The sequence below is a fragment of the Haliotis asinina genome, chromosome 8 (assembly GCF_037392515.1).
Source record: "Haliotis asinina isolate JCU_RB_2024 chromosome 8, JCU_Hal_asi_v2, whole genome shotgun sequence".
NCBI classification, from domain to species: Eukaryota; Metazoa; Mollusca; class Gastropoda; order Lepetellida; family Haliotidae; genus Haliotis; species Haliotis asinina.
In genome coordinates this window covers 37,240,451-37,312,539 of record NC_090287.1, presented here as the reverse complement: position 1 = coordinate 37,312,539, position 72,089 = coordinate 37,240,451, and the positions used below count along the sequence as shown (strand labels likewise).

General features: G+C 38.6%; 2 protein-coding genes across 11 annotated transcripts; one reads left to right on the top strand and one right to left on the bottom strand.

The window, feature by feature from the left end:
• Nucleotides 1-36,542: 36,542 nt before the first annotated feature.
• Nucleotides 36,543-51,164, top strand: LOC137295457 (blastula protease 10-like). The gene is made up of 11 exons (XM_067826838.1): nt 36,543-36,614; nt 38,847-39,093; nt 40,009-40,135; nt 42,165-42,231; nt 43,371-43,571; nt 44,262-44,391; nt 44,687-44,806; nt 45,240-45,337; nt 46,045-46,169; nt 46,725-46,849; nt 51,016-51,164. Exons 1-11 carry the CDS (start codon nt 36,543-36,545, stop codon nt 51,162-51,164), a joined length of 1,461 nt encoding a protein of 486 aa, XP_067682939.1.
• A 1,628-nt stretch (nt 51,165-52,792) lies between these two features.
• Nucleotides 52,793-64,874, bottom strand: LOC137294125 (post-GPI attachment to proteins factor 4-like). Of its 10 annotated transcripts, XM_067825089.1 has the most exons (6): nt 64,739-64,866; nt 60,515-60,564; nt 59,856-60,057; nt 56,544-56,655; nt 55,403-55,477; nt 52,793-55,115 (listed from the first exon to the last, which is right to left on the bottom strand). In XM_067825089.1, exon 6 carries the CDS (start codon nt 54,573-54,575, stop codon nt 53,289-53,291), a length of 1,287 nt encoding a protein of 428 aa, XP_067681190.1. In that variant the 5' UTR covers nt 54,576-55,115; nt 55,403-55,477; nt 56,544-56,655; nt 59,856-60,057; nt 60,515-60,564; nt 64,739-64,866; the 3' UTR covers nt 52,793-53,288. The 10 variants fall into 10 exon arrangements, with proteins under 10 accessions (XP_067681190.1, XP_067681193.1, XP_067681191.1 ...); XM_067825092.1 differs by lacking the exon at nt 56,544-56,655 and having other exon boundaries at nt 64,739-64,874; XM_067825090.1 differs by lacking the exons at nt 60,515-60,564; nt 64,739-64,866 and adding an exon at nt 60,624-60,701.
• Between the last annotated feature and the right edge of the window lie 7,215 nt (nt 64,875-72,089).

Genomic DNA, 72,089 nt, shown 5'->3' with positions numbered 1-72,089 from the left:
CCCAAGAAACTTTCATCTCACATTCAAGAAACTTTCACCTTACATGGAAAAAACTGTCAGCCACACCCAAGAAACTTTCATCTCACATACAAGATACTTTCATCTCACATACAAGATACTTTCATCTTACATGGAAAAAACTGTCAGCCACACCCAAGAAACTTTCATCTCACATACAAGAAACTTTCATCTCACATACAAGATACTTTCATCTTACATGGAAAAGACTGTCAGTCACACCCAAGAAACTTTCATCTCACATACAAGAAACTTTCATCTTACATGGAAAAAACTGTCAGCCACACCCAAGAAACTTTGTTCTCACATGTAAGATACTTTCATCTCACATACAAGATACTTTCATGTTACATGGAAAAAACTGTCAGTCACACCCAAGAAACTTTCATCTCACATACAAGAAACTTTCATCTTACATGGAAAAAACTGTCAGCCACACCCAAGAAACTTTCATCTCACATACAAGATACTTTCATCTTACATGGAAAAATCTGTCAGCCACACCCAAGAAACTTTCATCTCACATACAAGAAACTTTCATCTTACATGGAAAAAACTGTCAGCCACACCCGAGAAACTTTCATCTCACATACAAGATACTTTCATCTTACATGGAAAAAACTGTCAGCTACACCCAAGAAACTTTCATCTCACATACAAGAAACTTTCATCTTACATGGAAAAAACTGTTAGCCACACCCAAGAAACTTTCATCTCACATGTAAGATACTTTCATCTCACATACAAGATACTTTCATCTTACATGGAAAAAACTGTCAGCCACACCCAAGATACTTTCATCTTACATGGAAAAAACTGTCAGCCACACCCAAGAAACTTTCATCTCACATACAAGAAACTTTCATCTTACATGGAAAAAACTGTCAGTGACACCGAAGAAACTTTCATCTCACATACAAGATACTTTCATCTTACATGGAAAAAACTGTCAGCCACACCCAAGAAACTTTCATCTCACATACAAGATACTTTCATCTTACATGGAAAAAACTGTCAGCCACACCCAAGAAACTTTCATCTCACATGTAAGATACTTTCATCTCACATACAAGATACTTTCATCTTACATGGAAAAGACTGTCAGTCACACCCAAGAAACTTTCATCTCACATACAAGAAACTTTCATCTCACATACAAGATACTTTCATCTTACATGGAAAAGACTGTCAGTCACACCCAAGAAACTTTCATCTCACATACAAGAAACTTTCATCTTACATGGAAAAAACTGTCAGCCACACCCAAGAAACTTTCTTCTCACATGTAAGATACTTTCATCTCACATACAAGATACTTTCATCTTACATGGAAAAAACTGTCAGTCACACCCAAGAAACTTTCATCTCACATGTAAGATACTTTCATCTTACATGGAAAAAACTGTCAGCCACACCCAAGAAACTTTCATCTCACATACAAGATACTTTCATCTTACATGGAAAAATCTGTCAGCCACACCCAAGAAACTTTCATCTCACATACAAGAAACTTTCATCTTACATGGAAAAAAATGTCAGCCACACCCAAGAAACTTTCATCTCACATACAAGATACTTTCATCTTACATGGAAAAAACTGTCAGCCACACCCAAGAAACTTTCATCTCACATGTAAGATACTTCCATCTTACATGGAAAAAACTGTCAGCCACACCCAAGAAACTTTCATCTCACATACAAGATACTTTCATCTTACATGGAAAAAACTGTCAGCCACACCCAAGAAACTTTCATCTCACATACAAGATACTTTCATCTTACATGGAAAAAACTGTCAGCCACACCCAAGAAACTTTCATCTCACATGTAAGATACTTTCATCTCACATACAAGATACTTTCATCTTACATGGAAAAAACTGTCAGCCACACCCAAGAAACTTTCATCTCACATACAAGATACTTTCATCTTACATGGAAAAAACTGTCAGCCACACCCAAGAAACTTTCATCTCACATGTAAGATACTTTCATCTCACATACAAGATACTTTCATCTTACATGGAAAAAACTGTCAGCCACACCCTAGAATTTTTCATCTCACATACAAGAAACTTTCATCTTACATGGAAAAAACTGTCAGCCACACCCAAGAAACTTTCATCTCACATGTAAGATACTTTCATCTCACATACAAGATACTTTCATCTTACATGGAAAAAACTGTCAGCCACACCCAAGAAACTTTCATCTCACATACAAGATACTTTCATCTTACATGGAAGAAACTGTTAGCCACACCCAAGAAACTTTCATCTTTCATGTAAGATACTTTCATCTCACATACAAGATACTTTCATCTTACATGGAAAAAACTGTCAGTCACACCCAAGAAACTTTCATCTCACATTCAAGATACTTTCATCTTACATGGAAAAAACTGTCAGCCACACCCAAGAAACCTTCATCTCACATGTAAGATACTTTCATCTTACATGGAAAAAACTGTCAGCCACACCCAACAAACTTCCATCTGACATACAAGAAACTTTCATCTCACATACAAGAAACTTTCATCTCACATACAAGATACTTTCATCTTACATGGAAAAAACTGTCAGTCACACCCAAGAAATTTTCATCTCACATTCAAGAAACTTTCACCTTACATGGAAAAAACTGTCAGCCACACCCAAGAAACTTTCATCTCACATACAAGATACTTTCATCTCACATACAAGATACTTTCATCTTACATGGAAAAAACTGTCAGCCACACCCAAGAAACCTTCATCTCACATGTAAGATACTTTCATCTTACATGGAAAAAACTGTCAGCCACACCCAAGAAACTTCCATCTCACATGTAAGATACTTTCATCTCACATACAAGATACTTTCATCTTACATGGAAAAAACTGTCAGCCACACCCAAGAAACTTTCATCTCACATACAAGATACTTTCATCTTACATGGAAAAAACTGTCAGTCACACCCAAGAAACTTTCATCTCACATACAAGATACTTTCATCTTACATGGAAAAAACTGTCAGCCACACCCAAGAAACTTTCATCTCACATACAAGAAACTTTCATCTCACATACAAGAAACTTTCATCTTACATGGAAAAAACTGTCAGCCACACCCAAGAAACTTCCATCTGACATACAAGAAACTTTCATCTCACATACAAGATACTTTCATCTTACATGGAAAAAACTGTCAGTCACACCCAAGAAACTTTCATCTCACATACAAGAAACTTTCATCTTACATGGAAAAAACTGTCAGTCACACCCAAGAAACTTTCATCTCACATACAAGAAACTTTCATCTTACATGGAAAAAACTGTCAGCCACACCCAAGAAACTTTCATCTCACATACAAGAAACTTTCATCTTACATGGAAAAAACTGTCAGCCACACCCAAGAAACTTTCATCTCACATGTAAGATACTTTCATCTCACATACAAGATACTTTCATCTTACATGGAAAAAACTGTCAGCCACACCCAAGAAACTTTCATCTCACATAGAAGATACTTTCATCTTACATGGAAGAAACTGTTAGTCACACCCAAGAAACTTTCATCTCACATGTAAGATACTTTCATCTCACATACAAGATACTTTCATGTTACATGGAAAAAACTGTCAGTCACACCCTAGAAACTTTCATCTCACATACAAGAAACTTTCATCTTACATGGAAAAAAACTGTCAGCCACACCCAAGAAACTTTCTTCTCACATGTAAGATACTTTCATCTCACATACAAGATACTTTCATCTTACATGGAAAAAACTGTCAGTCACACCCAAGAAACTTTCATCTCACATTCAAGAAACTTTCATCTTACATGGAAGAAACTGTCAGCCACACCCAAGAAAATTTCATCTCACATGTAAGATACTTTCATCTCACATACAAGATACTTTCATCTTACATGGAAAAAACTGTCAGCCACACCCAAGAAACTTTCATCTTACATACAAGAAACTTTCATCTCACATACAAGATACTTTCATCTTACATGGAAAAAACTGTCAGCCACACCCAAGAAACTTTCATCTCACATACAAGAAACTTTCATCTCACATACAAGATACTTTCATCTTACACGGAAAAAACTGTCAGCCACACCCAAGAAACTTTCATCTCACATGTAAGATACTTTCATCTTACATGGAAAAAACTGTCAGCCACACCCAAGAAACTTCCATCTCACATACAAGAAACTTTCATCTCACATACAAGATACTTTCATCTTACATGGAAAAAACTGTCAGTCACACCCAAGAAACTTTCATCTCACATACAAGAAACTTTCATCTTACATGGAAAAAACTGTCAGCCACACCCAAGAAACTTTCATCTCACATACAAGAAACTTTCATCTTACATGGAAAAAAACTGTCAGCCACACCCAAGAAACTTTCATCTCACATGTAAGATACTTTCATCTCACATACAAGATACTTTCATCTTACATGGAAAAAACTGTCAGCCACACCCAAGAAACTTTCATCTCACATACAAGATACTTTCATCTTACATGGAAGAAACTGTTAGTCACACCCAAGAAACTTTCATCTCACATGCAAGATACTTTCATCTCACATACAAGATACTTTCATCTTACATGGAAAAAACTGTCAGCCACACCCAAGAAACTTTCATCTCACATACAAGATACTTTCATCTTACATGGAAAAAACTGTCAGCCACACCCAAGAAACTTTCATCTCACATACAAGAAACTTTCATCTTACATGGAAAAAACTGTTAGCCACACCCAAGAAAAGACACTTTCATCTTACATGGAAAAAACTGTCAGCCACACCCAAGAAACTTTGATCTCACATACAAGATACTTTCATCTTACATGGAAGAAACTGTTAGCCACACCCAAGAAACTTTCATCTCACATGTAAGATACTTTCATCTCACATACAAGATACTTTCATCTTACATGGAAAAAACTGTCAGTCACACCCAAGAAACTTTCATCTCACATTCAAGAAAGTTTTATCTTACATGGAAAAAACTGTCAGTCACACCCAAGAAACTTTCATCTCACATGTAAGATACTTTCATCTCACATACAAGATACTTTCATCTTACATGGAAAAAACTGTCAGCCACACCCAAGAAACCTTCATCTCACATGTAAGATACTTTCATCTTACATGGAAAAAACTGTCAGCCACACCCAAGAAACTTCCATCTCACATACAAGAAACTTTCATCTCACATACAAGATACTTTCATCTTGCATGGAAAAAACTGTCAGTCACACCCAAGAAACTTTCATCTCATATACAAGAAACTTTCATCTTACATGGAAAAAACTGTCAGCCACACCCAAGAAACTTTCATCTCACATACAAGAAACTTTCATCTTACATGGAAAAAATTGTCAGCCACACCCAAGAAACTTTCATCTCACATGTAAGATACTTTCATCTCACATACAAGATACTTTCATCTTACATGGAAAAAACTGTCAGCCACACCCAAGAAACTTTCATCTCACATACAAGATACTTTCATCCTACATGGAAGAAACTGTCAGCCACACCCAAGAAACTTTCATCTCACATGTAAGATACTTTCATCTCACATGTAAGATACTTTCATCTCACATACAAGATACTTTCATCTTACATGGAAAAAACTGTCAGCCACACCCAAGAAACTTTCATCTTACATACAAGAAACTTTCATCTCACATACAAGATACTTTCATCTTACATGGAAAAAACTGTCAGGCACACCCAAGAAACCTTCATCTCACATGTAAGATACTTTCATCTTACATGGAAAAAACTGTCAGCCACACCCAAGAAACTTCCATCTGGCATACAAGAAACTTTCATCTCACATACAAGATACTTTCATCTTACATGGAAAAAACTGTCAGTCACACCCAAGAAACTTTCATCTCACATACAAGAAACTTTCATCTTACATGGAAAAAACTGTCAGTCACACCCAAGAAACTTTCTCATCACATGTAAGATACTTTCATCTCACATACAAGATACTTTCATCTTACATGGAAAAAACTGTCAGCCACACCCAAGAAACTTTCATCTCACATACAAGATACTTTCATCTTACATGGAAAAAACTGTCAGTCACACCCAAGAAACTTTCATCTCACATACAAGAAACTTTCATCTTACATGGAAAAAACTGTCAGCCACACCATAGAAACTTTCATCTCACATACAAGAAACTTTCATCTTACATGGAAAAAACTGTCAGCCACACCCAAGAAACTTTCATCTCACATACAAGAAACTTTCATCTTACATGGAAAAAACTGTCAGTCACACCCAAGAAACTTTCATCTCACATGTAAGATACTTTCATCTCACATACAAGATACTTTCATCTTACATGGAAAAAACTGTCAGCCACACCCAAGAAACTTTCATCTCACATACAAGATACTTTCATCTTACATGGAAGAAACTGTTAGTCACACCCAAGAAACTTTCATCTCACATGTAAGATACTTTCATCTCACATACAAGATACTTTCATCTTACATGGAAAAAACTGTCAGTCACACCCTAGAAACTTTCATCTCACATACAAGAAACTTTCATCTTACATGGAAAAAAACTGTCAGCCACACCTAAGAAACTTTCTTCTCACATGTAAGATACTTTCATCTCACATACAAGATACTTTCATCTTACATGGAAAAAACTGTCAGTCACACCCAAGAAACTTTCATCTCACATTCAAGAAACTTTCATCTTACATGGAAGAAACTGTCAGCCACACCCAAGAAAATTTCATCTCACATGTAAGATACTTTCATCTCACATACAAGATACTTTCATCTTACATGGAAAAAACTGTCAGCCACACCCAAGAAACTTTCATCTTACATACAAGAAACTTTCATCTCACATACAAGATACTTTCATCTTACATGGAAAAAACTGTCAGCCACACCCAAGAAACTTTCATCTCACATACAAGAAACTTTCATCTCACATACAAGATACTTTCATCTTACATGGAAAAAACTGTCAGCCACACCCAAGAAACTTTCATCTCACATGTAAGATACTTTCATCTTACATGGAAAAAACTGTCAGCCACACCCAAGAAACTTCCATCTCACATACAAGAAACTTTCATCTCACATACAAGATACTTTCATCTTACATGGAAAAAACTGTCAGTCACACCCAAGAAACTTTCATCTCACATACAAGAAACTTTCATCTTACATGGAAAAAACTGTCAGCCACACCCAAGAAACTTTCATCTCACATACAAGATACTTTCATCTTACATGGAAAAAACTGTCAGCCACACCCAAGAAACTTTCATCTCACATGTAAGATACTTTCATCTTACATGGAAAAAACTGTCAGCCACACCCAAGAAACTTTCATCTCACATACAAGATACTTTCATCTTACATGGAAAAAACTGTCAGCCACACCCAAGAAACTTTCATCTCACATACAAGATACTTTCATCTTACATGGAAAAAACTGTCAGCCACACCCAAGAAACTTTCATCTCACATACAAGAAACTTTCATCTTACATGGAAAAAACTGTCAGCCACACCCAAGAAACTTTCATCTCACATACAAGAAACTTTCATCTTACATGGAAAAAACTGTTAGCCACACCCAAGAAAAGATACTTTCATCTTACATGGAAAAAACTGTCAGCCACACCCAAGAAACTTTCATCTCACATACAAGATACTTTCATCTTACATGGAAGAAACTGTTAGCCACACCCAGGAAACTTTCATCTCACATGTAAGATACTTTCATCTCACATACAAGATACTTTCATCTTACATGGAAAAAACTGTCAGTCACACCCAAGAAACTTTCATCTCACATTCAAGAAAGTTTTATCTTACATGGAAAAAACTGTCAGTCACACCCAAGAAACTTTCATCTCACATGTAAGATACTTTCATCTCACATACAAGATACTTTCATCTTACATGGAAAAAACTGTCAGCCACACCCAAGAAACCTTCATCTCACATGTAAGATACTTTCATCTTACATGGAAAAAACTGTCAGCCACACCCAAGAAACTTCCATCTCACATACAAGAAACTTTCATCTCACATACAAGATACTTTCATCTTGCATGGAAAAAACTGTCAGTCACACCCAAGAAACTTTCATCTCATATACAAGATACTTTCATCTTACATGGAAAAAACTGTCAGCCACACCCAAGAAACTTTCATCTCACATACAAGAAACTTTCATCTTACATGGAAAAAATTGTCAGCCACACCCAAGAAACTTTCATCTCACATGTAAGATACTTTCATCTCACATACAAGATACTTTCATCTTACATGGAAAAAACTGTCAGCCACACCCAAGAAACTTTCATCTCACATACAAGATACTTTCATCTTACATGGAAGAAACTGTCAGCCACACCCAAGAAACTTTCATCTCACATGTAAGATACTTTCATCTCACATGTAAGATACTTTCATGTCACATACAAGATACTTTCATCTTACATGGAAGAAACTGTCAGCCACACCCAAGAAACTTTCATCTTACATACAAGAAACTTTCATCTCACATACAAGATACTTTCATCTTACATGGAAAAAACTGTCAGGCACACCCAAGAAACCTTCATCTCACATGTAAGATACTTTCATCTTATATGGAAAAAACTGTCAGCCACACCCAAGAAACTTTCATCTTACATACAAGAAACTTTCATCTCACATACAAGATACTTTCATCTTACATGGAAAAAACTGTCAGTCACACCCAAGAAACTTTCATCTCACATACAAGAAACTTTCATCTTACATGGAAAAAACTGTCAGTCACACCCAAGAAACTTTCTTCTCACATGTAAGATACTTTCATCTCACATACAAGATACTTTCATCTTACATGGAAAAAACTGTCAGTCACACCCAAGAAACTTTCATCTCACATGTAAGATACTTTCATCTCACATACAAGATACTTTCATCTTACATGGAAAAAACTGTCAGCCACACCCAAGAAACCTTCATCTCACATGTAAGATACTTTCATCTTACATGGAAAAAACTGTTAGCCACACCCAAGAAACTTCCATCTCACATACAAGAAACTTTCATCTCACATACAAGATACTTTCATCTTACATGGAAAAAACTGTCAGCCACACCCAAGAAACTTTCATCTCACATACAAGAAACTTTCATCTTACATGGAAAAAACTGTCAGCCACACCCAAGAAACTTTCATCTCACATACAAGAAACTTTCATCTTACATGGAGAAAACTGCTAGCCACACCCAAGAAAAGATACTTTCATCTTACATGGAAAAAACTGTCAGCCACACCCAAGAAACTTTCATCTCACATACAAGATACTTTCATCTTACATGGAAGAAACTGTTAGCCACACCCAAGAAACTTTCATCTCACATGTAAGATACTTTCATCTCACATACAAGATACTTTCATCTTACATGGAAAAAACTGTCAGTCACACCCAAGAAACTTTCATCTCACATTCAAGAAAGTTTTATCTTACATGGAAAAAACTGTCAGTCACACCCAAGAAACTTTCATCTCACATGTAAGATACTTTCATCTCACATACAAGATACTTTCATCTTACATGGAAAAAACTGTCAGCCACACCCAAGAAACCTTCATCTCACATGTAAGATACTTTCATCTTACATGGAAAAAACTGTCAGCCACACCCAAGAAACTTCCATCTCACATACAAGAAACTTTCATCTCACATACAAGATACTTTCATCTTGCATGGAAAAAACTGTCAGTCACACCCAAGAAACTTTCATCTCATATACAAGAAACTTTCATCTTACATGGAAAAAACTGTCAGCCACACCCAAGAAACTTTCATCTCACATACAAGAAACTTTCATCTTACATGGAAAAAATTGTCAGCCACACCCAAGAAACTTTCATCTCACATGTAAGATACTTTCATCTCACATACAAGATACTTTCATCTTACATGGAAAAAACTGTCAGCCACACCCAAGAAACTTTCATCTCACATACAAGATACTTTCATCTTACATGGAAAAAACTGTCAGCCACACCCAAGAAACTTTCATCTCACATGTAAGATACTTTCATCTCACATGTAAGATACTTTCATCTCACATACAAGATACTTTCATCTTACATGGAAAAACCTGTCAGCCACACCCAAGAAACTTTCATCTTACATACAAGAAACTTTCATCTCACATACAAGATACTTTCATCTTACATGGAAAAAACTGTCAGGCACACCCAAGAAACCTTCATCTCACATGTAAGATACTTTCATCTTACATGGAAAAAACTGTCAGCCACACCCAAGAAACTTCCATCTGGCATACAAGAAACTTTCATCTCACATACAAGATACTTTCATCGTACATGGAAAAAACTGTCAGTCACACCCAAGAAACTTTCATCTCACATACAAGAAACTTTCATCTTACATGGAAAAAACTGTCAGTCACACCCAAGAAACTTTCTTCTCACATGTAAGATACTTTCATCTCACATACAAGATACTTTCATCTTACATGGAAAAAACTGTCAGCCACACCCAAGAAACTTTCATCTCACATACAAGAAACTTTCATCTTACATGGAAAAAACTGTCAGCCACACCCAAGAAACTTTCATCTCACATACAAGATACTTTCATCTTACATGGAAAAAACTGTCAGCCACACCCAAGAAACTTTCTTCTCACATGTAAGATACTTTCATCTCACATACAAGATACTTTCATCTTACATGGAAAAAACTGTCAGCCACACCCAAGAAACTTTCATCTCACATACAAGAAACTTTCATCTTACATGGAAGAAACTGTTAGTCACACCCAAGAAACTTTCATCTCACATGTAAGATACTGTCATCTCACATACAAGATACTTTCATCTTACATGGAAAAAACTGTCAGCCACACCCAAGAAACTTTCATCTCACATTCAAGAAACTTTCATCTTACATGGAAAAAACTGTCAGCCACACCCAAGAAACTTCCATCTCACATGTAAGATACTTTCATCTCACATACAAGAAAGTTTCATCTTACATGGAAAAAACTGTAAGCCACACCCAAGAAACTTTCATCTCACATACAAGAAACTTTCATCTGACATACAAGATACTATCATCTTACATGGAAAAAACTGTCAGCCACACCCAAGAAACCTTCATCTCACATGTAAGATACTTTCATCTTACATGGAAAAAACTGTCAGCCACACCCAAGAAACTTCCATCTCACATACAAGAAACTTTCATCTCACATACAAGATACTTTCATATTACATGGAAAAAACTGTCATTCACACCCAAGAAACTTTCATCTCACATACAAGAAAGTTTCATCTTACATGGAAAAAACTGTTAGCCACACCCAAGAAACTTTCTTCTCACATGTAAGATACTTTCATCTCACATACAAGATACTTTCATCTTACATGGAAAAAACTGTCAGTCACACCCAAGAAACTTTCATCTCACATTCAAGAAACTTTCATCTTACATGGAAAACACTGTCAGCCACACCCAAGAAACTTTCATCTCACATGTAAGATACTTTCATCTCACATACAAGATACTTTCATCTTACATGGAAAAAACTGTCAGCCACACCCAAGAAACTTTCATCTTACACCCAAGAAACTTTCATCTCACATACAAGATACTTTCATCTTACATGGAAAAAACTGTCAGCCACACCCAAGAAACTTTCATCTCACATACAAGAAACTTTCATCTCACATACAAGATACTTTCATCTTACACGGAAAAAACTGTCAGCCACACCCAAGAAACCTTCATCTCACATGTAAGATACTTTCATCTTACATGGAAAAAACTGTCAGCCACACCCAAGAAACTTCCATCTGACATACAAGAAACTTTCATCTCACATACAAGATACTTTCATCTTACATGGAAAAAACTGTCAGCCACACCCAAGAAACTTTCATCTCACATACAAGAAACTTTCATCTTACATGGAAAAAACTGTCAGCCACACCCAAGAAACTTTCATCTCACATACAAGAAACTTTCATCTTACATGGAGAAAACTGCTAGCCACACCCAAGAAAAGATACTTTCATCTTACATGGAAAAAACTGTCAGCCACACCCAAGAAACTTTCATCTCACATACAAGATACTTTCATCTTACATGGAAGAAACTGTTAGCCACACCCAAGAAACTTTCATCTCACATGTAAGATACTTTCATCTCACATACAAGATACTTTCATATCACATACAAGAAACTTTCATCTTCCATGGAAAAAACTGTCAGCCACACCCAAGAAACTTTCATCTCACATACAAGATACTTTCATCTTACATGTAAAATTCTGTCAGCCACACCCAAGAAACTTTCATCTCACATACAAGAAACTTTCATCTTACATGGAAAAAACTGTCAGCCACACCCAAGAAACTTTCATCTCACATACAAGAAACTTTCATCTTACATGGAAAAAACTGTCAGCCACACCCAAAAAACTTTCATCTCACATACAAGATACTTTCATCTTACATGGAAAAAACTGTCAGTCACACCCAAGAAACTTTCATCTCACATTCAAGAAAGTTTTATCTTACATGGAAAAAACTGTCAGTCACACCCAAGAAACTTTCATCTCACATGTAAGAAACTTTCATCTCACATTCAAGAAAGTTTTATCTTACATGGAAAAAACTGTCAGTCACACCCAAGAAACCTTCATCTCACATACAAGATACTTTCATCTTGCATGGAAAAAACTGTCAGTCACACCCAAGAAACTTTCATCTCATATACAAGAAACTTTCATCTTACATGGAAAAAACTGTCAGCCACACCCAAGAAACTTTCATCTCACATACAAGAAACTTTCATCTTACATGGAAAAAATTGTCAGCCACACCCAAGAAACTTTCATCTCACATGTAAGATACTTTCATCTCACATACAAGATACTTTCATCTTACATGGAAAAAACTGTCAGCCACACCCAAGAAACTTTCATCTCACATACAAGATACTTTCATCTTACATGGAAGAAACTGTCAGCCACACCCAAGAAACTTTCATCTCACATGTAAGATACTTTCATCTCACATGTAAGATACTTTCATCTCACATACAAGATACTTTCATCTTACATGGAAAAACCTGTCAGCCACACCCAAGAAACTTTCATCTTACATACAAGAAACTTTCATCTCACATACAAGATACTTTCATCTTACATGGAAAAAACTGTCAGCCACACCCAAGAAACCTTCATCTCACATGTAAGATACTTTCATCTTATATGGAAAAAACTGTCAGCCACACCCAAGAAACTTCCATCTGGCATACAAGAAACTTTCATCTCACATACAAGATACTTTCATCGTACATGGAAAAAACTGTCAGTCACACCCAAGAAACTTTCATCTCACATACAAGAAACTTTCATCTTACATGGAAAAAACTGTCAGTCACACCCAAGAAACTTTCTTCTCACATGTAAGATACTTTCATCTCACATACAAGATACTTTCATCTTACATGGAAAAAACTGTCAGCCACACCCAAGAAACTTTCATCTCACATACAAGAAACTTTCATCTTACATGGAAAAAACTGTCAGCCACACCCAAGAAACTTTCATCTCACATACAAGATACTTTCATCTTACATGGAAAAAACTGTCAGCCACACCCAAGAAACTTTCTTCTCACATGTAAGATACTTTCATCTCACATACAAGATACTTTCATCTTACATGGAAAAAACTGTCAGCCACACCCAAGAAACTTTCATCTCACATACAAGAAACTTTCATCTTACATGGAAGAAACTGTTAGTCACACCCAAGAAACTTTCATCTCACATGTAAGATACTGTCATCTCACATACAAGATACTTTCATCTTACATGGAAAAAACTGTCAGCCACACCCAAGAAACTTTCATCTCACATTCAAGAAACTTTCATCTTACATGGAAAAAACTGTCAGCCACACCCAAGAAACTTCCATCTCACATGTAAGATACTTTCATCTCACATACAAGAAAGTTTCATCTTACATGGAAAAAACTGTCAGCCACACCCAAGAAACTTTCATCTCACATACAAGAAACTTTCATCTGACATACAAGATACTATCATCTTACATGGAAAAAACTGTCAGCCACACCCAAGAAACCTTCATCTCACATGTAAGATACTTTCATCTTACATGGAAAAAACTGTCAGCCACACCCAAGAAACTTCCATCTCACATACAAGAAACTTTCATCTCACATACAAGATACTTTCATATTACATGGAAAAAACTGTCATTCACACCCAAGAAACTTTCATCTCACATACAAGAAAGTTTCATCTTACATGGAAAAAACTGTTAGCCACACCCAAGAAACTTTCTTCTCACATGTAAGATACTTTCATCTCACATACAAGATACTTTCATCTTACATGGAAAAAACTGTCAGTCACACCCAAGAAACTTTCATCTCACATTCAAGAAACTTTCATCTTACATGGAAAACACTGTCAGCCACACCCAAGAAACTTTCATCTCACATGTAAGATACTTTCATCTCACATACAAGATACTTTCATCTTACATGGAAAAAACTGTCAGCCACACCCAAGAAACTTTCATCTTACACCCAAGAAACTTTCATCTCACATACAAGATACTTTCATCTTACATGGAAAAAACTGTCAGCCACACCCAAGAAACTTTCATCTCACATACAAGAAACTTTCATCTCACATACAAGATACTTTCATCTTACACGGAAAAAACTGTCAGCCACACCCAAGAAACCTTCATCTCACATGTAAGATACTTTCATCTTACATGGAAAAAACTGTCAGCCACACCCAAGAAACTTCCATCTGACATACAAGAAACTTTCATCTCACATACAAGATACTTTCATCTTACATGGAAAAAACTGTCAGTCACACCCAAGAAACTTTCATCTCACATACAAGAAACTTTCATCTTACATGGAAAAAACTGTCAGCCACACCCAAGAAACTTCCATCTCACATACAAGAAACTTTCATCTCACATACAAGATAATTTCATATTACATGGAAAAAACTGTCAGTCACACCCAAGAAACTTTCATCTCACATACAAGATAGTTTCATCTTACATGGAAAAAACTGTTAGCCACACCCAAGAAACTTTCTTCTCACATGTAAGATACTTTCATCTCACATACAAGATACTTTCATCTTACATGGAAAAAACTGTCAGTCACACCCAAGAAACTTTCATCTCACATTGAAGAAACTTTCATCTTACATGGAAAACACTGTCAGCCACACCCAAGAAACTTTCATCTCACATGTAAGATACTTTCATCTCACATACAAGATACTTTCATCTTACATGGAAAAAACTGTCAGCCACACCCAAGAAACTTTCATCTTACATACAAGAAACTTTCATCTCACATACAAGATACTTTCATCTTACATGGAAAAAACTGTCAGCCACACCCAAGAAACTTTCATCTCACATACAAGAAACTTTCATCTTACATGGAAAAAACTGTCAGCCACACCCAAGAAACTTTCATCTCACATACAAGAAACTTTCATCTTACATGGAAAAAACTGTCAGCCACACCCAAGAAACTTTCATCTGACATACAAGAAACTTTCATCTCACATACAAGATACTTTCATATTACATGGAAAAAACTGTCAGTCACACCCAAGAAACTTTCATCTCACATACAAGAAAGTTTCATCTTACATGGAAAAAACTGTTAGCCACACCCAAGAAACTTTCTTCTCACATGTAAGATACTTTCATCTCACATACAAGATACTTTCATCTTACATGGAAAAAACTGTCAGTCACACCCAAGAAACTTTCATCTCACATTGAAGAAACTTTCATCTTACATGGAAAACACTGTCAGCCACACCCAAGAAACTTTCATCTCACATGTAAGATACTTTCATCTCACATACAAGATACTTTCATCTTACATGGAAAAAACTGTCAGCCACACCCAAGAAACTTTCATCTTACATACAAGAAACTTTCATCTCACATACAAGATACTTTCATCTTACATGGAAAAAACTGTCAGCCACACCCAAGAAACTTTCATCTCACATACAAGAAACTTTCATCTTACATGGAAAAAACTGTCAGCCACACCCAAGAAACTTTCATCTGACATACAAGAAAGTTTCATCTCACATACAAGATACTTTCATCTTACATGGAAAAAACTGTCAGCCACACCCAAGAAACTTTCATCTCACATACAAGAAACTTTCATCTTACATGGAAAAAACTGTCAGCCACACCCAAGAAACTTTCATCTCACATACAAGATACTTTCATCTTACATGGAAAAAACTGTTAGCCACACCCAAGAAACTTTCTTCTCACATGTAAGATACTTTCATCTCACATACAAGATACTTTCATCTTACATGGAAAAAACTGTCAGTCACACCCAAGAAACTTTCATCTCACATTGAAGAAACTTTCATCTTACATGGAAAACACTGTCAGCCACACCCAAGAAACTTTCATCTCACATGTAAGATACTTTCATCTCACATACAAGATACTTTCATCTTACATGGAAAAAACTGTCAGCCACACCCAAGAAACTTTCATCTTACATACAAGAAACTTTCATCTCACATACAAGATACTTTCATCTTACATGGAAAAAACTGTCAGCCACACCCAAGAAACTTTCATCTCACATACAAGAAACTTTCATCTTACATGGAAAAAACTGTCAGCCACACCCAAGAAACTTTCATCTGACATAGAAGAAAGTTTCATCTCACATACAAGATACTTTCATCTTACATGGAAAAAACTGTCAGCCACACCCAAGAAACTTTCATCTCACATACAAGAAACTTTCAACTTCATTGGAAAAAACTGTCAGCCACACCCAAGAAACTTTCATCTCACATACAAGATACTTTCATCTTACATGGAAAAAACTGTCAGCCACACCCAAGAAACTTTCATCTCACATACAAGAAACTTTCATCTTACATGGAAAAAACTGTCAGCCACACCCAAGAAACTTTCATCTCACATACAAGATACTTTCATCTTACATGGAAAAAACTGTCAGCCACACCCAAGAAACTTTCATCTCACATACAAGATACTTTCATCTTACATGGAAAAAACTGTCAGCCACACCCAAGAAACTTTCATCTCACATACAAGATACTTTCATCTTACATGGAAAAAACTGTCAGTCACACCCAAGAAACTTTCATCTCACATGTAAGATACTTTCATCTCACATACAAGATACTTTCATCTTACATGGAAAAAACTGTCAGCCACACCCAAGAAACTTTCATCTCACATACAAGATACTTTCATCTTACATGGAAAAAACTGTCAGCCACACCCAAGAAACCTTCATCTCACATACAAGATACTTTCATCTTACATGGAAAAAACTGTCAGCCACACCCAAGAAACTTTCATCTCACATACAAGATACTTTCATCTTACATGGAAAAAACTGTCAGCCACACCCAAGAAACTTTCATCTCACATACAAGAAACTTTCATCTTACATGGAAAAAACTGTCAGCCACACCCAAGAAACTTTCATCTCACATACAAGAAACTTTCATCTTACATGGAAAAAACTGTTAGCCACACCCAAGAAAAGATACTTTCATCTTACACGGAAAAAACTGTCAGCCACACCCAAGAAACTTTCATCTCACATACAAGAAACTTTCATCTTACATGGAAAAAACTGTCAGCCACACCCAAGAAACTTTCATCTCACATACAAGAAACTTTCATCTTACATGGAAAAAACTGTTAGCCACACCCAAGAAAAGATACTTTCATCTTACACGGAAAAAACTGTCAGCCACACCCAAGAAACTTTCATCTCACATACAAGATACTTTCATCTTACATGGAAAAAACTGTTAGCCACACCCAAGAAACTTTCATCTCACATACAAGATACTTTCATCTCACATACAAGATACTTTCATCTTACATGGAAAAAACTGTCAGTCACACCCAAGAAACTTTCATCTCACATTCAAGAAAGTTTTACCTTACATGGAAAAAACTGTCAGTCACACCCAGGAAACTTTCATCTCACATGTAAGATACTTTCATCTCACATACAAGATACTTTCATCTTACATGGAAAAAACTGTCAGCCACACCCAAGAAACTTCCATCTCACATACAAGAAACTTTCATCTCACATACAAGATACTTTCATCTTGCATGGAAAAAACTGTCAGCCGCACCCAAGAAACTTTCATCTTACATACAAGATACTTTCATCTTACATGGAAAAAACTGTCAGCCACACCCAAAAAACCTTCATCTCACATGTAAGATACTTTCATCTTACATGGAAAACACTGTCAGCCACACCCAAGAAACTTTCATCTCACATGTAAGATACTTTCATCTCACATACAAGATACTTTCATCTTACATGGAAAAAACTGTCAGCCACACCCAAGAAACTTTCATCTTACATACAAGAAACTTTCATCTCACATACAAGATACTTTCATCTTACATGGAAAAAACTGTCAGCCACACCCAAGAAACTTTCATCTCACATACAAGAAACTTTCATCTTACATGGAAAAAACTGTCAGCCACACCCAAGAAACTTTCATCTGACATACAAGAAAGTTTCATCTCACATACAAGATACTTTCATCTTACATGGAAAAAACTGTCAGCCACACCCAAGAAACTTTCATCTCACATACAAGAAACTTTCATCTTACATGGAAAAAACTGTCAGCCACACCCAAGAAACTTTCATCTCACATACAAGATACTTTCATCTTACATGGAAAAAACTGTCAGCCACACCCAAGAAACTTTCATCTCACATACAAGAAACTTTCATCTTACATGGAAAAAACTGTCAGCCACACCGAAGAAACTTTCATCTCACATACAAGATACTTTCATCTTACATGGAAAAAACTGTCAGCCACACCCAAGAAACTTTCATCTCACATACAAGATACTTTCATCTTACATGGAAAAAACTGTCAGCCACACCCAAGAAACTTTCATCTCACATACAAGATACTTTCATCTTACATGGAAAAAACTGTCAGTCACACCCAAGAAACTTTCATCTCACATGTAAGATACTTTCATCTCACATACAAGATACTTTCATCTTACATGGAAAAAACTGTCAGCCACACCCAAGAAACTTTCATCTCACATACAAGATACTTTCATCTTACATGGAAAAAACTGTCAGCCACACCCAAGAAACCTTCATCTCACATACAAGATACTTTCATCTTACATGGAAAAAACTGTCAGCCACACCCAAGAAACTTTCATCTCACATACAAGATACTTTCATCTTACATGGAAAAAACTGTCAGCCACACCCAAGAAACTTTCATCTCACATACAAGAAACTTTCATCTTACATGGAAAAAACTGTCAGCCACACCCAAGAAACTTTCATCTCACATACAAGAAACTTTCATCTTACATGGAAAAAACTGTTAGCCACACCCAAGAAAAGATACTTTCATCTTACACGGAAAAAACTGTCAGCCACACCCAAGAAACTTTCATCTTACATACAAGATACTTTCATCTTACATGGAAAAAACTGTCAGCCACACCCAAAAAACCTTCATCTCACATGTAAGATACTTTCATCTTACATGGAAAACACTGTCAGCCACACCCAAGAAACTTTCATCTCACATGTAAGATACTTTCATCTCACATACAAGATACTTTCATCTTACATGGAAAAAACTGTCAGCCACACCCAAGAAACTTTCATCTTACATACAAGAAACTTTCATCTCACATACAAGATACTTTCATCTTACATGGAAAAAACTGTCAGCCACACCCAAGAAACTTTCATCTCACATACAAGAAACTTTCATCTTACATGGAAAAAACTGTCAGCCACACCCAAGAAACTTTCATCTGACATACAAGAAAGTTTCATCTCACATACAAGATACTTTCATCTTACATGGAAAAAACTGTCAGCCACACCCAAGAAACTTTCATCTCACATACAAGAAACTTTCATCTTACATGGAAAAAACTGTCAGCCACACCCAAGAAACTTTCATCTCACATACAAGATACTTTCATCTTACATGGAAAAAACTGTCAGCCACACCCAAGAAACTTTCATCTCACATACAAGAAACTTTCATCTTACATGGAAAAAACTGTCAGCCACACCGAAGAAACTTTCATCTCACATACAAGATACTTTCATCTTACATGGAAAAAACTGTCAGCCACACCCAAGAAACTTTCATCTCACATACAAGAAACTTTCATCTTACATGGAAAAAACTGTCAGCCACACCCAAGAAACTTTCATCTCACATACAAGATACTTTCATCTTACATGGAAAAAACTGTCAGTCACACCCAAGAAACTTTCATCTCACATGTAAGATACTTTCATCTCACATACAAGATACTTTCATCTTACATGGAAAAAACTGTCAGCCACACCCAAGAAACTTTCATCTCACATACAAGATACTTTCATCTTACATGGAAAAAACTGTCAGCCACACCCAAGAAACCTTCATCTCACATACAAGATACTTTCATCTTACATGGAAAAAACTGTCAGCCACACCCAAGAAACTTTCATCTCACATACAAGATACTTTCATCTTACATGGAAAAAACTGTCAGTCACACCCAAGAAACTTTCATCTCACATTCAAGAAACTTTCATCTTACATGGAAAACACTGTCAGCCACACCCAAGAAACTTTCATCTCACATGTAAGATACTTTCATCTCACATACAAGATACTTTCATCTTACATGGAAAAAACTGTCAGCCACACCCAAGAAACTTTCATCTTACACCCAAGAAACTTTCATCTCACATACAAGATACTTTCATCTTACATGGAAAAAACTGTCAGCCACACCCAAGAAACTTTCATCTCACATACAAGAAACTTTCATCTCACATACAAGATACTTTCATCTTACACGGAAAAAACTGTCAGCCACACCCAAGAAACCTTCATCTCACATGTAAGATACTTTCATCTTACATGGAAAAAACTGTCAGCCACACCCAAGAAACTTCCATCTGACATACAAGAAACTTTCATCTCACATACAAGATACTTTCATCTTACATGGAAAAAACTGTCAGTCACACCCAAGAAACTTTCATCTCACATACAAGAAACTTTCATCTTACATGGAAAAAACTGTCAGCCACACCCAAGAAACTTCCATCTCACATACAAGAGACTTTCATCTCACATACAAGATAATTTCATATTACATGGAAAAAACTGTCAGTCACACCCAAGAAACTTTCATCTCACATACAAGATAGTTTCATCTTACATGGAAAAAACTGTTAGCCACACCCAAGAAACTTTCTTCTCACATGTAAGATACTTTCATCTCACATACAAGATACTTTCATCTTACATGGAAAAAACTGTCAGTCACACCCAAGAAACTTTCATCTCACATTGAAGAAACTTTCATCTTACATGGAAAACACTGTCAGCCACACCCAAGAAACTTTCATCTCACATACAAGATACTTTCATCTCACATACAAGATACTTTCATCTTACATGGAAAAAACTGTCAGCCACACCCAAGAAACTTTCATCTTACATACAAGTAACTTTCATCTCACATACAAGATACTTTCATCTTACATGGAAAAAACTGTCAGCCACACCCAAGAAACTTTCATCTCACATACAAGAAACTTTCATCTTACATGGAAAAAACTGTCAGCCACACCCAAGAAACTTTCATCTCACATACAAGAAACTTTCATCTTACATGGAAAAAACTGTCAGCCACACCCAAGAAACTTTCATCTGACATACAAGAAACTTTCATCTCACATACAAGATACTTTCATATTACATGGAAAAAACTGTCAGTCACACCCAAGAAACTTTCATCTCACATACAAGAAAGTTTCATCTTACATGGAAAAAACTGTTAGCCACACCCAAGAAACTTTCTTCTCACATGTAAGATACTTTCATCTCACATACAAGATACTTTCATCTTACATGGAAAAAACTGTCAGTCACACCCAAGAAACTTTCATCTCACATTGAAGAAACTTTCATCTTACATGGAAAACACTGTCAGCCACACCCAAGAAACTTTCATCTCACATGTAAGATACTTTCATCTCACATACAAGATACTTTCATCTTACATGGAAAAAACTGTCAGCCACACCCAAGAAACTTTCATCTTACATACAAGAAACTTTCATCTCACATACAAGATACTTTCATCTTACATGGAAAAAACTGTCAGCCACACCCAAGAAACTTTCATCTCACATACAAGAAACTTTCATCTTACATGGAAAAAACTGTCAGCCACACCCAAGAAACTTTCATCTGACATACAAGAAAGTTTCATCTCACATACAAGATACTTTCATCTTACATGGAAAAAACTGTCAGCCACACCCAAGAAACTTTCATCTCACATACAAGAAACTTTCATCTTACATGGAAAAAACTGTCAGCCACACCCAAGAAACTTTCATCTCACATACAAGATACTTTCATCTTACATGGAAAAAACTGTTAGCCACACCCAAGAAACTTTCTTCTCACATGTAAGATACTTTCATCTCACATACAAGATACTTTCATCTTACATGGAAAAAACTGTCAGTCACACCCAAGAAACTTTCATCTCACATTGAAGAAACTTTCATCTTACATGGAAAACACTGTCAGCCACACCCAAGAAACTTTCATCTCACATGTAAGATACTTTCATCTCACATACAAGATACTTTCATCTTACATGGAAAAAACTGTCAGCCACACCCAAGAAACTTTCATCTTACATACAAGAAACTTTCATCTCACATACAAGATACTTTCATCTTACATGGAAAAAACTGTCAGCCACACCCAAGAAACTTTCATCTCACATACAAGAAACTTTCATCTTACATGGAAAAAACTGTCAGCCACACCCAAGAAACTTTCATCTGACATAGAAGAAAGTTTCATCTCACATACAAGATACTTTCATCTTACATGGAAAAAACTGTCAGCCACACCCAAGAAACTTTCATCTCACATACAAGAAACTTTCATCTTACATGGAAAAAACTGTCAGCCACACCCAAGAAACTTTCATCTCACATACAAGATACTTTCATCTTACATGGAAAAAACTGTCAGCCACACCCAAGAAACTTTCATCTCACATACAAGAAACTTTCATCTTACATGGAAAAAACTGTCAGCCACACCCAAGAAACTTTCATCTCACATACAAGATACTTTCATCTTACATGGAAAAAACTGTCAGCCACACCCAAGAAACTTTCATCTCACATACAAGATACTTTCATCTTACATGGAAAAAACTGTCAGCCACACCCAAGAAACTTTCATCTCACATACAAGATACTTTCATCTTACATGGAAAAAACTGTCAGTCACACCCAAGAAACTTTCATCTCACATGTAAGATACTTTCATCTCACATACAAGATACTTTCATCTTACATGGAAAAAACTGTCAGCCACACCCAAGAAACTTTCATCTCACATACAAGATACTTTCATCTTACATGGAAAAAACTGTCAGCCACACCCAAGAAACCTTCATCTCACATACAAGATACTTTCATCTTACATGGAAAAAACTGTCAGCCACACCCAAGAAACTTTCATCTCACATACAAGATACTTTCATCTTACATGGAAAAAACTGTCAGCCACACCCAAGAAACTTTCATCTCACATACAAGAAACTTTCATCTTACATGGAAAAAACTGTCAGCCACACCCAAGAAACTTTCATCTCACATACAAGAAACTTTCATCTTACATGGAAAAAACTGTTAGCCACACCCAAGAAAAGATACTTTCATCTTACACGGAAAAAACTGTCAGCCACACCCAAGAAACTTTCATCTCACATACAAGAAACTTTCATCTTACATGGAAAAAACTGTCAGCCACACCCAAGAAACTTTCATCTCACATACAAGAAACTTTCATCTTACATGGAAAAAACTGTTAGCCACACCCAAGAAAAGATACTTTCATCTTACACGGAAAAAACTGTCAGCCACACCCAAGAAACTTTCATCTCACATACAAGATACTTTCATCTTACATGGAAAAAACTGTTAGCCACACCCAAGAAACTTTCATCTCACATACAAGATACTTTCATCTCACATACAAGATACTTTCATCTTACATGGAAAAAACTGTCAGTCACACCCAAGAAACTTTCATCTCACATTCAAGAAAGTTTTATCTTACATGGAAAAAACTGTCAGTCACACCCAAGAAACTTTCATCTCACATGTAAGATACTTTCATCTCACATACAAGATACTTTCATCTTACATGGAAAAAACTGTCAGCCACACCCAAGAAACCTTCATCTCACATGTAAGATACTTTCATCTTACATGGAAAAAACTGTCAGCCACACCGAAGAAACTTCCATCTCACATACAAGAAACTTTCATCTCACATACAAGATACTTTCATCTTGCATGGAAAAAACTGTCAGCCACACCCAAGAAACTTTCATCTTACATACAAGATACTTTCATCTTACATGGAAAAAACTGTCAGCCACACCCAAAAAACCTTCATCTCACATGTAAGATACTTTCATCTTACATGGAAAACACTGTCAGCCACACCCAAGAAACTTTCATCTCACATGTAAGATACTTTCATCTCACATACAAGATACTTTCATCTTACATGGAAAAAACTGTCAGCCACACCCAAGAAACTTTCATCTTACATACAAGAAACTTTCATCTCACATACAAGATACTTTCATCTTACATGGAAAAAACTGTCAGCCACACCCAAGAAACTTTCATCTCACATACAAGAAACTTTCATCTTACATGGAAAAAACTGTCAGCCACACCCAAGAAACTTTCATCTGACATACAAGAAAGTTTCATCTCACATACAAGATACTTTCATCTTACATGGAAAAAACTGTCAGCCACACCCAAGAAACTTTCATCTCACATACAAGAAACTTTCATCTTACATGGAAAAAACTGTCAGCCACACCCAAGAAACTTTCATCTCACATACAAGATACTTTCATCTTACATGGAAAAAACTGTCAGCCACACCCAAGAAACTTTCATCTCACATACAAGAAACTTTCATCTTACATGGAAAAAACTGTCAGCCACACCGAAGAAACTTTCATCTCACATACAAGATACTTTCATCTTACATGGAAAAAACTGTCAGCCACACCCAAGAAACTTTCATCTCACATACAAGATACTTTCATCTTACATGGAAAAAACTGTCAGCCACACCCAAGAAACTTTCATCTCACATACAAGATACTTTCATCTTACATGGAAAAAACTGTCAGTCACACCCAAGAAACTTTCATCTCACATGTAAGATACTTTCATCTCACATACAAGATACTTTCATCTTACATGGAAAAAACTGTCAGCCACACCCAAGAAACTTTCATCTCACATACAAGATACTTTCATCTTACATGGAAAAAACTGTCAGCCACACCCAAGAAACCTTCATCTCACATACAAGATACTTTCATCTTACATGGAAAAAACTGTCAGCCACACCCAAGAAACTTTCATCTCACATACAAGATACTTTCATCTTACATGGAAAAAACTGTCAGCCACACCCAAGAAACTTTCATCTCACATACAAGAAACTTTCATCTTACATGGAAAAAACTGTCAGCCACACCCAAGAAACTTTCATCTCACATACAAGAAACTTTCATCTTACATGGAAAAAACTGTTAGCCACACCCAAGAAAAGATACTTTCATCTTACACGGAAAAAACTGTCAGCCACACCCAAGAAACTTTCATCTCACATACAAGATACTTTCATCTTACATGGAAAAAACTGTTAGCCACACCCAAGAAACTTTCATCTCACATGTAAGATACTTTCATCTCACATACAAGATGCTTTCATCTTACATGGAAAAAACTGTCAGTCACACCCAAGAAACTTTCATCTCACATTCAAGAAAATTTTATCTTACATGGAAAAAACTGTCAGTCACACCCAAGAAACTTTCATCTCACATGTAAGATACTTTCATCTCACATACAAGATACTTTCATCTTACATGGAAAAAACTGTCAGCCACACCCAAGAAACTTTCATCTCACATGCAAGATACTTTCATCTTACATGGAAAAAACTGTCAGCCACACCCAAGAAACTTCCATCTCACATACAAGAAACTTTCATCTCACATACAAGATACTTTCATCTTGCATGGAAAAAACTGTCAGTCACACCCAAGAAACTTTCATCTCATATACAAGAAACTTTCATCTTACATGGAAAAAACTGTCAGCCACACCCAAGAAACTTTCATCTCACATACAAGAAAGTTTCATCTTACATGGAAAAAATTGTCAGCCACACCCAAGAAACTTTCATCTCACATGTAAGATACTTTCATCTCACATACAAGATACTTTCATCTTACATGGAAAAAACTGTCAGCCACACCGAAGAAACTTTCATCTCACATACAAGATACTTTCATCTTACATGGATGAAACTGTCAGCCACACCCAAGAAACTTTCATCTCACATGCAAGATACTTTCATCTCACATGTAAGATACTTTCATCTCACATACAAGATACTTTCATCTTACATGGAAAAAACTGTCAGGCACACCCAAGAAACCTTCATCTCACATGTAAGATACTTTCATCTTACATGGAAAAAACTGTCAGCCACACCCAAGAAACTTCCACCTGGCATACAAGAAACTTTCATCTCACATACAAGATACTTTCATCTTACATGGAAAAAACTGTCAGTCACACCCAAGAAACTTTCATCTCACATACAAGAAACTTTCATCTTACATGGAAAAAACTGTCAGTCACACCCAAGAAACTTTCTTCTCACATGTAAGATACTTTCATCTCACATACAAGATACTTTCATCTTACATGGAAAAAACTGTCAGCCACACCCAAGAAACTTTCATCTCACATACAAGAAACTTTCATCTTACATGGAAAAAACTGTCAGCCACACCCAAGAAACTTTCATCTCACATACAAGATACTTTCATCTTACATGGAAGAAACTGTTAGTCACACCCAAGAAACTTTCATCTCACATGTAAGATACTGTCATCTCACATACAAGATACTTTCATCTTACATGGAAAAAACTGTCAGCCACACCAAAGAAACTTTCATCTCACATTCAAGAAACTTTCATCTTACATGGAAAAAACTGTCAGCCACACCCAAGAAACTTTCATCTCACATGTAAGATACTTTCATCTCACATACAAGAAAGTTTCATCTTACATGGAAAAAACTGTCAGCCACACTCAAGAAACTTTCATCTTACATACAAGAAACTTTCATCTTACATGGAAAAAACTGTCAGCCACACCCAAGAAACTTTCATCTCACATACAAGAAACTTTCATCTGACATACAAGATACTTTCATCTTACATGGAAAAAACTGTCAGCCACACCCAAGAAACCTTCATCTCACATGTATGATACTTTCATCTTACATGGAAAAAACTGTCAGCCACACCTAAGAAACTTCCATCTCACATACAAGAAACTTTCATCTCACATACAAGATACTTTCATATTACATGGAAAAAACTGTCAGTCACACCCAAGAAACTTTCATCTCACATACAAGAAAGTTTCATCTTACATGGAAAAAACTGTTAGCCACACCCAAGAAACTTTCTTCTCACATGTAAGATACTTTCATCTCACATACAAGATACTTTCATCTTACATGGAAAAAACTGTCAGCCACACCCAAGAAACCTTCATCTCACATTCAAGAAACTTTCATCTTACATGGAAAACACTGTCAGCCACACCCAAGAAACTTTCATCTCACATGTAAGATACTTTCATCTCACATACAAGATACTTTCATCTTACATGGAAAAAACTGTCAGCCACACCCAAGAAACTTTCATCTTACATACAAGAAACTTTCATCTCACATACAAGATACTTTCATCTTACATGGAAAAAACTGTCAGCCACACCCAAGAAACTTTCATCTCACATACAAGAAACTTTCATCTCACATACAAGATACTTTCATCTTACACGGAAAAAACTGTCAGCCACACCCAAGAAACCTTCATCTCACATGTAAGATACTTTCATCTTACATGGAAAAAACTGTCAGCCACACCCAAGAAACTTCCATCTGACATACAAGAAACTTTCATCTCACATACAAGATACTTTCATCTTACATGGAAATAACTGTCAGTCACACCCAAGAAACTTTCATCTCACATACAAGAAACTTTCATCTTACATGGAAAAAACTGTCAGCCACACCCAAGAAACTTCCATCTCACATACAAGAAACTTTCATCTCACATACAAGATACTTTCATATTACATGGAAAAAACTGTCAGTCACACCCAAGAAACTTTCATCTCACATACAAGAAAGTTTCATCTTACATGGAAAAAACTGTCAGTCACACCCAAGAAACTTTCATCTCACATTGAAGAAACTTTCATCTTACATGGAAAACACTGTCAGCCACACCCAAGAAACTTTCATCTCACATGTAAGATACTTTCATCTCACATACAAGATACTTTCATCTTACATGGAAAAAACTGTCAGCCACACCCAAGAAACTTTGATCTTACATACAAGAAAGTTTCATCTCACATACAAGATACTTTCATCTTACATGGAAAAAACTGTCAGCCACACCCAAGAAACTTTCATCTGACATGTAAGAAACTTTCATCTCACATACAAGATACTTTCATCTTACACGGAAAAAACTGTCAGCCACACCCAAGAAACCTTCATCTCACATGTAAGATACTTTCATCTTACATGGAAAAAACTGTCAGCCACACCCAAGAAACTTCCATCTGACATACAAGAAACTTTCATCTCACATACAAGATACTTTCATGTTACATGGAAAAAACTGTCAGTCACACCCAAGAAACTTTCATCTCACATACAAGAAGCTTTCATCTTACATGGAAAAAACTGTCAGCCACACCCAAGAAACTTTCATCTCACATACAAGAAACTTTCATCTTACATGGAAAAAACTGTCAGCCACACCCAAGAAACTTTCATCTCACATACAAGAAACTTTCATCTTACATGGAAAAAACTGTCAGCCACACCCAAGAAACTTTCATCTCACATACAAGAAACTTTCATCTTACATGGAAAAAACTGTCAGCCACACCCAAGAAACTTTCATCTCACATACAAGATACTTTCATCTTACATGGAAAAACTGTCAGCCACACCCAAGAAACTTTCATCTCACATACAAGATACTTTCATCTTACATGGAAGAAACTGTCAGTCACACCCAAGAAACTTTCATCTCACATGTAAGATACTTTCATCTCACATACAAGATACTTTCATCTTACATGGAAAAAACTGTCAGCCACACTCAAGAAACTTTCATCTCACATTCAAGATACTTTCATCTTACATGGAAAAAACTGTCAGCCACACCCAAGAAACTTTCATCTCACATGTAAGATACTTTCATCTCACATACAAGATACTTTCATCTTACATGGAAAAAACTGTCAGCCACACCCAAGAAACCTTCATCTCACATGCAAGATACTTTCATCTTACATGGAAAAAACTGTCAGCCACACCCAAGAAACTTCCATCTCACATACAAGAAACTTTCATCTCACATACAAAATACTTTCATCTTACATGGAAAAAACTGTCAGCCACACCCAAGAAACTTTCATCTCACATACAAGAAACTTTCATCTCACATACAAGAAACTTTCATCTTACATGGAAAAAACTGTCAGCCACACTCAAGAAACTTTCATCTCACATACAAGATACTTTCATCTTACATGGAAAAAACTGTCAGCCACACCCAAGAAACTTTCATCTCACATACAAGATACTTTCATCTTACATGGAAAAAACTGTCAGCCACACCCAAGAAACTTTCATCTCACATACAAGAAACTTTCATCTTACATGGAAAAAACTGTCAGCCACACCCAAGAAACTTTCATCTCACATACAAGATACTTTCATCTTACATGGAAAAAACTGTCAGCCACACCCAAGAAACTTTCATCTCACATACAAGATACTTTCATCTTACATGGAAAAAACTGTCAGCCACACCCAAGAAACTTTCATCTCACATACAAGATACTTTCATCTTACATGGAAAAAACTGTCAGCCACACCCAAGAAACTTTCATCTCACATACAAGAAACTTTCATCTTACATGGAAAAAACTGTCAGCCACACCCAAGAAACTTTCATCTCACATACAAGATACTTTCATCTTACATGGAAAAAACTGTCAGCCACACCCAAGAAACTTTCATCTCACATACAAGATACTTTCATCTTACATGGAAAAAACTGTCAGCCACACCCAAGAAACTTTCATCTCACATACAAGATACTTTCATCTTACATGGAAAAAACTGTCAGCCACACCCAAGAAACTTTCATCTCACATACAAGATACTTTCATCTTAAATGGAAAAAAATGTCAGCCACACCCAAGAAACTTTCATCTCACATACAAGAAACTTTCATCTTACATGGAAAAAACTGTCAGCCACACCCAAGAAACTTTCATCTCACATACAAGAAACTTTCATCTTACATGGAAAAAACTGTCAGCCACACCCAAGAAACTTTCATCTCACATACAAGATACTTTCATCTTACATGGAAGAAACTGTCAGCCACACCCAAGAAACTTTCTTCTCACATGTAAGATACTTTCATCTCACATACAAGATACTTTCATCTTACATGGGAAAAAACTGCAGGAAAAGTTCAGTTTGATATACAAGAAACCTGCGCATGCATCTGACATACATAATACTTTCATCTACATACAAATACTTTCATCTCACATACAAGATTTTTTCATCTAGATACAAAATATTTGCATGTATATACAAGATACTTTCAGTCTGAATGTTTGATATCATTATCGTGCGTATTAGTTCGGAGATCATGATATTGTCTAGTGAAGTTGCAGACTTTGATCAAGTTCATATCAACATTTACATGATATATTTAAGTGGTTGGCGTCATGTCGGCTTTTCAGTTCACCCATATAAGTTAAACAAATCGGTCATTGTTAATCAAGCCAGAATTATAAAACAGACCCAAACTATTGCTGATTACTCGAGAAAATGTGTTTACTTGACGATTATACGTTCCAAGTAAATCATGATCTCACATACCAGCATGAAAGAAGAAGTTACATAGATGAAAGCATCCCCTTCCTACATGTAAGTGTTATTTTCTAAATTGATAGTTTGCACTTCAACAGCTTACATACTATTCAGAAGAACGGATAGTGATAAACGATATATGCTAGACCCATCACGCGCATACTGTTACCGATGAATGCCTTTATCCCACATTTGCAGAAATTCTGCGAGGACAAATTCCAATATTTCTTTACTAACACTCTATCCACTCACACATGTTCAGCTACTGATGTTTTTGTCCACGAATCAACTTTTGTTGTGTTTCAAGGACGACTTAGAAGTAAATGTGCCTCGACACTTGTGACGCTTTCTCTTTCATCAACGTTATACGTTCCGTAATATAATAAACTCCAAGGGTATCGCGTGCCCCTTTGTTTACGAGGTATGTGTGCACACGATAAACATTCCCAACAGTGTGTTCCCAGTCTTGACTGCAGGGACGACGGTAGGAAGTATGACTGCCGCTCTACGTTAGCGACATGTCAAGTGAGTTAGTGAGTGAGTTGAGTTTTACGCCCGTTTCAGCAATATTCCAGCAATGTCACGACGGGAGACACCAGAAATGGGCTTCACACATTGTACTCATGTTTGGAGTCGAACCCCGACCTTTGCCGTGGCACTTTAATCACAAGGCTACCTCACCGCCTTCCTAGACATTCGAACCTGTGTTGAGTTCCTGTAAAATATAGGTGGTGGATGAGGAGAGCATCCTTTCTTTGTAGTAGCAGGAGCTACTGACAGGTTGTGCCGAACAAACCAGACCTTAGATTTTCGAAGCTCTCTTAGCGCTTGGATAGTCGTGTGTTAATGTGGCACTTACGACTATCTTAGCACTTAGAGAGCTTCAAAAATCTAGGCCCTGGACACAAACAGGATGCCACAATCCTCCCATCCACCATCCCTTTATCTCCCCCACCAACACACCAACTTCATCCCCAACAACCACATTCATTCAAATCGGAACGAACGCGCGCACACACGCACACACGCACACGCACATGCAGCCAAACCGGAAAGCCCTTTAATTTGTTTTGGTATCCCTGTCTTGAGTCATTTCAGCCCATGTACGCGTGCCAACTTATAAACTCGGGTGGAAAACGTTTGATTTGAGGTGTGACAGAGAGTGACTGAAAAAAACAACACTTCGAAATATATACTTATGGAAACAAATAAGGGAACACATGAAAACACAAGTGTTTCTTTCTTTATTTCCAAAGATTCGCCTACAGAGCACGACACACCTTGTGAAGAAACCGGGAAAGAAATAAATGAGCACTTGTACTTTCTTGTGTTACCATGTTTGTTTCCATAAGTATATATTTAAAGAACCAAAGACGACATACGGGTAATGCTATTAAACGACGAAATATTAATGTCAATACTGACATCCGTGTACCAAATACACATTTCATTGTACACGACGTATTACAAGGTGGCATCAGGATTATCACTTATGAGGACTCGGCATCTGGTGTATCAACAGGGGTTGGCACCCTCCATAGTGTGTCCATCAGAAAAAATCGCCAATTGTCTCAAATCAGTTTCGACTAATCGCATGCATTCAAAACACAAGGTAACGCAGAAAAACATTGAAAACAATTTCCAAAGTCTGACATCACTCTGACAGAATGTACTTTTGTATATGAACAATCGAAAAGGTTTTTGGTTGTGTTTGCTCGAAGTTCTACTGTCATAGTTTGCTCAACACACTCGCAAAATGACTCACATTGGAAAGCATTTTGGGTTTCTTAACAATGCATTTAATCATCTCAAGAGGTCAGCAATATTTTCAGTGTTTTAAGAGTGCTTTTCGTTTCTCAGAATGGAAAAACTACAGAAAGTAATAAACACTAATCTCATCGAATACATCGACCACAAATGATTTCAAAATCAAACTGCCTGTAAGATTATGATTAATATACGAGGTGACATTATTGCTGAGAGGGAGTGCAGTAACGCTTGAGGAGAAAGGTGCGCGTGACGCCACAACCACCTGTTGATCACGTGGAGATATCGACCCGTCAGCTTGGCCGAGGATACCAGTATGCCACACCGCAACTATTGCTTCATGTTCCACTTGCGTATACAGATTTTATAAAGTGCCTTCAAGCTACGTTTGTTTTTAACGCAATTCTTAGCGATATTCCAGTTATATGACGATGGGCTTATATTTTCGAAACTCTCTTAGTGCTAAGATAGTCGTAAGTGCCATTCATTAACATTAACTTACAAATATCTTAGTCCTAAGAGAGTTTCGAAAGTCCATGCCATGGTCCGTAAGTAGTCGAGTTTGGGCTAGACTATCCGGTGATTAACATCATGAGCATCTTTCTTTGAAATCGGGACAAGCATCGACCAAGCCAGCGAAACTGACCACCTGGGTGCCGTTGTACAAAGCAATCTTAGGCCAGACTACCATGCTTTCACAATGTCATAGACTTAAGTTAGTCTTAGACTGTTTTGTGTTTCATTCATTCATTCATTCATTCATTCATTCATTCATTCATTCGCAGAAGCAATAACATTTTTAGCATATTTTAAAAATTCTCATAGGCTCTTTAGACACATTTGCAGTTGACTTTCGTCATATTGTCACATGGGCTAGAAAACGAATCGTATCTTTGCCGGAAACCTGATTCCAAACCAATTTAGGAAACCTTCCAAAACGTTATATATTCACATTGCATGATAATGTTATGAAGTCAAGTATTTCCCATGTTGTGTCCTTAGCAAACTGTGAATGAAAACATTGCTGCTAACGTTGTGTGTGTTCGAGACCCATACTTTCTGTGAATTCTATCGCGTGATGGATAGATGATGATAAGAAATGCAGAACGTGACAGTTTTTTCCATTCCTTTGGAAACGTTTCATTTGTATGGACATCTATTACTTTTTCTCACAGACACTAGCACTGGCTAGTGATATGCTCGCAAAATAAAATATCCCCTGCTTTGTTTGAACGGTATATATCATATATAAAACACAGACGTTATTACCTAATTCTGTAGATCAGTATTCATGTTGCTGATCTGTTGATCACTGGTTTGCCTGGTCCATACTCGATCGGCCGTATAGCTGGAATATTGCTGAGTGCGGCGTTAACAACATTCAGAAGTTTTCTTATGTGCAATGCCTGCCCAGTGCTTAAGTCAACAAATGTGACACTCGTGATGTTTACACTATGAAATTTGGATGCAATGACATATGTCAACCAAGTCAGCTAGCCTGATCACCTTATCCCTTTATTCGCCTCTAAAGACAAAAATGGTATACTGAAGACCAATTCTAACCCGAATCTTGACGCGGTCCTTAAGATTCAGTGGCTGAGTGAGTTTGGTTTTACGCCGCTTTTAGCAATATTTTAGCTGTGTCACGGCCTGGGACACCAGAAATGGTCTTTACACATTGTACCTACATGGGGAATCGAACCCGAAAGCGTGACGGGCGAACGATGAGAAATATGTGACATTCGTTCCTGGTTATCCCTTATTCACGGAAATAACCACAAACCAACCACTTTCTCCATCACTCAGATGTAGGAAACATTGAATGAAATTCCTTCCACGATGAGTAATAATCGCAGCTGCGTCAGACAATACGCAGGTATATCCTTTAAGTTGTTCAACAGTAATTATAACTTACATTTCTCCCCGAGTTCATGTTTTTATCAACTCCGCACGTATCACTCCCTGTGCACTATATCGTCAAAGATATAACTCTGATGTAAGAAAAAGTAGTTTTTTAGTTTAAAACGTTATTGTTAAGGGCGTTTAAACAAACAACCGGTCACCTAGATAAGAAAGTTTGTTGAGATAGGTATACAGCATCAGGGCTGTGTGGTTTTACTGTTTGGACCGTACTGGGAGATGTAACGCGTGTTGCCATGTAAATGTGTTGTACCTTACTGGAGAACTGTATCCAGTGCGTGACTGTTGCCCCCACAGCGGTCTGATCCAGTGTTAAACCCTGCTTCGTGTATTGTGAAACGTTGTGTAAGCCGATTTGTCCCCAACTTACAAAAAACAAATATTGGCATTTCCGCCCTGAAAACCCACGGCGTTTAGTGGGAGACGCGTTTCCATTGTCCCGGTGTTGATTGGTCAACGCACTGGACACTGACTGGTCGAGCCATCCGATGACAACATTTGTGAAGACAGCTAGTTCAATGTTCTTTCACTCCAACTAAAGAGTAGCGTTTCAAATTGAGAGAATGCAAAGAAAACTGCTACGTTTCTGTCAAGATGATATAAAAGCTATTCTGTACATTTTGACTGCTGAAGACATAGAGCGACTCAGTCCTGTCCAGAATCATAATAAATCTCTGCTAGGAGCAGTCGACTGCATGGGTGTATCACAATGAAATACTGCTGCTGCAGGTGTTCAGTTACCCCTTAAATGTCACCTGACAAAACACATGCAATGCCAAGTCAACTTTTTGAAGTGCAGCACGATATCATTTGGAACAAGTTTACACAAGGAATTGAAATAACGCCATGTTTAGAACATCCCGGGCCAAAAGTCTTTGCTGTGAACTGTATGGCTCTGTCACAGTGAAACGCTATAGCTTTATGTATTCACGAAACGTTACCGTATGCCCACACATACCAAGTAGTCTAGTGGTTAAAGCGTTCACTCGTCACGTCGAAGACCAGGGTTCAATTCCCATATGGGCACAATGTGTGGAGCCCATTTCTTCAGTCCCCCGTCGTGATATTGCAAGAATATTGCAAAATCGGCGTACAACCATACTCACTCACCATATTACCCAACACAAACACACGAGAAGCCAAGTCAATTTTTCGCAGTAAATCACGATGGCATATGGTAAAGGTCAAAACAGGTTATTGAAATATCTGCATATTCTTAAGACAGTAATGATTTTCAGTGACTGACTCTAATCTAATGACGCATGTAGTACCGTATCTGGCCAAAGTAGCCATGTAACAATGAACGTTTTAATTAAGTCCGAGGATGGACACATCAATTACATCGTAGTAAAAACGCCATCTGCTTAACAATTGTCAGGTGGATTTTCATTGGTTAAGCAAGTCAAGTAGGAAGCAGGCGAGGAGGTCAGCAAGCGGCTGATGACGATGGATTTGGTATATAATGAAGATTTTCGCATCCTCATCCTCATCCTCCGTGACAAGTCACATCATGGAACGTCTACTCCTAATTCTCCTAATACTACAAGTGGGGACTATGGAAGGTGACGCAAGGTCGGTACAGGTAGGAAACAGCTTTTCCAGATATTTATTAGTTCGCTTTTACAAAACGTGAAATTCATAAAACATTAATGAATAACTTTGCATCTTAAAATATTTATAAACTGATGGGGTGTTTTCTTTTTCGTGATTTTCGATGATCAGTGATAGATGTATGTTAGTGACACTCAGTGTTGAATTATATTCTTCCAGATAAATTCATTATAGTCATTTTACACAATGTATATGTTACAGTCAGACTGTGATATTAGTCATTTCGTGAAATTACTAACAGGGTCAGTCATTTCGCGTCATTTTGTATAGAAACAATCAATATATTTCAGTCATTTCATGAAATTTCATTTCATCTGTATGTGGTTGACAGGAGTTTGTGAGGTGTGGCGGCTTTGGACACATCACGTGACAAACAAATGGGTATAAATGCTTCATAGCCACGCTTAGGTGCAACACTCGCTCACACAATAGTTTAAACTGTTAGTGACAACAAATGATGTTGAAACTGTTATCCACTTATGTAGATTAAGTTATTAGGTGAAAAGTCATGAATATTGGTTGTATCCTCGCTTGAATAAGTGTCTATCCTCGCTCTCCGACTTGTAACTGTCCTCGATTATCCAACATGTGTCTAGTCTCGCTTTTCCTGCACGTGTCTAGTCTCGCTTGCCTAACATGTGTCTGTACTCGTTTGCCTAACATATGTATATCCTCGCTTGAATAACATGGATCTATCCTCCCTCTCCGACATGTATCTCTCCTCGACTGCCTAACATGTGTCTTTCCTCGCTTTTACAACATGTGTCTATCCCAGTTTGTCCAACAGGTGTCTCTCCTCGTTTGTCCAATATGTGCCTATCCCCGTTTGTCCAACATGTGTTTTCCTCGTTTGTTACACACCTGTCTATCCCTGTTTGTCCAACATGTGTCCGTCTGTGGACCTGCTGTTGTTTACTCATAATTGCACATGCTGGTAAACCTGTCTTGCAGTCCTATATAATGATGTATTAAGTTCTATGTTAATTGGTGGCACGGGTGGCCCAGTCTCAGCACGTGGTGCCACAACTAGTGAGTTCGAAACTGTTTTCATACTGTCAGCATCGTGACCGTATTTGTGGATGTCACCAATGTGGGGACGGTGGGGTAGCCTAGTGGTTAAACCGTTCGCTCGTCACGCCGAAGACCCGGGTTCGTTTCCTCACATCGCTACAACACTGTCCGGTATGGAATCCTAGAAGGTACACTGTCGTGTTGTTGTGTTGGTGGTCCGCGAGGCCAACAAGCAGGGTTAACGATAACTGTTATGGTGTAACACAAGAGCGTCAAGGTCGGAACACGGATCTCCTTCGTTGAGTGCGACAAGGAAGTGAGGGGGTCCTGTCAAATACCTTCTGTTGTCTCATGTAATGCTATCACACTGGAGAAACACGCTGGTATACGTCTTAATTATACGGCGTGTATATGCGAAGTGACTTGACTCAGATCAGGACAAACCCTGCTTCCTACAAGGCCGCATAGCACATGGTGGAGGGGTCATTGCCATGGTTACATTGTGGATGGTGCCGAAACATCACCATAAAAGAGAATTCAAGAGATTACAATTATGACTTCCAGTAAGATTTCTGTCGAGTATCATGAAACCTTTGCAGACTCGTGGTGAATGTGAGAATTATCCATCGTTTCTTACAGTAGGACTGATCTCTGAAAGAATGGCTGCTCGCTGTTTCTTGTAGCAGTGCACTTGACTGTAACAATACTCGCTGTGTGTTTTAGTAGTAAAAGTAGTAGCAGCAGCAGCAACAGCAACAGCAGCAACAGCAGCAGTGATAGTAGTAGTAGTAGTAGTAGTAGTAGTAACAGTAGTTTGTGGGAACAACAGCAGCAGCAGCAGCAGTAGTAGTAGCAACAGCATCAGTAGTAGTAGCAGCAGCAGTAGTAGTTGTAGCAACAGCAGTTGTAGATGGGGTATTGGTAGTGGCAGTAGCAGCAACACTAGTAGTAGTACTAGCAGCAGTAGCGGCTGAAGTAGTATTAGAAGTGGTAGCAGAGGTAGTAGCCGCAGTAGCAGCAGCACCGCTAGTAGTAGACGTAGTAGCAACAGTAGAAGTAGTAGCAGCAGTAGCAGAAATTGTAGTAGAAGTGGAAATAGCCTAGGTAGTAGTAGTAGCAATAACAGTTGTAGCAATGGTTGTTCGAGTTGTAGTGTTGAATGAATAACTGAATGAATGGTTTTTGATCTCAGGCACGTCTGAACACCAAGGCTCTACGTCTGGCAACTGGCAAGAGGATAGCACGCCCTAACATACCTCCGGAGGAGATGGGCGTCGACGGGGCGTATGAGTCGGACATGAAGCTCACCCCAGAACAGATGATGATGCTTGGCAATGATGATAGACCCGAGGGTTCCCGCTTCAGGAGGAAAGCCGTAGCGCAGGACCAGTACCTTTGGCCCAACAATGTCGTCGTTTACGAGTTCGATTCTGATCTACGTACGTGTGTTTCCACTGTGTTATCATGCAGCCAATAAACCCCATAGGTTGCAAGCTCTATATTTAGACTGTATTGGGAGGCTTGCCAAACTTACATACTATTAGTAAAAATCATGTCTAAGCGCGGGCTCTATTCATTAGGGTAGCTACGCCCACGATAAAGAACGGTACAACCTTTGGTATGTGCGCCAGATCCTTAGTAACAATGGACTGTATAACCACGCTTATAACGACCCCAAAGGGACATAACCGTGGTTCGTTACACGCATTTTGACTGAAATAAATAGCAAGTGTCCTGGACCCTAAAACACCCAGTTCGTAATATTCTTCACTTCAGTTCGTATTTTACTATTTGCCATACATAGATTAAAGTGTGAGCAGTTTTGTGGCGGCTCATACCAACCAGTATAGGGCCCGTAAGTCTCGCGAGGCGCTACTTCCGGTACTAAGCTGGCTCCCTTTGCGCGTGCCAACCTTCGATGTGCGAGACGAGGCCCAGCTTACATCTGGTACAGAAGATTTCCGGTGACAAACGTATATTCAGGAACCATTTTCTTTTTCAAAATTTTGCGACCGCCAAATATGACTTTACTAGACCGGACCAAGTGTACAACCATGCTTGGGTGTCACAGTTTTTGACAGTCGACAATCGAAATAGACAACCATGAGACCATAAAACGTTGTTTGTCACCGGAAGTAATAAACAACGTAGGAACTTGTGAAGTGCCAAGGCCTACTTGCGAGCCATACACGCTAAAGCTAAAATGATCGTAACTCCTCTATTTTAACATAGTTTATGGGTCATCTTAGAGCTAAGACAGATTTGTGGAATCGCGCCGAGTACTGATTAAAATCAGACATAATAAGCAGACTCGGGCATGCTGGGAATTGCGTCTACTGTTTTCACATTAACAGCATCAAGCTACCGTGACAACATCCATCGAGCCATACAGCACTGGGAAGATCTGACCTGTATCAGGTTCAAGGAGTACTCCTCAGACCTGCATGATGACAGCCGTGTCAAGTTCTACCAGGGACCGGGGTAAGTGGGAAACTAGCAGATGTACGCCTTGTTTAACCATTAAGCATGGTACAGGCTACACCGTCTACCAAGTGGGTACTTGGATACATGTTTTATTATTCATATTCCTGGGTGCGGAGTACATGGGTACACCCGGGGTGTAGACCATCTACCTTCGACATATACATATGGAAATTAATTAAGCAACACCAAATTCAAAGACACATAAAAACTTAACAAAGTTTAACGAAGTAATTTTGATGATTGATTATTCAATTTTGATGTATTGACATACAGCATGAGCTTTTCATGGGTTGATATGACGCGCGTGAAGCTTGCACAGCGCACGTGCATTGCTTTAACCTCAACTTTCGAAAAATGCACTTTTTCCCTGGGGTGTTTACAAGCGCAGGTTGTCGATTGCATTCGGTTTTTCATTCATTTCAATGTCATGGCACGTAGGAAATTATCAGAGGCCACTCGTTGGCAAATAATCGGCATGAGGAATGCTGGTATGTCTCTAAGACAAATCGGGACTCAAATCGGACGACATCATTCCATAATTTCAAAACTTTTGAAAAAATACCGGGCCACTAATGAAGTTAAAGACCTGCCTAGACCAGGAAGACCCAGGAAGACCACAGTCCGGGAGGACAGAGCTTTACTGAGACTTGTACGGCGCAGGTCCTTCGACTCGAGCTCTCGGTTGAGACAGGAGTGGCTTCCAGGGAGACCCATCTCGAACAGGACTGTTCGGAATCGTCTGAAAGCTGCAGGATACCGGGCAAGGAGGCCAATCAAGCGACCCAGACTGTCTCCAGCCCATAAGGCAGCCCGACTGGCCTGGTGTAATGACCGTTTGCACTGGAACATTGCCTCTTGGAGGAAGGTCCATTTCTCAGATGAGAGCCGGTTCTTGCTGCACATGGTGGACGGTCGTACTCGGGTCTGGAGGCAGAGGAACACAGCAATGGCTCCACGGAACATCCAGGAGACTGTGGCCTTTGGGGGAGGTTCCGTTATGGTATGGGGGTGCATTTCCATGAACTGCAAGTTGGATATCATTACCATCCGTGGCAACCTTAACGGTGTTCGTTACCAACAGGAGGTTCTTGACAGGGCTGTGGTACCTCATTTTGAGAACCATCCTCTGGCAACGAGACCCATATTTATGGACGACAATGCTAGACATCACAGGGCGCATGCTGTAAATGATTTTTTGCGGCAAAATGCAATTGACAGAATTCCATGGCCTGCCATGAGCCCTGACCTCAACCCCATTGAACATTTGTGGGACTTTATTGGCCGTCGTGTGAGGCAGAGAGACCCACCAGTCCATAATCTCAACGAATTGACGGCTGCCCTGCATGAGGAGTGGAACAGGATCCCCCAGAATCAGATCCGGAGACTCATCCAAGGAATGAGGAGGCGTCTGGAATCGGTGGTGCGTGCGCAGGGAGGACACACTAGATATTGATGAAAGTCGGTGTGCAGACTCTCAGATGACTGTTCTTTCTTTCCATGTGACATTTGTGTTAATACACCTGACAACAACGTCTGTGGATGAATAGTAAATTGTGTCCATTTTTTCATGAATTTAAGACAGTTTTAAGAATTTGGATTTCGTTGCAATAAAGCAAAGTCTTGATACTTTTTCCCTTTAAGTTGTTTGTCAGAGATCGTCTGTTGAATAAAAAAGTGTCAAACTATATCAACCCGGCATATTTTGATTGTCAGAACACTTCAAAGTTGCTCCAATAGAAAAAATTGGGGTGTTGCTTGATTAATTTCCAGGTGTATATGTTTATTGATGCATAAAGTGAGTGAGTATGGTTTTACATTACTTCTAGCAATATTCCAACAATATCACTACGGAGGACACCAAAAAGGGATTTCACACTCTATACATGTGGGGATTTGTACCCGGGTGTTCGGCGTGAAGAGCGCATGCTTTAACCACTAGGCTACCCCTGATGGATAAAGAGTAATGTCAGCCACAATGAAGATGATTCGGTATCTTTGGTAACGGGTACCGGTTGTTGTTCTCCAGATGCCAGTCGGCCATAGGACGGATTGCAGGTGGTCAAGAGACATCCATCGGCACAAGATGTAACACTGTAAGTAACAGTAATAGTAATAATAGTAATAATAGTAATAGTATTAACAGTAACAGTACTAATAGTAATAGTATTAATAGTAATAGTATTAATAGTAATAGTACTAATAGTAATAGTACTAATAGTAATAGTACTAATAGTAATAGTATTAATAGTAATAGTGCTAATAGTGATAGTATAATTAGCAATAGTACTAACAGTAATAGTATTAATAGCAATAGTATTTACAGTAGCGCTCATATCCAGGCACATTGTCTACTCACGGCGCTACGCACCATACTATCCCCGGTCATAGGCCACTGTAGTACTTTCCGACTACCTTGAGATCACACAGCCATGCTGCCTTTTAGGCGCGATCAACAAAACACTCACATTGCCAACACGTCCTCACGGGTACCCATCTTACAGCTGGGTGAACAGAGACAATGACAATGTGGATTTAAGTATATTGTCCAAGGATACGACGCAAATGTCGGTTTGCCCATATTTAAAATACACTTCCTCGTGTGTATACCTATAAACCATAACATGAGAAGTGACTGATGTCTTCCTGTCTCCGTCGGGTCAGGCTCCTCCCTATATAACTGATCTTATAAAAGCCTACACTCCAGCGAGAACTCTACGTTCCCAAACCAAAGCCCTGGCCCATGTTCCTAAGGTAAAAACATCCCACCATCGGGAGATAACAACTATATATTCAGCCTCTGAAGTCTGGAACTCTGCCCCAGTGCCTCAAAGACTGTGAATAATTGCCATCGTTTAAGACCCAACTCAAAGCCTTTCTGTACAGACGTGCCTTCTCTGTGTAACTTCTCCCATCACCTCACGGACATGTGCGGTTAGAGCACGTGCTGTACATGGATTCAGAGGGTTACAAGGGGAGTATTATTATTAGCATTACTATGACGTAGTTGCGGTGAAGACACCTCGGTGCTGTCCCCTATAGGCGTCTCATATGGAAGGTAGCTGTACAGCACCACAGAGGTGCAGTCACCGACGTCTGACCCCAGAAGGACATGATGCGTTTGATGCGAACGATAAGTACCGAAACAGGCTTAGCTTACCGAAACTGGTTTTAGGGTTTAACAATCACATACCGCACACAGCTTATTGAGACACCTGTGGCATTCTTTTGGCAGATGGGTTCTATAGCTCATGAGATAGGCCACGTGTTGGGATTTTACCACGAGCAGTCCCGCCCTGACCGAGATGACCACGTGTCCGTGCACATGGAGAATGTCACCCCACAGTTCCAGTACAACTTCAAGAAGTACAGCAGCTCCCAGGTCCGCACTGACGAGCCCTACGATATAGGCTCGGTGATGCACTACGGATCATTGGTGAGTTGGCTTGTTTCCTAGAGTGTCCATTGATGAGCTGACTTGTTTCCGGAGTTTACTCGTTTCATGAAGGGTCCATCGGTGAGTTGACTTGTTTCCTTAAGTGGCCATCGGTGAGTTGATTTGTTTCCTTAAGAGTCCTTTGGCGAGTTGACTCGTTTCCTGAAAAGTCCATTGGTGAGTTGACTCGTTTTCCCAAGTGTCCATTGGTGAGTGATTTGTTTCCTTAAGTTGTCCATCGGTGAGTTGACTTATTTCCTTAAATGTCCATCGGTTATTTGCTGATCTGAATTGTTGACCTAGGCTCTGCATAAAATTCAGTGTTAATGTTCTTACAAGTAAATGTAGTGAAGTAAATTCATGAAGGAGAGGAGCGACTAGTGTCTGCGTGAGAGGGAAAATAGAGAGAGGGTGAAAGGAAGAGAAGAGAGAGAGAAGGAAGAAGAGGTGAGAGGGAGGTAGAGCACATGAAAAAAGTATCTAAGGGAAGCGATTTCAGTGTGTGCGTACGTGCGTGGATCTGTCTGTGCGTTTTTTGTGTATCCCTTGTAACATTTCCACAATGATGTATGCGAGTATGTAATCTGAGATAACTGCACAATTAGTGCGAGTATTAGTACAAGCATGTGTGTGGGCATATAACCTGTGACACAGCCACCACAGTGTGTGTGAGTATATCCTTTGTGACAGTACTATAGCAAGGACGGAAAGTCGCCAACTATTCTTCCCAAGGAGGACGGCGTAAAAGGCTTCATGGGACAACGTGACGGCCTCAGCTTCATGGACGTCAAGACCGCCAACGACCTTTACGGCTGTGCTGGTAACGACCTTTTCGCTCCACATAGATGCGTAGTAGGGTGGCCTAGTGCTTAAAGCGTTCTCTCGTCAAGCTGAAGACCCAGGTTCGATTCCCGGCAATGATATGAAGATCATTTCTGGTGCCCCCGCCGTGATTTTGTTGGAGTATTGATAAAATCAGCTTAAAACTAAACTCACTATATAAATAGATATTTGTATCAACTTGTATGCTTAAGGTCCCATTTTCTGTAACGTCCTCAAAAGATTCACATATGTTTTTCACATAGAGACCGATGTTAAATTGTCATCTCTTTCAGCACATTGCCCGTCGTCCACCCACTGTAACAATATGGGATTCATTGGTGCCGACTGCAGCTGCATGTGCCCCTGGGGTCTGACCGGTGACACCTGTGACGAGGTCATCACCTCGACGGCAGGTGAGTGTGGACAACTGCTTCAGCAATAAATTCTTCTGTGTGGCTACTAAGAGGACGGGATGGACACTCGCTCTGACTTGGCAGATGCTTGTCATTGGTGCTCATGCTATCAGCCACTGGACAACTTGGTACATAACTCTGTTTAGCTGTAATGTGTCGGAATGCAGCGTTTACAAACAAACACACAAACAAAGAAATCAGACAACCATTCAGTCTACAAACATACAAACCAATAAACAGTTTGAAACAAAATAAACAAACAAATCATATTCTTGTTTGTGGAGGTATCGAGTGACCGCTGCATTAACATGTGTATGTACAGCACGTTATGAATATTTCTTTGTTATATTCTTCACATGACAAAATTAGAGTATTGGTGAACACTGAAAGTGGTCCTCTTCGTCAAATATTCCTGTTTTTTTCTTCTTCAAAGATTGCGGGGGAGTGCTGACCGCTCGTGACGGGACCTTCACCACTCCCAACTACCCTAACGGGTACGGTGGCCCCAACACATGCCACTGGCTCATCCTCGTGAGTACACATGCTATATTGACTACGCTAGGTAACAGCTGGCCTCTAGCTGAACACACGTCGCGGGAAATATACTCATGGAGACAAATAAGGGAACACGTGAAAGTACAAGTGTTACTTGTTCCTTTATTCTTCACCGGGTTTCTTAGCTTTGTATTGCCCTGTGGGAGAAATCTGGAAATGCTTAAAGGAATAATAATATTTTCCTTATTTATTTCCATCAGCATATATATATTAATAGTGGATTTCGCGGCAATTGTTGATGGATATGTTCCCCTAAATCCAGCTAGTATGTGTATACACTTTTTCTTCAAACGTGCAGGTTAATTTCTTTACTTCTTATTTCAAGATGATCCTGTCAGTGAGTAATTTCAATTAAAAATACATTCTTATCGTATAAATACTCAATGTCATAAAACAGTGGTCAAATGCCAGATGTGATATTTGGGATGAAACTTTGTGAGTAAGGTACAAATCCTAGTACTAGGATTGACTAGTAGCGAGTGGCTGGCTGAGTGGGTTAGATCGCTGAGCTTGTGTGCTGTCGATTAGGTGCCTCACAGTGAAAGTGGGGGTTCGAATTCCGGATGGAAATCAACTCCAAACAGTAACATAATCGGCGCTTTAAGAAGATAATGTAACCCGAACTATAGCATATGTTATTAACGAATGTAATTAAAAATCGTGATCTGCCTTCTGTTATGCAGGGGCCACCGGGCACCCGCATCAAGTTGTGGTTTAACAAGTTTGAGATGGAGGATGACGATGACGCCCCTTGCGGCTACGACTGGGTAGAAGTCCGTACCCTCGGGCCTCATCTTGTGGGACCCAAGTAAGTAGCGTCTTTCAAGTACATTTCCAACATACACATATAGTGTTTAAGCTTAACATCAATTGTATACAATTATATATTGTAATAGGATATGTGTTATAGAAAATTAATCAGTGAAATCCAACCCACCTCCCACCATGAACCTATGCATATCGTGGAGTTAACTTAAGAGGATGGTGACGGGTTGGATTCTCAGGCTGGGTTACTTGGTCTATGGCTTGGGTTGATGTTCATAATATCAATCATCGGTTTTCCTGGACTCGATTTGGTAAAATCGGCCCTCATATAGATTGAATACGGATGGGTTAACGACCAAATAAACAAAACACCAGTAACAAATGCATATAACCAGGAGTGTTGCGGCACACAAACATGGTAAATTCTTGAATGATGGGTTGCGTCCAGGAAAAAGTTTTATGAGTTTGAGAGATGTTTTATAATCGTTCATGTGAAAGATAACAACGAATGTGTGTTTTTAACGCTAAAAATGAATGGGTAAAAACTCCCATACAACGAGGCCAGTAGCACTTCTATATCCCATGTTTGTACTTGTAGAATGTGTGGAAGCGGCCCTTCATCACACATCGAGCATGGCGGCAATGCCCTCTACATCCGCTTCCAGTCCGACGATTCCTACAACGACTTTTCTGGCTTTGAAGCGGGCTACTCCATCGAAGGAGGTGATTATTACAGCGCCGACGTATACTACGACAATTACAATGATTACGACAGCTACAATACGTACAGCAGTTACACCGATTACCATGACGAAAGCGACGACAATACGTGGTACTAAAATCTGTACTGGAGTAGTATTCCTGGTCGTCTTGCAAAGCCTACGTTTGCAAGCGATTTTAGTAATTGCAGGTTACATGTTATAAGGGTTAGAATTGATCTCCAGCAACCCATGATTGTCGTAAGAGGCGACTATTGGGATCGGGTCGTCAGAGTCGCAGACTTGGTGGACACGTGTCGTCGTATCCAAGTTGCGTCGATCCATGCTCACGTTGTTGATCACTGGATTGTGTGATCCAGCCTCTATTACAGACCACCTCCATGTACCTGGAATATTGCTGAGTGCAGTGTTAAACAACAAACAAACAGAAATTGCATGCAAAGTATCACGTTGCACAAATGTCATGTTTGGTTAGGTTATATACTCTTAAAGCATATTACAAAAATCTTTCGACCGAAGGACGTTCTGAGACTGATATTGGCATACAAATCGTGATTTTATTTCACTTAAGTACTAATGGACATGGGACATATTTTCAAACAAACAGTTCCAATACGATTGGGACAGTACTAGTCACGTGACTTTAGACAAAATTATTTAAATATAATACCATAAATTAATTATGAACATTTGAATTATTTCAATTTCTACGCTTCGACTGAAACATTTAATTCTGACTGAAATGATTACATACATGAGCATGCACTGCGGGTTTTCACAGTGTCAGTGTATGGAAGGCCGAGATGCCAGCTCTGTTGTTGAATGAGTCCATTGGCTGTATGTCTGTTGAGACGATGTCACTAGTTGAATCTTTCGTTGAACTATGCGTATTGCTGTCCATTGCTCATGCTGTGTCTGTTGTTCACTGTTCTTAGTTCCATGTCAATCGTTGATGCTATGTCTGTTGTTGACTCAATGTCCATTGTTTAGTCTACGTGTTTCTGATGTCCATATCTGTTATATATGTTGATTATTTTTCGTATCGGACGATTTCGACTGTCAGATGATCTGACCTCGTGCGGCCATAGCAGTGAGGGACGGTGGCGCGACGAGGGCCACACTAGTAGTAGGTAGATCTGTTGGTAGATCTGCCATTAGATCTGTTTGCCTTACGATCTGTTTGTTTACGACAAGCATTTGTCGCTCAAGACCAATTACAACCCGGATCTTTTCGGGTAAGGTTAAATATACGTGGTGATCGGTTTTTATGGTAGCGATCCGTAAATAAGAAGATGCAGTTTAGAATTGGTCTCCATTAACACATTAAGACGAATATCAGGACCTTGTTCGTTGATATATGTTGTCATAGATTTATTGCGTAGCTCAAAGCTCATAATGTCAGTCACGGTTTGTATTGAATTATGTAAAGACTGCCGTCATTAGGCGAGATTACTGTGGTGAGCAGGAGTGACGAAACAAACCAACCAACAGACATCGGAGCCAGGACCCCTACTCCTCTGGTTTCTCCATACCAGGTGGCGGTGGTCCTCCTCGCCTAACTGTCCCTCATGCGTTGCATTGTCTCTCTATCCTTGCATTGATTGTTTTTTGTACCTTGTCCATTGCATCCTCGTGTGACCTATAGACACCTCGTTATCTCCTGTTGGTCTGTGGACTGAAGGTAAAAACGTACATAATGAAATGTATTCTTATATAATGCCATGACGCTAGGAAAGATTTTTATTTGAAATCACGTCGTCGAATAACTTCTTTCATTAATTTTCTCGTATTGAAATCACGTAGAAACTTTTGCACCTGAGATATGACAACGGTTTTGACGAAACTTCCCTCTGCATTCCTCCCTTACCCTTCTTCCTCGTCCTTCCTTTCGAGGAAACAAAGACGAGTTGAAACCAAGAATTAAATGTCTGAGCCTTATCGGAATAGCCCTGCCCTGCGATAGGCACCAAACAGTGTCAATGATTACATCATCGCGAACACCTAGTGTCACCATTCATTGTCTACATCGGTTAAAGTTTTCCCCCATCTCTATTTTACTTATGACACCAACTGGACACATTTAAGCATAATGGTTCACGTATCATATTTTATGATTTAGTGATTTCCATTTCTGAAAATGATTATCTATTGGCATGTCGTACGTTGTTAGTGTTTAAGCACTGGTGAACACATTATAAAATATCATATATAAATATAACACCTAAACATTTTGACGGACCATTACTTAACCTGCCCACTATACTGGATACGGTTTACGCCCGTTAAAGATGCTTATTTCCGTATTACTAAGAACGGTACCAATTTTAACTTACCTCTCTGCAGTCTCTTTTTCTTCCTGATACCTATTTGAATAGCACTAGGATTGTCTTCACTCTATGATAGAGTGTGGAAGATCTTCGTTCTCCAAAACGATCACAGCACTGCGGTTATCTTCAGTCTGTGGTAGAGTGTTGAAGTTACGATTATTGTAGTGCTAAGATCTTCGTTCCCCCAGATCTCAGCACTTCAGTTGGATTATCCTGTCGTTAAGTTTGCTTTGTGCAAATGGGCCCTTGGCATTGGGCTGCATTCCGAACATGATCTTAGGTCTAAGGTGATCGTATGTCCCATACTTTTGCACAGTCGTGTGATCATCGTAACCTTAGAGTTGCTTTGTGGAAAGAGCTCCAGTACGGTATCTATATCTTACTTCATCCTGCCCTCATTTTCGTTTCTTGTGTATCAGTCATTTTTTGTATTTTCCATCATTTTTTGCTATTTTTCTAATAAAAATGTTACTTTAATGTTTGTGTTCTTTATTTCTTTTCTGTTTATTTTGTGTATCCTTAAGGCAAGAATATTCTTTGTTCGTAATAACATACATTTGCGTTGTGTACGCCCACATTTTGCGTTTTCGATGTCTGATTTACCGAACTGTATAAAGTCTTTCGAGCTTAAACTGTGTTTGGATGATCCCAGTTACGGTGTGTCTTGAATTTGCTTACGTAATATGAAATGTGATCATTGCATCGGCCTTGTTGCAAACTTCCTCCGGCCGATAGAAGTGTTGATAATTTTTATTTGATTGTTGGTGATGTAAGTACCTTTAACCCTTATTTACCTCTTACCGGGCCCTGTTTTGCTATTGGTACTGCCTTTACGTGATGTATGTTGAGCGGATGTGTTAGGGGTGTGGTGCCTTTGGCACTTTTATGATTATTCATTCGATGTCAAACATGGCAATTAACGCAGTCATATTTAGGAACCAAGATGGCTCTTAATCGGCGATAATTGTTAGAAATGTATCGACATTTATCTAGACTTGGTACTTGGCCTTAATTTTGACTTAGATTCAACTTTCAAAGTAATCGTTGGTGCCACCAAAATGACTGATGTCATGGTCAATACAAACTCAAGTGGGCTGCTCATAGTTTCAATCAGTTTGACTGACACGTGAGGTAGACGCGTAGACATTGGCTGGCCAAAGACAAAACAGCCAAAATAGGGCCAGCCCACCTAAAGCATTTATATGTGATTAAGTCTCTTTCGACTGCCTGTGATGGGATATGGCGTTCCTGGTAGTCTTGCCAACTGAAAATTTCTTCCAGTGGCATTTAGAAAACGGTGTGATGAACAACGGGGATAGTTCTGTAGAATAGATCGTCTTTATTGTCAATGAGCTTGTTTTAATAAAAATAAATAAAGAAGGTGTATATTCATAGAACTCTCCCCTTTTGCAACTTATAGTTTAAGAATCTTTACATCTTCTCCGATACTTTCCGACTGACGACGTCTGACTGACGAAGCTGAATGCTGCCATGCAAATTTGGTTTGTGTTTATGAAGACAAACACACCAAGTCCTGTTGTGGTAGTGGCTTATTCACAAACATAGCAAACCCCGTTGTGGTAATACCTCATTCCCAAACACACAATATCCTATCATGGTAGCACCTTACTCACAAACACATCGTGATGTACTGCAGTTGACATATATGCCAGTTTTATGTTACGTTCAGATGCAACGCACAGGTGTCCGTTTCTTTAGGACTATGAATAAACAGCCACTTCATATATCAATCAGAGAACAAGTACCCCCGTGACACATAGGAGGTGTGTAAGTATGAGACATCTATATACTGCAAACACGATGCATGATGGATTATTTCCAGGATCAGAGGGATGGGATTCCTGGGCGCCCTGGTCCGCCTGCAGCAAGGCGTGCGGGGGTGGGACAAGGATCCGACTTAGGCACTGTCATGTGACCAAGTGTGTGGGCCCCAGCATGCAGCCGGAAGTGTGTAACACGCAGCCATGTTGATCAGCGTTCTGGGAGAATGGTGCGTCGGTAAAGTGCCTGGTTATTACAGGAACTGACAGATCGACTAGCCGGATGCAGCAGATCTGTTCGAGGTGAAAGTGGAGCTCAATGCTTTACTAGCTAATCCTCCTTCAGAGAGAAGAACCTCAACTTTCTGAGAAATTCTCGTGCCTTATAATAATCTGGTAAAACACATCTGTATATATTCTTCTTTGTAATCATAATACACATCCATACAATAAATACCACCAATCCACAAATGTGTTTATCAGTTTATAATCCACCAGAAAGCAGTCCTCCTGTAACAATGTAGACCGTCTCGGTAGATGGAACGCTTTTGGTGAACGGAACTTCCTGTTCGATCCCCTGGCCGCGTCCTACTGAAACTCGTTAAAAGATGGTACTTGTTATTTCTCTGTCTGGCGATCGGCATTTCGTAGATACAACTAGAACTGGTTTGTTCGGAGTCAGCAACCTGTGTATATGCAAGCAGGGCATGATGATCGGTATCTCAGAGGGCAAGAGGGGCGGTGGAGCAGTCTAGTGGCTAAAGCGTTCGCTCTTCACGCTTAAGGCCCGGGTTCGATTCCCCATATGGTTACAATGTGTAAACTCAATTCTGATGTCCTTCGCCGTGATATTGCCGGAATGTTGCTTAAAGTGGCGTAAACCCCATACTCACTCACTCAGAGTGCTAACACTACAAACACTGCGTGAGTCTCCATTACAACTCTGTAATCGAGACGAACATCAAGGGGGCTGTCTGATACAAAGAAAAGTGCGACAATGGTAACAAATGATGAAATGTTTCAAATGAAAGCTAGGCGTGCACTTAGAGTTGTACTTTCAGACATACCCTGTGGAGTGGGTAAAAAGTTTGGGGACACCGTTACACACTCCTACTGTGTGGGTAACCAGTAGATAAAGAGTTCACTCAAGTAGACGGCCGGAATTTGAATCATATTTCAAGGTTCCCCGCATTGGTTTCACATGCAGTTAAATATTGCTAGAATCGTGTGAAAATCGTTCACTCACTCTCAGCCCATCCCTTCTTCCAATAGTTTATCTGAACTGACCACTGTAGACAGTATATGTGTTACAAGCACTTCTGAAGTTTTTCTTACTTTCAAAATTTTCTCAATGTGTAAAAATCATTTTTTTTTCAAATCTCAACGCGTTTTCAACATTATATACCGTGAAAACACAATGCCGTTTATAACGTGCTCAAATGTAACACAGGTGTCATACTTGGGATTGCACAGAGGACAGATTTTTGTGCCTGTTTGGGGTTATTTTGAGTCCTGTCCCGGCTAAGGAGGAAGTGCCAATGTGCATTTATCAGAGGGGCACGTAACAGCTGTCCAACTTCAAATTTGGTGGAAGTTGTGATAGGAGAATGGGTCAGAGGGTCGAGTGCAGACGATTAGGTGCTTGACTCTGTGGCAGGACTCAATATATCAGAAATAACTAAAATCTGCATTTTACCGTAGAAGTATAATCCCAAATACAAGATGTGTCAGTATGGACTGGTTTCAGTTTTTAAAATGTTGAAACTTTCATAAAACGTTGAACCCCTTGAATTCGTTGTATTTTAAAACTAGGAGGAATACCAGCATGCAATAACCACATAGGCTAGGAATATTTATTAACAACATTGATTATGAACCAGAAATATAACCCTTTTAAAAAGGTGTCAGTACAAGTTGGTAACAAGTCACATGAGAAAAAATTTCCCATCCCGCTCATGTATAACAAATAGAAAATATTTTAATATAAATATATGAAACATTAAAATTAGGCACTTAAAAAACCCCCCAAAAAACAAACAAACAAACAAAACCCCAGTACATCACCCAGGTATATATATGTCCATCCTCTGTCCTTCATCACATGTGAGTACCATTCAAGTAGAAAAGATCTTCAGTAACTCACACTTGTAAGATTCGACTAACGGGATCGGGTGGTCAGACTCGCTGACAAGGCTGACACATGTCATCGTATCCCAAGTGCGTGGATAGATGCTCATGCCTGATTATATGACCCAGACTCGATTATTTACTGACCGCCTCCTATACCTGAAATATTGCTGAGTACGGTGTAAAACTAAACTCATTCACTCACTTATCATACGTGAAACAGGAACTCCTCTGGACGTTTGTTACCCAGCTGCAATGACGTCTGCATGCCCACGTGGTAGAACAAGTTCGGTTCCAACTGGAACGCCGGAATGCCCGTGGTCCGCGTGAAGTTGTAAATGGAGAGGTCGGTGTGGATGCCGGTAGGTGCGGCGGCGAGGTGAGACACCAGGGACTCCACAATGTGGGAGGGGTAAAGCATGGCTTGTGTACAGCACCCCGGAGAGGGACGGAATTGATACAAATGTTTGGACACTCTCCTCAGGTCAAGGACGTTTTGCCGACCAACTGCAATAGCAGTAACCATCACGAAGACCATACCTATGAGGAAATACCACCCGTACAGTTTCACCCTCAGTCTTCCCCGAACAAGAAATGTACATATGTACAGGATGAGTACAAAACAACCCCCACCAACACAACCAAGACTTAACAAGTCGAGAAGACGAGTCAGCTCATTCGCAAAGCCTTGCCATCTCTGAGGGTAATACAGTTTTAAATAAGCGAAACTCTTATTTTGCTGCTGATCTGCATCTGGACCCAAGCGGTTCTTTAGCGTGTAGTGTAGCACTTGGGCGAGGTCTTTGTGGGCGACAGCATCATCCTCAACCATCATTATATACCTGGATCCAAGGGACTTGGCAACTTGCATGCAGTACATATAGTCATACGTCTCCTTATCATACACATCTTTGTGAAGCATTTGCCTGTAGGTGAGTGTATTGTTATTGGGAACATTAAAGTCCCACGAGTGGAAGTTTGAAGATCCATATCGCTCTGTAAATGGGAGATATTCCTTGAGATATACAGCGTCTTTGTGTGTGAGAGGTTTCAAATCAACATTGCAGACAAATACAAACGTCCTGCCCATAAATTCCACACTTTTCGCGAACTGGTCTAGAGCTGCAGCAGATTGTATAAGGTATTCTATGGTTTGGTTGGCATCTTTACTTTCAGCCCTCTTCACTGTCACTATGGATACAGCTAGGAACAATTGGTTGCCGTTTCCTGGCATGCGCGTGTAGTAAACAGGGTTGTCTGTGTAAGTGTTTTCTATGTAATGTCGTGCCCTTCTCACCCTATCTCTGTTCAGTGATGCAGCTTGTTTGGATGCCTGGGTTCTTCCTGTTGCCAGTTCGAAGTAGACAGAGAAGGGCATGTCGTGACAGACTAGTGGAAGTAGCACCAGGAACTGCAGGGAGAACATCACTACCACGGTACCAATGTGTCCTCTCTTGATGGGGCAAAGCCGAAGTATCGTTGTCCATCGCCACATACTTCTTATGGACGGGCCCGTCACACCAGTAGGTCTGCAGGAAGCGTCACATAATTTAGTCTTCAGAAAGTGTCACACACGTAGGTCTGCAGGAAGCGTCATATAATTTAGTCTTCAGAAAGTGTCACACACTTAGGTCTGCAGGAAGCGTCACATAATTTAGTCTTCAGAAAGTGTCACACACTTAGGTCTGCAGGAAGCGTCACATAATTTAGTCTTCAGAAAGTGTCACACACTTAGGTCTGCAGGAAGCGTCACATAATTTAGTCTTCAGAAAGTGTCACACACTTAGGTCTGCAGACAGTTTCACACAAGTAGGTCTGCAGACAGTGTCACAGATGCGTCATATAGGCCACCCATCACACAAGTAGGTCTGCAGACAGTGTCACACAAGTAGGTCTGCAGACAGTGTCACAGATGCGTCATATAGGCCACCCATCACACAAGCAGGTCTGCAGACAGTGTCACACAAGTAGGTCTACAGACAGTGTCACAGATGCGTCATATAGGCCACCCATCATACAAGTACGTTTGCACCAGCTGGAAGAGAAAGATGATGTTATGAAGGGTATTCATGTGCTGTTGTGGCACTCTATAAGTACTTGTGTATGGTTAAGAAATAGACTTTCTTGGACACTAATTTCATGGACTGGTAGGTATGTTACATGTTCTGAGAGCCATCAAACATTCACAAACATGGATTGGGAACTAATGTATGTGCGTGCTTGCATGCATGCATGTATGTATGAATGTATACATGCTGTGTCGCAGATAACATGTCACAGAAGCTCTGAATGACACAGATACGTCATTACAATATATATCACCTCTGCTATTTTCATCGTTAGTTCGGCCGTCTCGACCCATTCAATGGAAATTCAGCTGAAGTCGATCTCATCATCCTAGAACATAACATCACCATCAATTAAACACACACATACCCTATCAGTATCCAAATATTGTCTGTGAACAAATCAATTGATATATTTAGCTCATATCAATGACATGAGAAAACCAGAACTGGTGGTATCCATAAGTAGCGCACATTATAGGACGACCCTACCTGTGTGACGTCAGTCAAGCACACGGTAGTTAGATACGGGATAGTCTCACATCGGTGTGGGTGACCGAGTCAACAACTTTCACAGGCAAGAGCCTAATGCATGAACAGCTCAATAAATTCCGATCGGGACAGGCGTCGTCGCGTCAGGGATTTTCATAAATCACTCCTCTAACTGCTCACTGCAACACACACACCACTCACACCCTGACCAAAATTTAAAGCGTTTTAACGACAATATTTAACTTCACGCAAGTAGGTTTCCGAAAAGGGAAATAAAACACACCGTGTTTACTAAGAAAATTGTGTGTTCACGTTGTGTTGTTACATACTGTAATTTCACTAGGTGTATTTCTCACACCGGTTACGCTTATGTCAGATTTTGTCACCTCATCCTATTTCAATCAGCAATTTACAGTAGGCCTAATCCATAATACTAATAAATGCATACTTATAATGCGCCTGTTCCACACCCTAAGGCATGCTCAAAGCGCTACAGAATATTTACAATGGAGTATTTACAGCTGAAATAATTAGTAGTATGCTGTGAAAAAGTGAGTTTTAAGTCTGGACTTAAAAATGTCTTCTTATGGACGGGCCAGTACGCCTGCAGGAAGCGTCACATAATTTAGTCTTCAGAAAGTGTCACACACGTAGGTCTGCAGACAGTTTCACACAAGTAGGTATGCCATGTCACGCACGTGCCACATAGGCCACCCATCACACAAGTAGGTGTGCAGACAGTGTCACACAGTAGGTCTACAGACACGTGTGTGTCATGTAGCAGTGTAGAATGCCACATGTTTTTATCGTTGACGACGTCCCTGCTTTTACTGACTGACAGTTTAAGCGTACTTGAAACAAAACAAGGGTGTTTTAAACGACCAAGGTAAAATATGTGTACTTACTGTCAAGGTGTGTCTGTCCCGCGGACATTTGTCGTCTGTCAAGGGCAGATAACCCTTTTGTTTGTCCAGTAGTGACGTTCAGTAAACATAGATGATCGATTGGGGTTTGCCTCTGAATCAGACGTGAGATCAACAAGCTCTCTAGAGTTTGCAGAAAATAATATACTTTCAAATTGTAAGATACAGCATAAAATACTCCATCTCTATCAATCACAGACAGAGGACGTTGAATATTCTAAAGACTAATTTAGTCAAATTCTGTGTCATTAATATGATTTCCTTTTGTAAGAAATGGGCAAAATCTGTGACCTCTCTGTGAGTTCATCCTCCGGTGACCCCGAGATACTGCCATCACCCTTGGAGTTCACATATCTAAAAACTAGAGTGCACCTGTCTTCCGTTCTATGTGCACATACACGTGACCCCGTTATACTGCCATTTGTATTAAAGTGTACTTCGTCCACCTTCTATTTACACCTGTGACCCCGATATACTGCCCTCACCCTCACCCGTGTACTCCGTCTACCTCCCTATTTACAACCCGATATACCAGTTCGTCGTGAGCTTGCTTTAGTATTGAAGTTCCCGAGGTATTGTTCTACTGTCTTTCATAGTGTCTGTGCATGTCTGACTTCTTGTCCGAACTGTCTATCTTGTCCATGTGTCCGAATTATCTATTCGTGACCGTTTGCCTCGGGCGGTGGGGTAGCCTGGTGGTTAAAGCGTTCACTCATCACGCTAAAGACCCGTGTTCAGTTCATCAATGGTTACAATGTGTGAAACTCATATTCATATTTTGCATCTGTCTGGACACCGTGATCTCATCGAAATGTAGAACTTTTTACATAAATGTTTACTTCAGCATACAACAGAACGAAATAATGTCAGTCGTACCAGGACGATATGTTTGTTTGAAAATAAACATGATCCAGAGATGACACGTGACATATTCTTACATTAAACCTTCATTCATAAACCCTATAACACAACAAAGCAAACAATATATATTAACAGTTACATAACGTACATTAAACTTCGGTTAATCCAATTTACAGGAATTATCTGATTTTAATTCGTCATACTCGTATGTTCGTTGTCCACATATTCGTCTAATTTGTCCAATGACGTCTGATATATCGGTAATGAAACATTTCTGATATATTTGACGACGTCTGATATGTCTGATGATGCTTGTCATGACCGATATGTCTAATTTGTCAGCTGATGTCTAATTTGTCAGCTGATGTCTGATTTGTCAGCTGATGTCTGATTTGTCAGCTGATGTCTGATTTGTCAGCTGGTATCTGATTTGTCAGCTGATGTCTAATTTGTCAGCTGGTATCTGATTTGTCAGCTGATGTCTGATTCTTCCAATGATGTCTGTTATGTGTGATGTCTTCTGATGTCTGAGTTTTCTAATGTTATGACTAACATTTCTAATGGTGTCTAATTTGTCTAACGGAGTCTGATTTCTTTCTTGATTGTCATTCATTCTTCATTTTGAAGTCTGAATTGTCTTGCATTGTGTGACGATGCCTCATTTGTCTTGATAGAGAGTTTCTTATATACTTGCTGTAGTTTTGTGTCTTTGTTTAAGGGAACATCAACTTATGTTTGGAGAGTCTACTGCTTCTGGTTGATACAAAATTGAAAGTTGGAAATTCCGTGTGTGTGTGTGTGTGTGTGTGTGTGTGTGTGTGTGTGTGTGTGTGTGTGTATTTGCGTGCGTACATTAATATTTTGTAATGTGTTATTGATGTTACATTTGATCCATATTTGCCATGTCCAAAGCCTTCATGGTTTGAGTAGTCTTTCAATAAACGTATTGTTTAAATGTGCCATTGTATTCGCTGTGAAGCTGGATCAGGCCATGGCGATACTCATGCCTGACTCAATATCTATATAGGACACGATACAGCTGCATAATGGAATTGATTCATCACGTTGCATCCTATGGGTCATAAATAAATTAATACACTCGCGTGTCATATTGATCTAGCTAGGAAATCATTGCTCTTTCTGAAACCTGAAGCAACAGCATACTCGCTTGTGTATCCGACACCCTCTGTTTACCAGGGTGAGTGAGTTCAATTTTACGCCGCTTTACGCAATATTCCAGCAATATCATATCATCTACGTAATAAAGACAGACCACCACGCACATCATATATACTACTCGACTACACACAGACCTCCACGTACTATACATAGACCTCCACTTAATACAGACAGACCACCACGCACAACATATATACTACTCGACTACACACAGGCCTCCATGTACTATACATAGACTTCCACTTAATACAGACAGACCACCACGCACAACATATATACTACTCGACTACACACAGACCTCCACGTACTATACATAGACCTCCACTTAGTACAGACAGACCACCACGCACATCATATATACTACTCGACTACACACAGACCTCCATGTACTATACATAGACCTCCACTTAGTACAGACAGACCACCACGCACAACATATATACTACTCGACTACACACAGACCTCCATGTACTATACATAGACCTCCACTTAATACAGACAGACCACCACGCACAACATATATACTACTCGACTACACACAGACCTCCACGTACTATACATAGACGTCCACTTAATACAGACAGACCACCACGCACAACAGATATACTACTCGACTACACTGCACACAAATGTCCACGTACTACACACAGACCTCCACTGATCTCCAGACCTTCAGACTGATCTCCACGTACAGCAGGGTAACCCCCACTTACTACACACATACCTAAGGAATATTAACACGCATGTCACATCAGCACATATGTAAGATCGAGTTATGGCACTGTCGCACGAATCCTCTTGCAATTAAAGACCGGCTTCCTGTAAATGCGTACGAATTGAGAAACAGGCAGGCATTACGAACAAGCGAGAATGAGTGAGAATAATTTTATGCCGCTTTTAGCAATATCCATGCAATATCACAGTGGGCGACATCAGAAATGGGCTTCACACGTTCCACCCCTCTAGGGAATCAAACCTTGGTCTACGATGGGACGAGCAAGTGCTTTAACCACTCGGCTACCCCAGCGGCCCGTTACGTACAAATCTTGAAATGACAAGACTTACTGCGCCCCTACTTTTGTTGATTTTGTGAAGCGTTATCAATAGTCTGCCCACATTATTTCCCCATCCGCAATTTCCACTGCTCATAGCGCATGTACTGATCAGAGTATTATCACATACAGCTCACTGCATAGTACTCACAGCACTAGGAAGAAGCGTGTTGATGGTTTACCAAAAGGGTAATTCTCCTACCTCCCAGAGCTGGGTAGAGTGAGATTTCTTAGTTCTTTGTTGAAAAGCACTGTTCCTCACGCAATGTTTTCACTGTACGGTCGAGTCGTGCTTCATCATGTTGTCGAGGTGTATGATCCGTGTTAGGATCGGACAACGTCTGCTTCATGCCGATAACATACGGAAAGTCAGGCGACTACGGCGACAGCTTGTGGCAAGCGAACTGTGCATAAACCGACGGAACAATTTACGGTGAGTATTAAAGCATTCATCCTCCTATGGTGGAGACTAATGTTAACTAAAGCATCAATGCACCTATGTTGACAATTTGCGCGAGTAAAGCACCGATACACTTAGGCACGTCAGTAAAGAACCCATACTCTACGGTGACTGGGCATGTCAGAAAAGCATCCACACATCTACGGTGACCACGTACGATAAGTAAAACATCCACACAACTACGGTGACCACGTACGATAAGTAAAGCATTCATACCTTCACGGTGACAAATTATGGTAAATAAAGTATTCACATGCCCACTTGGCAATAGCATATACGGAATATATATATATATATATATATATGCTTACAGATATGGTGACAACGTACGTAAGTAAAGCATCCGTACATCTACGGTGACAACATATAGCAAATACATCGTGGTTAAACCAGTTACCTACCTGCAGCTATCGAAATACACTGTAGCACTTCTTTCCCACCGAAATGATCACTAGGATTTAGAAAAAGACATATCTGAATATATTTATGAAAATGCAGTAGGATACTAACACATATGGGTGAACGTTACTGTTGTTTTGATGGGTGATATTAACAGTCGTGCTGCATGCGTGGAAAACACATTACGTCCCTTCCGCACGACTTCCTCGTGCATCACGGGAACAAACCTGAGCAGTGCGCGAAATCGTTTCCAAATTTTGCTTGCCAGTCCGACTAGCTATGCCTGAAAGTTACTAGTCCACGAAATGCTAACCCACTAGCACTAAATTTGAATGAAGAAACTAATCAAACTATCATAAAAATACACGAGAATAAGACATTATCGGCAAACACGGGTTTCATCATTGATCTGTCAATAATATGATCATTTTATCAGACCATATTCTTCCATGATTTAAAAATATGTTATAAATTTACAAGTCTGAGAGTGCTATATTTATAAAATAAAACGAAAATTCACATCAGAGAGTTTGGAAATGTACTGGCCCGGCTGAAATTTCCCTAACCATGAGCGACTTTTATACACATTTTGAACTTATGCACAGTGAGTGAGTTTAGTTTTACGCCGCACTCAGCAAAATTTCAGCCATATGGCGGCGGTCTGCAAATAATCGAGTCTCGACCAGACAATCCAGTGGTCAACAGCATGAGCATCGATCTGCGCAACTGGGACCAGATGACATGTGTCAACCAAGTCAGCGAACCTGACCACCCGACCCCGTTAGTCGCCTCTTATGACAAGCTCAGACACCATTTATGACAAGCATGTGTTGCTGAAGACCTGTTCTACCTCGGGACCTTCACGGGTCACTTATACACAGGGATTATGACTTCATTTATGATGTTAGCCTAAGGCAAGATTCCCTCTCTAAAGGCTATAGGTTACGTAGTGCATATATATACACGAGAAGACACGCAGATATCAACTTTAAACTTCGCACAATGAGATAAAAATGTTATTGGGAAAATAACAGACATATCTGAATGCATTGGTCAAAGGGAGGTAACTGGATTCGCTTGCGTTGTTTGCTTTTTTGCTCTCAATGAACTGCCAACATGCACCTGAAATTACACTACAAGTGTGATCCGTATGTTCAAAGTCTAACATACGGAAAAAGATTAATTTTTCAATATGAACCCATTGCACAATGACCCATTGTCTGGTAGCTATGGTTACAATTGATTTGTGCACTCTTACGCTCAAACGTGCAGCATAATGTATTGTTTCGCCTTTCGAAACAGCGAACCGTGATAATTCACGGACTATCCCTTAACACAGGTGCCATAACCTTTCCACTTTTTGACCTGCCCGTGAGATCCGTGAAGGTCCGAGATAGACTAGGCCTTGAGCAACCCATGTTTGCCATATAGTGAGTGAGTTTAGTTTTACGCCTCACTCAGCAATGTTTCAAGTATATGACGGCTGTCTGTAATCGAGTCTCGACCAGACAATCCAGTGATCAACAGCATGGGCATCGATCTGCGCACCTGGGACCCGATGACACGTGTCAACCAAAGAGCGAGCCTGATCATCCAATCCCGTTACTCGCCTCTTACGGGCAAGCATAGTCGCCTTTTATGCCAAGCCGAAGGTTCTTAAGGGTTGCTGAATGCATGTTCACCTTCACGGTGTGATAAAAGAATAATTGATGACAGCTAGAAAAATATCTTGGATGAACTGTATCGTTTCTGGCGTTGCTGACGTCACGTTCCATTTAAGAACATGCTCGTCTTCAAAGATCCTCCTGCCAAACTTAGCCTAAATGTGTAATCTTTAAATTGCTGTAATGGTCCAGACTTTACCATTATGATCTAACCTACAAGCACAAGTATGGCAAGAATATATACAAAGAACTTAGTTAAACGTATATCTCACGGGTGAATGAACCCCGATCGTAACCCTTTGGAACATATCTGGGACATTAATGGTCGTGTTGTGCAACAAATGGACCCTCCTGTATGGATCCTGATCCAACTGGAAGCTGCTTTACACGCTGAATGGCGCAGACTGCTCCTTCAGAGGATCAGGAAGCTTACATGTGGTATAAGGAGGAGAGTGTTGGCTGTCATACAGTCACATGGAGGCACTGACCTTGATAAAGTCAACATAAAACATTGCAGGGTCATGCTTGCACAGACATTTTTGTTTATAAATCAGTTGTTGTTTTCTAAATGAGCAAGTAGCATCATAAGTACAGCATTGATTCCAATCATTTTGCCATTTCTAATGAGTCAAAGAATCACACGGAAAAACATGAGTACGTGTTGAAAACATTTAATTGCAAATATACAGGTGTGTTTTTTAAAATTTCATTGTCTAATATAATAGCCATTGCCAGCCAGGGTTAAAAGGACACAGCCAATTGCGGGCTGTTAACAGAGTAAATCTATCGGACCTCAAGTTGATCCTTAATTGCATCGTCATGCAGGTTTATATGACCACACAGTTAAACCATTTGTTACTGTTTGTGGATCTTGAGGCCAATCTCCCCTTATATAATCTAAATGATTATACTAACTGTACAAGAAGTCAGTGTTGCATGAAACGTACTGATAATATGTACACACAGGGGAAGAGATTAGCAGACGTGGGCACGAGCCAATGTACATAATAACAGGGGTTCAAAATGTTGTTTTAAAGCCACTTGCCACAGAGCAAGTGACTTTAAGAAAGTAAACTGTCTTCACTAATTTTTCCACTTGCCCTGATTTTTATGACATAATTATGATGATGAAGTTATAAAAGAATAAATCAACCTGGTATTTGATGTTAAAGTTTACTGTACTATAAGCGAAAAGTGATAAATAGTAAAGAAAGATAACCCTACTTTATTATCGTTGTGAAATTTAATAGCTACATTTTGAGCAGACACGAAATAAAATTCAAGTTTATATGCAATAAGCGGAAAATATCAATCAGCCTACGAACAAGTTTTGATTGCCCGAAATGAAAACCGACTTGTCCCGGGCGTCGGGCGATGAGATTTATGAACCCTTGCTATTATCTGTACATCTCATCTGTTTCATCGCCTGTTTCTTGCTCACTTTATTGTAGACACATGAAGCACTGGCCTCTTGTACAATTAGTATATATTCTCATTGATGTATCGTGTTTGTTTCAATTCACCTGACGAAGGGGCGAGGGAAAGCCCAGAAGCGTTTCGACATACAATAGAGAAGTTGTCAACCAGGATATTTGACTTTTACTTAAAAACGAACTTCTAAATGCCTCTCAAGAACGTTAGTGATAAAGGAATAAATATATACACAGAAACGTGTTTCTCATTAGTAGACAAGTTTGACTTCTACACAAAACTCTCTTCACTAATTTTATGTCAGGCTATCAAATGAATGCAGGGTGATTTACTTGCAGTGATAGAAATTGTTATCCTTAGATAACAGGCAGAGATAACATGTAGTAACCCAGGCAGCATATGAGAGTTAGGATGTTGAGGTCAAGATTAAGTCCAACTGCGGCTGGTAGACGTGTTCTAGAAACTTTTACACTGATTGACACTGCTGTTAGTTTACATTAAATCGAGGCTACCAACAACACGGTTGTGATAGTATGCTTACAGATTTCGAACCATATAAACAGTGGTAAACAGGGACGTTTATGGGACGTGACTTGTTTTCGAACGGTAGCGTCTACTCGCGCTATAACGAGTCGGGTTGGGTGAAACATCGTAAATGGTGCAGGGTGGGACTTAAGGTCAGATCATGCAGGGGTGGATACAGCTGTTGTGAAATGGGTGGTAGTGTGTGTGTGTGTGTGTGTGTGTGTGCGTGCGTGCGTGTGCGTGTGCGCGCTCACTATTGAGAAAAGGAGATGGGGGGGGGGGGGGGCGACAGTAAACACAAGTGTGGGTGGGTGGGTGTCACACTGCATTTTCTCCGGAGTTTCTATGCCCATGGTTCCTGTAACAAATGATTTGGACAAACATTGCAAACACTCGAATGATAGCTTGTGTTTAAGATACAGTTGTCTTAAATAATTAGTCACAGACATGTTTTACGACTGTCAATCGAGATAACAAAAGATATTCTTAAGTGTCCGTGAACACGATCATGACGCTAATACGTGAGCTTCATGACCTACATAGGTATCTAACAATATGACTCAGTAGACAACTAATATACCATCCGCGAAAAAAGAACATCATTACCTTTCAACGACCCTTCTTCATCTTTCTGATTCCAACAAACGAATTCCACGCGTTTCCTTTAAGCTGCCATATCCCATGCAGTGAGAAGACGACCATAAAACGTGTCCGTTGACCTCATAAAACTCTCCCTAATAAATTCAGCGATAAGGTAAGTCGCCTTGAGATGCGGGTGTGCTCATGAAAAGGTCACTCTATCTTCGTGCGATAACATACGGGACTCGGTGGTGCTGTACAGAGTGATCTCAGCTCTAGGTTATCGTAACTTGTAGTTGCATAATGCCATTCAGGTGAGGTCAAATCTTGAGCAGGGACCGGAACACATGGCTAGGCCATCGTGCTCTAAGCACTACTGGAGAAAAATAATTTTTTACATCTCACTCGGCTTTATTCTAGCTTTACGGCTGCGGTCTGTGAACGTTCGAGTCTGGACAAGACAATCCAGTGATCAACATCATGATTGGAACCAATGACATGTGTCAACCAAGTCAGCGAGCCTGACCTCCCGATCCCATTAATAACCTCTTTCTGAAAACCAATTCTAGCACGGATCTTTGATTTTTTGCATAGGATATCATTAAAAATAGTCTGACATTGCGGCATTCGGAGGCCGCTAAATGATGGTTTTAATATGATATTAACATTCACACCGTTCTTGGGGAAGAATGAATACATAAATTACAACATAACCGAGGATTTCCTTAAGCTTATAAACCGAGGCGATTTTGTCAATATTGTCTAAATAATATACCAACGCTGCACTGACTGGATCGGGTTGGAATCACTGAAATATTAGCAGCCCGACATCACATTGCCGGAATACTGAGCGCAACTTTAATAAACATGACGACATTATGCAACGAGCTAACCAACCACAATACGGTTAATAAGGCAGTCTGTATGAAGATACACAGGCTGAAAGATCCTCGGAACACATTCACAAACACGATTGTACCACCCATGGTGTAACAGTGCTATTTCAGGTCACTGTGTTGAATACCGCTATACGATACTAAAGGTAGTTGTCGAGGTTGTGACATACGATGCAGGTATGAATGTTCACCAGTCATATCGTATCTCCACGTCTGGAGATTCCAAAATAATGCAACTAAGAGTGTAAAGCGTTCATAAAATACCCACAGAATTTGACGAAGGAAATAGATTCGAGTGTTCCATCAACGACAGAAATCGAGTGATTGAGTTTTTTCTTTCTTTGCATTTTTGTTCACATTCTACAACATATATATTACAGTAATATGAATATACTCACTCGTGTACGCACATACATATATACATGCATATGCATATATAGAAAGATGTAATTTTTCCCTTTACCTAAAAAAGGTGGATTTACAGATAGCCTTTCGTAGTTCCGTCATTCATGCACATAGCTAGAACAGTTGTATGCATGAGGCTATCCATAATTTTAGTCTCAGTTGGGTGTTATAGTGTACAGATAGGTATTCTAAGTTCATTTTATCGTCCACGTCGATGGAACAGTCAGATTTATTTCCTTTTACTTGAAAAACATGGGTTACAGATAGACATATAAAGTTCTGCCAATACACATAGATAATACAGACATGGAATAAAGATGAAAGACTTGCACATAGATAATACAGACATGGTATAAAGATGAAACACTTGCACATAGATAATACAGTCATGGTATAAAGATGAAGCATTTGGGCATAGATAATACAGTCATGGTATAAAGATGAAGCATTTGCATATAAATAATACAGTCATGGTATAAAGATGAAGCATTTGGGCATAGATAATACAGACATGGTATAAAGATGAAGCATTTGCACATAAATAATACAGTCATGGTATAAAGATGAAGCATTTGCACATAAATAATACAGTCATGGAATAAAGATGAAAGACTTGCACATAGATAATACAGACATGGTATAAAGATGAAGCATTTGCACATAAATAATACAGACATGGTATAAAGATGAAGCATTTGGGCATAAATAATACAGTCATGGTATAAAGATGAAGCATTTGGGCATAAATAATACAGTCATGGTATAAAGATGAAGCATTTGGGCATAAATAATACAGTCATGGTATAAAGATGAAGCATTTGCACATAAATAATACAGTCATGGAATAAAGATGAAAGACTTGCACATAGATAATACAGACATGGTATAAAGATGAAGCATTTGCACATAAATAATACAGACATGGTATAAAGATGAAGCATTTGGGCATAAATAATACAGTCATGGTATAAAGATGAAGCATTTGGGCATAAATAATACAGTCATGGTATAAAGATGAAGCATTTGGGCATAAATAATACAGTCATGGTATAAAGATGAAGCATTTGCACATAAATAATACAGACATGGTATAAAGATGAAGCATTTGCACATAAATAATACAGACATGGTATAAAGATGAAGCATTTGCACATAAATAATACAGTCATGGTATAAAGATGAAGCATTTGCACATAAATAATACAGACATGGTATAAAGATGAAGCATTTGGGCATAAATAATACAGTCATGGTATAAAGATGAAGCATTTGCACATAAATAATACAGACATGGTATAAAGATGAAGCATTTGCACATAAATAATACAGACATGGTATAAAGATGAAGCATTTGCACATAAATAATACAGACATGGTATAAAGATGAAGCATTTGCACATAAATAATACAGACATGGAATAAAGATGAAAGACTTGCACATAGATAATACAGACATGGTATAAAGATGAAGCATTTGCACATAAATAATACAGACATGGTATAAAGATGAAGCATTTGGGCATAGATAATACAGTCATGGTATAAAGATGAAGCATTTGCACATAAATAATACAGTCATGGTATAAAGATGAAGCATTTGGGCATAGATAATACAGTCATGGTATAAAGATGAAGCATTTGGGCATAGATAATACAGTCATGGTATAAAGATGAAGCATTTGCACATAAATAATACAGTCATGGTATAAAGATGAAGCATTTGCATATAAATAATACAGACATGGTATAAAGATGAAGCATTTGCACATAAATAATACAGACACGGTATAAAGATGAAGCATTTGCACATAAATAATACAGACATGGTATAAAGATGAAGCATTTGCACATAAATAATACAGACATGGTATAAAGATGAAGCATTTGCACATAAATAATACAGACATGGTATAAAGATGAAGCATTTGCACATAAATAATACAGACATGGTATAAAGATGAAGCATTTGCACATAAATAATACAGACATGGTATAAAGATGAAGCATTTGCACATAAATAATACAGACATGGTATAAAGATGAAGCATTTGCACATAAATAATACAGACACGGTATAAAGATGAAGCATTTGCACATAAATAATACAGTCATGGTATAAAGATGAAGCATTTGCACATAAATAATACAGACATGGTATAAAGATGAAGCATTTGCACATAAATAATACAGACATGGTATAAAGATGAAGCATTTGCACATAAATAACACAGTCACGGTATAAAGATGAAGCATTTGCACATAAATAATACAGACATGGTATAAAGATGAAGCATTTGCACATAAATAATACAGTCATGGTATAAAGATGAAGCATTTGCACATAAATAATACAGACATGGTATAAAGATGAAGCATTTGCACATAAATAATACAGACATGGTATAAAGATGAAGCATTTGCACATAAATAATACAGTCATGGTATAAAGATGAAGCATTTGCACATAAATAATACAGACATGGTATAAAGATGAAGCATTTGCACATAAATAATACAGACATGGTATAAAGATGAAGCATTTGCACATAAATAATACAGACATGGTATAAAGATGAAGCATTTGCACATAAATAATACAGACATGGTATAAAGATGAAGCATTTGCACATAAATAATACAGACATGGTATAAAGATGAAGCATTTGCACATAAATAATACAGACATGGTATAAAGATGAAGCATTTGCACATAAATAATACAGACATGGTATAAAGATGAAGCATTTGCACATAAATAATACAGACACGGTATAAAGATGAAGCATTTGCACATAAATAATACAGACACGGTATAAAGATGAAGCATTTGCACATAAATAATACAGACACGGTATAAAGATGAAGCATTTGCACATAAATAATACAGACATGGTATAAAGATGAAGCATTTGCACATAAATAATACAGACATGGTATAAAGATGAAGCATTTGCACATAAATAATACAGTCATGGTATAAAGATGAAGCATTTGCACATAAATAATACAGTCATGGTATAAAGATGAAGCATTTGCACATAAATAATACAGTCATGGTATAAAGATGAAGCATTTGCACATAAATAATACAGTCATGGTATAAAGATGAAGCATTTGCACATAAATAATACAGTCATGGTATAAAGATGAAGCTTTTGCACATAAATAATACAGACATGGTATAAAGATGAAGCATTTGCACATAAATAATACAGTCATGGTATAAAGATGAAGCATTTGCACATAAATAATACAGTCATGGTATAAAGATGAAGCATTTGCACATAAATAATACAGACATGGTATAAAGATGAAGCATTTGCACATAAATAATACAGACATGGTATAAAGATGAAGCATTTGCACATAAATAATACAGACATGGTATAAAGATGAAGCATTTGTATATAAATAATACAGTCATGGTATAAAGATGAAGCATTTGCACATAAATAATACAGACATGGTATAAAGATGAAGCATTTGCACATAAATAATACAGTCATGGTATAAAGATGAAGCATTTGCACATAAATAATACAGTCATGGTATAAAGATGAAGCATTTGCACATAAATAATACAGTCATGGTATAAAGATGAAGCATTTGCACATAAATAATACAGACACGGTATAAAGATGAAGCATTTGCACATAAATAATACAGACACGGTATAAAGATGAAGCATTTGCACATAAATAATACAGTCATGGTATAAAGATGAAGCATTTGCACATAAATAATACAGACATGGTATAAAGATGAAGCATTTGCACATAAATAATACAGACATGGTATAAAGATGAAGCATTTGCACATAAATAATACAGACATGGTATAAAGATGAAGCATTTGCACATAAATAATACAGTCATGGTATAAAGATGAAGCATTTGCACATAAATAATACAGACATGGTATAAAGATGAAGCATTTGCACATAAATAATACAGACATGGTATAAAGATGAAGCATTTGCACATAAATAATACAGACATGGTATAAAGATGAAGCATTTGCACATAAATAATACAGACATGGTATAAAGATGAAGCATTTGCACATAAATAATACAGTCATGGTATAAAGATGAAGCATTTGCACATAAATAATACAGTCATGGTATAAAGATGAAGCATTTGCACATAAATAATACAGTCATGGTATAAAGATGAAGCATTTGCACATAAATAATACAGACACGGTATAAAGATGAAGCATTTGCACATAAATAATACAGACACGGTATAAAGATGAAGCATTTGCACATAAATAATACAGTCATGGTATAAAGATGAAGCATTTGCACATAAATAATACAGTCATGGTATAAAGATGAAGCATTTGCACATAAATAATACAGTCATGGTATAAAGATGAAGCATTTGCACATAAATAATACAGACATGGTATAAAGATGAAGCATTTGCACATAAATAATACAGTCATGGTATAAAGATGAAGCATTTGCACATAAATAATACAGTCATGGTATAAAGATGAAGCATTTGCACATAAATAATACAGTCATGGTATAAAGATGAAGCATTTGCACATAAATAATACAGACACGGTATAAAGATGAAGCATTTGCACATAAATAATACAGACACGGTATAAAGATGAAGCATTTGCACATAAATAATACAGTCATGGTATAAAGATGAAGCATTTGCACATAAATAATACAGACATGGTATAAAGATGAAGCATTTGCACATAAATAATACAGACATGGTATAAAGATGAAGCATTTGCACATAAATAATACAGACATGGTATAAAGATGAAGCATTTGCACATAAATAATACAGTCATGGTATAAAGATGAAGCATTTGCACATAAATAATACAGACATGGTATAAAGATGAAGCATTTGCACATAAATAATACAGACATGGTATAAAGATGAAGCATTTGCACATAAATAATACAGACATGGTATAAAGATGAAGCATTTGCACATAAATAATACAGACATGGTATAAAGATGAAGCATTTGCACATAAATAATACAGTCATGGTATAAAGATGAAGCATTTGCACATAAATAATACAGACATGGTATAAAGATGAAGCATTTGCACATAAATAATACAGCCATAGTGTAAAGATGTACATGTATTTCTTTCCAACTGGAAGGTGAAGTTTTCAGATAGGTAATCTATGTTCACCCAATTGTGTACACACATATATTCATAAAGATGTACACACTTTTCCTATCGATTGGGAAGTATAGATTTGCAAATGGGTATTATAAGTTCACACAAGCCCGCACACACATTCAGTATGTTAACCTCAGTCAGTCTTTTAATGAAGTATCCGGTAGACAAGAGATAATAGTAGATGTTTTCATGTTATGAGCTTAAGCAAATTACATAACATTGTTTAGGGAGAAATACTTCGTTTCGAATAATTTAGGGAAATATGACCAGAAGGAGAAATATTCGCTGTTAGAGCGAGTTCAAGAAGCTGCATATCTGGGCCTAGATTTTCAAAGCTCTCTTGGCACTAAGGTAGTCGTAAGTGCCATACATTAACATTTTCTTACGACTGTCTTAGCGAGAGAACTTCGAATATGTAGGCCCTGGGGGCCTCATAATATTTCATAAATGTCTCTTTTGCATGCTTCACTGAATGCTTTTACTTTTCATACACTGGTTGACAATCACCTGTTGTACAATCAGGCACACGGCATTTAGTGGGTTCTTATGTTTACCTGGAAATCCTAACAGTATGTTTTCTGCTTTAAATTTAATTTCTCTATCTGCAGCAATTTTCAGCCAACTAATGAGACGTCTCCAAAGCCCTTTTACACAGCTATAATCCTATAACAAATACATGACAGTTTCAGCTTCTCTTCCGCAAAATGTACATAGAAATGAATCTCCAGAATACACTTGTTGGTATTATTCCATAAACCGTTTTGTAATGCAACCATCTTGGATCACTCCTGTTTTACATCTGTGTGTCATAGATAAATATCTTCCAACATTTTGGACTTATATTGTTTCTGAAATAATCTTTCCCACCTTTATGTGCATATGATTTGTTGTAGCATACATCAAGTAGTGAG

Bases quoted from the DNA above. Each gene is read 5' to 3' on its own strand.
- LOC137295457 (XM_067826838.1), top strand. From the start codon at position 36,543: ATGGAACGTCTACTCCTAATTCTCCTAATACTACAAGTGGGGACTATG. The intron at 44,807-45,239 runs GTGAGTGTGGAC...TCTTCTTCAAAG, and splicing joins GGTCATCACCTCGACGGCAG to ATTGCGGGGGAGTGCTGACC. The intron at 46,850-51,015 runs GTGATTATTACA...GATTATTTCCAG, and splicing joins GGGCTACTCCATCGAAGGAG to GATCAGAGGGATGGGATTCC.
- LOC137294125 (XM_067825092.1), bottom strand. From the start codon at position 54,575: ATGTGGCGATGGACAACGATACTTCGGCTTTGCCCCATCAAGAGAGGA.